This window comes from Dipodomys ordii, unplaced genomic scaffold (genome assembly GCF_000151885.1).
Source record: "Dipodomys ordii isolate 6190 unplaced genomic scaffold, Dord_2.0 Scaffold136, whole genome shotgun sequence".
NCBI lineage: Eukaryota > Metazoa > Chordata > Mammalia > Rodentia > Heteromyidae > Dipodomys > Dipodomys ordii.
In genome coordinates, this window is record NW_012267352.1 from 3,318,846 (window position 1) to 3,390,934 (window position 72,089).

The following is a 72,089-nucleotide window of genomic DNA, read 5'->3' on the forward strand; positions in this document are numbered from 1 at the left end:
CTAGACAAATGCAAATACAGATTAATTGAAGACCTCCGGAGAGCCACTGATGAAGAACCATGAGTCAAAAGCCCCAAGCTCAAGGACTACAGCTTGTCCTTGGATAATGGTGCTCTGGACTGGGAATCAGCATCTGCCTTGAGCAGCTCAGAGCTATAACTTCCAGATTTGACTATCAGGAGCCCAAAACCTCTGAAACTCAGAAAATTAAGCTAAAATCTTTGGCTTAGAAACAAAGCCTATGAACCTCTGAAAAGCAAAGATATCAACACTATGGGAACTGCCCCATGCCTGCCCTGTGATTTCTAATTTGATAGAACAAAAAATCTCCAACAAGCATTTCATACCAGGAATATATTCATGGACAATGGGCTTTTATGAGGAAAGCTTAGGTGTAATTATCTAGGAAAAATTCATCATCATCACACATAAAATCAGGCACATTCCCAAATAAGTTCTTTAAGGTGTTCTATATCACATGTTCAGAAAAACAGCAAATGTAAAAAATTTGGGTGAAAATTTTAGGTATATAATGCCCAAACTTGATCCTGTTACTTAAAAACATTGAGCTAGAGTCTCCTAGTTTGTGGTCAATTGGATAAATACACAGCATAGTGGCAAATGAGTATCACTGATGGATTTGTTCATCCTTTTCACCACCATTTCTGTACTTCCCCTTCTTTTCTCCTAATCAGATAAACATATACAATTTTAAAAAGTACACAAATCAAAAACAGGAACAAAAGGGTAAGAGCAGAAAAAAAACATGCAAAAAGTAAAATAAAAAAAACTCATTTCCATTTCTTTGAGTTCATTTCAATAAGCATCATTATTTGATCTTATGTACATAGCTATTGAGCTTTTGTCATCCTCTTCTCAGAATATCCTCCTTTGGTTTCACTGTATGAATGTTTAGAGTTCTGTTTAATGTATGAACTATACAACTTGTAAGCGGGGAAAAATGGGAGGAAATGCAGGAAGAGGTGACATTGTTCAAGAAGAAATGTACTGATTACCTGACTTATGTAACTGAATCTCCTCTGTACATCACCTTTACAATCAAATAAATTTATGAAATAAAATAAATATTACAACTGAAGAAAGCTATGAAATGTAAAGAAAAATTGTGACTCAGAAATTCTTCCACTTTCCCATCAATTTCCCTGCAGGACCTTATCAGAAAATAACTAACTTTGAGACATGTTAAGTAAGAACCATTGAAAGTGGTAAGAGCTTGTACTGCTAACTACCACAGCAGTACTCTATGGGACAAAGTGGATAAAATTCATATATGTATGGCCAATTGGAAAATTTCCTGTATGAAAAACAAAAGTTGAGACTTGTTTGCAGTGATAATTAAAATTTTATTCTAAAAGCAATTCTGAGGAAGATTGCCTTTCTAAAACCAGAAACTAAAAATCTTCTCAATCTGCTACTTTTACTATGGCTCCATCTGTACCTGGGTCACCATGACTGCATAAAATCTGATAAATTACTAAGATTGAATTTCATTCCCATTAATGAAGCCTTATCATTCTTGGTGGTCATGACTGGGAAACTGAAATTCTCTCTTAGACCTATCCCTTTTATGAATTTCATCAACATGAGTTATTATTCAGGAATAAAAAAATAAAGAAACTATTGATAAGCATCACTTCTAACAATTCAAATTGAATTAGATTGATAGAGAAAAGCCCAAAGGCACATAATACATAAATCTATATGTATAAGATTTTTGAAATAGAAAATTCATAAAGAAGGACAACAGATAGGATGTGTAGCAAAAAAGGAAGATTAAATAAAGTCATAGTATATCTTGTATAAAAGTCTTATGATAGAACCCACTATTTGCTACAATTAAATATGCCAATTCATTTTTATAAGACAGTAGTAAAGATCTGGTTGGATGTGTTCAGTTTAATCACTGTATCAATAGCAACATCTTAACTATGTTAATTACATGGAAGTTTGTATAAATGTTACCATTGAGGGAGACAATAGACCTGTCTATGCTTATTTTCTATGTCTCTATGAGAATCTGTAATTATCTCAAGTTCAATAACACATCAACTACCTAAAACAACGTTCCAAATTATGACTATCAAATCAACATTTTTCTGTAACCTATTACATGTTTTTGCTTTTTTTCAAAATTTAAGAATGTTTACTACATAGATCCTGTGTGCTCTTTCTAAATGATGATTATTTTGTGGTTTATCCCATAACATTTTGTAACCCTGAAAACATAGTTTCTGTAGCTCCTACCACATTAATTAATAGTAGTAAGTTGAGGTTGTTGACATGTTCTACTGCATTCTTATATCTATCTTAATATTAATGCCAAATGAACTGTACTGTTTTTAAAGTAGTGCTACATTTTACTATTTTATTTAGCATATTCAAAATATAAATTTAGCAAAATAGGATACTGATTTTCAAGAGGAAATCCTTTCCAAATGCGTAAATATTGGTATGACTTAAAAATCTTTTTCTGTCTTGAAAATTTAGACATTTGAAGGAGTAAGTTACTTTTAAATCAAGGCAAATATAATTGCTCACATTAAAGTTCTAAGTATCTTTGGCATAAAGATTAAACATGAGACTATAACTACTGGTAACATGGAAATGCCACTAATAAAAAATATATTAAATTCGTTTGAGTAAATAAATAAGTGATCCAGAAATAAGGATTTTTGCCTTCATAATATTCAATATCAAACAAGATAAGTCTCTTTTTTGATTTAAATATTATAATCTTCTTTTCAATAATTATTATTTCAATAAAATGTTTAAGATTAACATAAAAACTGTATTAATACACACAAGATCAAAATTACTAATATATTCAATAAATTGTTACATATATTACCAAATAACTGGCACTCATAAATATTTTATAAATATTCTATACACATATTTATATTTGTATAGTTTACTTGCCTATCAAACTATATTGAAAAATAAGCTAGTGTTCTAGAAATTATCTTCATAATCCTAGTTTAAATCTTACCTATAAAGGTTGAAACTTGAGATGAGTTCTATAGGTAAATATAATTTTGTCTTTTGAGGTTTTGCTCCAGTTTTATCAACTGGGAAGTATGGATTGGGTAGTCTTTAATTTTCTTTTCCATTTTCATTATTTTGTCAAAGAAAGAGATTTTTGTCTTCTATAATCTCCTAAAATATTACCCACTGAATGGGAGAAAAAAAGAAAAAAGAAAAGAATAAATGAGTATTACATTAACTCTTATTTTAGCAGCATTGCCAGGCCATTTGTTAAGAAGATTCTTGATTCCTATTATGTTTCTGTCCCTTAAATTCCCTATAATATTTGGCAGGTTACTTAAAAGCTATGAACTGATGGGAATAGTAATATTTCATAGTGAATAAAATGACTGAAAGGCATCCTATGGCGAATGCCTTTTCATAGTTGGTGGGGAGTAAGGCTGGAAATGAGTAACATTCGTCATGACTTCACTTGTCCCATACATAACAGAGCTAACTTGGCAAGAACTTTGCTCTCTATAAATATCATGTTAGAGACAAATGTTCAATTGGTATGGTTTAGACAGGTAAGTTACTGAAAGTCATTTTTGCTTATCTAACATAAATCTTCCGGATTTTCTCTGTCCTCTTCACTTTGTGATTAGGTCCTTTAGCAACAAGCACACCAGGCCACTTTAAAGGTTCTTTAAGGCTTCCTCTTTCTATGGGAATGTTGTTAGTAGTACTCATTTTCCTTTTAGGTGATTTCCTTAAATTCGACAATTACTAAGCAAATGTATTTAATTTTCTGCTTAGGGAGGGAGGAGTTTTATTTCCTCCTTTGCTACTACCACTGATAATACACACAGCTCAGATATGATACATTGGCCAGGGAACCTGTTATTGATTTATTTTAAGGTTCAGTACTTTGAAGAAAAGTAATTTTATATGAAATATATTGGACAAGGTACACCTTTAGGTAAATTTTATGTAATCTTTTAGAGATAAGCGATGAGCACCGGAGCAATCATTACTGAGAAAAATAAAAGATATGACTCATCAGGCCACCCATGGTCTCTACCTAAATCATGATCAGCTGAGCTCTCTCCCCCACATGCATGCGAAATAAAAACATTAAGCAATTCTCAGTTCATTTTCCTATAAATTATATTTCTTTGTTAAAATTAGAGAACTTAATCCTGCAGATTGAGAAAAAATCTTTACTGATTATATGCTTAAAAGAGTAAGGTAGCCTTTATTACCACTGATTTTAACTCTTATCCTATTAAGATTTCAGAAAAGTTTCAACAAAATCCTTTTCTGGATGTACTGTTGATCTCTCAAACATGATAGTAGTAATAAGAAAAGGATTGAGATATTTTTTAGACTAGTGCTCTGTATTACTTGAAGTTTTTGTGTAACTCTATTTTTATGAGTCACAACATGATTAAGCATTTCTCAGCTTGCTTTCCAAAGGGTACTGACATTTCTCTAATCCCAAACAAAAGTAGACAGGAAGTGAAGGTTTGGAAAGTGAAGAGGACGTTATTTTCCTCAAGGAGCAATACTGTGTTTTTAGTCATAAATATCAAATGGCAGGTCCATTAATGCTTTCCTCTATTTTTGAAAGTGTTCCAAATTTGAACACATTAAAAAAAATCAGTCTCTGGGATAAGAGACATGGCTCTTAACCTGACATTTTCATATTCATTTTCTGTATAGTTACTTCTCTGAATAGTAATGCCTTTTGGTATGCTTTTTTTTTTGTCAAGGGGTTACAGTTACATAAGTAAGGTAATAAGTATATTGCTTGTCAAACTTGTTACCCCTTCCCTCATTTTTCTCCTCCTTTCCCTCCCCCCAACCCCAAGATGTACAGATCATTTCCAACATATTGTCTTGTGTCACTTGCAGCTATCTCCTGCTTTTAACCTCGGTTCTCAATTTTCACATTGACTACATAAAGTTTCACCACATTTGCCAATAATCAAGAAGCTCAAAAAGAAATGCACTTCCAAGTATGGGGACACTATGAAGCAAATTCCCTTGGGTTTCCCCTAGATTTCCCTGACATGCATACAGAACATGTTTCTCAATTTTTAGATGTTGGAGAAGAAAGAAAAAATGACTTTTAAAAATGTAAATGGTACATTATCAAAAAGCTGTTTTCATGTCAAAGACAATAAAGGACTCTTCCCCCTAAAAAAAAAAAAAAAAAAAGCTGATCACATCCCATCCCAGTTAGCAAGATTTTTCCAGCAAATGGAATTACTAAGATATTTGAGTGTGAGTATTAAACTGCTGTGTACTTCTAATATTGAGTCTCAGATTATACATTTATATTACATGTAAATCTTCTCTTTTTTTCCTTCTCAAACATCCCTTTTATTAACAGATGCTTTTATTTCTCAGATGCTATTATTATTCTAAGATGTTATTATTATTTCAGTCTTCAACTTTACAGTTTAAAATGGCAAATTATGTGGGGAATTCTGGAAAAAAATAAAACATAGTGCTAGTGGAAACCAGGAAGGATATCATATATTTGAGAACTGAGTTACAAACTAGGAGACATACATTTGACTATGCGACTAGAGTATAAAGGATGACGGCTGAGGATATGAAGGAGTTTGCTTAGCATGTGGCTATCCTGAAAAAGTAAATTAATGGTGCTACTGCCAGTGAAGGTCAGTGTGTTTTTTTTTTTTGAAAAGTTTTAGTAAATATAATTTCATCAACTTTGAGAAAATCTGAGTTGGCACTTAGAAAAAGAGAGAAGCGGGCTGGGAAGGTGGCTCAGTGGTAGAGCTCTTGCCTTGCATGCATGAGCCCCTGGGTTCAATTCCTCAGCACCACATAAGCAAAAAGAAAAAAGCCGGAAGTGGCCGCTGTGGCTCAAGTGGTAGAGCGCTAGCCTTGAGCTGAAGAGCTGAGGGACAGCGCCCAGGCCGAGTTCTGGCCCCACGACCGGACCCAAAAAAAAAGAAAAGAAAAGAAAAAGAGAGAAACTCCTAAGAGAAAATGTATTAATGGTTTGATTATTGTTTTTAATATCGAAGACTTGTAATAGTGAGGAAATGATATCATCTAATACAAAGGAAGACTGAGGATTACACAAGACAAAAAACGTCTGCCAAGCAAAGCATATTTGTTTACAGTTAAAAATAACTGAGTAGAATTCAGCTAGATGATTATTTGTAAGAAAAGAGCTTTTCATCCCCGGTTGTGGATGGTGGTGTACTGGCAAGAACAAAGAAAGGCAGGAAAGGAAGTCTTGGGAAGTTCTAGTTTTACATGATCTCCCTTTTAAGCTAAAGAAATTAGTTATTGACTACAATCCAGAAGTAATTATCTCATATTCACTTTAGTGAAAAGCCAACCAAAGCATAGTTTTACTTTTTACCTACTAATAACTTGTATGAGTCAACCAGCAATAGCATATGACAGTCTTTGTATTTATTTATTATCCTCTCTGTCTCTGCCTCTGTCTCTCTCTCTTACTTTTTCTCTGTTTCTCCTACCTGTCTGTCTGTCTTTCTTTCATTCTGCCTCTCATAAGATACAGATCTAAATGTATAAATTTATTATCAGTCTCTAGGTCTCCGGCTCTTTCCCATCTCTCTTAACCTCAGGGCCCTGCACTCTAGCTTACCTTCTTTTTCACTCACAGCTGGCAATCATCTACTTGAGGTCTTCTCTTCCAACATGTTATTAGTTATTTGGAGATAACACTCTCCAAGATTTGTCTGCCCAGACTGACTTTGAACTTCACTTCTCAGTTTTTGGCTGGCAGGGAGGGGTAGCTAGTATTATGGGTATGAGGCTCTAGTGCTGAGCTTCAAATTCATTCTCTTGTTGGCTCAGACTCCATCTTCTTCATTTCAGTTACTTAGTCATTCAGCATGTGAAATAATCACGTGGTTAAATAAAAACTGACCATGAAGACTAGCTTCAAACAATAATTGAAATGGCCATTATTTACTTTGAATATTTTAGTATTCCCTTTAAAAATATTGAAAGGTTCATAAAGATTTAAAACGTGTAGCATTGTTTTATGGGCATAATTTCATTTTTTTCCATTTCAACAATGTACAGTTTTGCATTGTGAAATCTCATCTAAAGTACTTACCAGAGACAGGTAATCTTACACTGATTTGCTAATTATGAAATAACATTATCTTCCCAATGCAAATATTAAATCAGTTGCATTGTTCATTCAATGTTACAAATTACTGGGTTTCTAATAGCATAACGTAAAATTATTTTAGTCTTGATAGAAAACTTTTATAAAGTTTGATTTAAGTCATATAAAATTTAAAATAAAATCTCTTATAAAAAACAGTATTTTTAAGTGAATTACCAATATTTATCATGCATTTACTTCTTTTTATGGAAAAAATGTGACAGTGCTATCATTCATACATACATGCACATAAACAAGAATTATTTAAAGATCTGTGTGTAATGTTTTTCTTAGCAAAGATGCAGAATTATGTAAGAAAATTTGCATTGCTCATACGTCTTACAATCATAAATATCATATGATTATTACGTATAACAAGCATCTGGGGGGAGTCAAGAATGTGATTTGCTGGGAAATGGTGATGATAAAACAAATTTTATATTTCTGAGAAAGAATGCCGCTGAACAAATGATTTTAACATAAAAGAGTTCTCTAGTTGAAATTCTAAGTTAAGGATACAGAGTCAGATGAAAGACAAATTACATAGCTGAGTGCATATGATAAATACAATTAAGCTCTGGATTCCACTAAGGGGAAAAAATATGTATGGGATAATTGTGAATTACGTTGATTTGATTCACTGCTTTTTTCCACTTTACTAGCGATTTGTTCTGAAATGAAATCAGATGAGAGAAGTAAAATCTAAGCTGATGAAAAACGCCTTTGATGCTTTTATACTCTACAAAATCATAACTTTTTATCAAGCCTGTGCATGGGGCATGACACACTTCCTTAGTTGAATCTCCTACTTGAATACAAAGACAAAAAGCACCACTCTGTGACTTGAAAAAAATGATACACACAAAAAAAGATGAAGAAAACGAAGTACCTTCTGTGTACTTATAATGACTAAGTAGACTGAACAATACATTATTTGCATCATACCTTGATTACAGTCTGAGTAAATGTTGTACAGTTTGTAGACTCAACATATTTATGGAGACTGAAAATGTTCTCACCAATATTTTTATAGTATACAGTTCACAATTTTAAAATGTAAAGATGAATAACTATCCAAACTGTGCATTTAAAAATAATATAAATTCTTAAAATTCACAATTTTTTCCAACTGTGTTAATCACCATAAATTTATATATTCATATACACTTCATGATTTGAAAATAGGGAAGGCTTAATATAATTTTAGTATCTAAAAATAAGTATAATGTTTCACTGCAGTCAAATCATATCAAGTATTTTTGGCACTTATAAATTAATTGTTTATTTCCACTTACAATTTTCATAATACAATCAAACCTATATAAGTACATATAACACAGTGTAACATTGCTCACCTGTAAAATGTAGGGTAAAGTTCTTTTGAGCCTATGGTCACATGTGCATCAGCCAATCAATACACTGTGGATTTATGTGTGTTTCGGTCTTTTTTGATGTATATTGTTGGTATTCTAACTTTGACCTCACAGAGAAGCTTAGCACAACACATGATTGGAGGAATCCAACCTTACTGAAGTCTTCCATTCATAAAGCATATCACAACTGCTTTCACATGTGTCATATTAGGTACGATTTCAGTACAACCTCAGATTACAATACATGGTTACTCTTACAGGTATAGAATTTTTTGAGCATTTGAGCCATATCTGAATATAATCAGGAAAGCACTGTGAATGACTTTCAGTTACAAATTTCCGTTACAAAGGGAGAGTTGGTAAACATAGAATCTGTCAACCAAAGTTTGTTTTTCGACATAAAGTCTGGGGTGGGGGGAGCGGGAGGGGAAGGGAGGAATGGGGAGGAGGGGATGCGAAGGGATGGGAAGGGGAAACAAAGGAGGAAGCAACAATGCTTGATAAGAAATGTACTCATTATCTTGCCCATGTAATTGTAACTCCTCTGTACGACATTTTTACAATTAAAAACAATTGTTAAAAAGGAAAAATAAAGAATCTGTCAACCAACTTGTGAGACTTTACTATAATTAATAAAAAATGAATACTGAACTCTATAAATCCCAATAACATGCTTCTAAGAATCACTAATGCCAGGAAATTCTACCACATAACCTTCACATTATTCTCATTAAAATATAAATTATGGAATATTGGTGAGAATATCTTTAGTCTCCTAAAATACATTACCATCACCAGCTTGTAGCATCGCCCATTTAATTCACTCCTCATATAACATCTTTTTATATCTTCAACTGTCTTCATGTTCTTTGTTCAAATGACTTTTCATCAGGATGCAAATATATTCATACTAAATAAACAATCTTCCAGTGCCATCCTCTGTGATATCAAATAATTTAAACATACTTTGAAGTTCACATCTTTTAAGAAAAAACTACATTATCAAAATAAAAACAAAAATTGAATAAAGAATAGATTACTTTTATTTTTTAACTTCTGATATAGTTTACCTCATAATGTAACAGCGTTAATTTCTCTGCTACAGAAATTTAATTTGAAGTGCTAGTCTGTATTATAAAGAATTAAAATTTCAGTAATTGGTTTAACAATAAAGAGGCATGGAAAAATATTATAATGCATATCTATGTGTGAAACTAAAATCATTTATTACCAAATGATACATGGTGAGGCTTTAAAAAAATGGAATGGCTAGAAACATACTAATTGTTCCTATAACACTAAGATAGTGTTATAGGAATAATGTTAAGGTTAATAGTTAATCATGTAAGTACTACAAAGAAATATTGGACAAATGGGTGAATACAGAAAGGAAATAAACATCAAACTAAGCTGATGAGAAAGGAGATCGAGAAATACGGACTCTGTAAAATCTATTTAGTTACAGTTAAGATAGAGGAGGTAGTGTTACAAAACAGAGTCAATTTTCAGATGATTTAGACACTAGTAGGTAGTATTAATTTGAAGAAGAATCTATGGTTAAATAAAACAGTGAAAAATAATCATCCTTGTTTTACCAATTCAAACAATCCTTAACAGTGTAACTGGATGAGACAAAAGATAAAATATCTACATAAAAGCTGTTTCAGTCCAACTAGTATATAAGATGATTCGTGTAACAATTAGCAAGAGTTAGAGAAAATATAACAACATTTAATGAAAGATTCTCACATATTATTCTGAAACCAATCTGAATTCAGTTAGATGCATTTGATATTTTATTGTTTCATTTATTTTTGAGTACTAATCTTCATAAATACCTCCAAGAGCTAAAATGATGCTGAATTATCTGTAAATCAAACACATTCACATGGTACTTGAAAAATCCAGCATCACAGAATCAGTCAAGTGATAAAATGCAGTCATATACCACTGATGTTGCAATCAGTATGAATTGACAAAGTCAGAGAACTAATAAAATAGTTAAATATATTACATACAGAGCAGTTCAAATTGGAATTTTTTTCTAAGTACAATGGTTACATAATGCCTATGCACGTAAAATATAAATAAAATTATTATGATGTGTACTCCTAATCTGGGCTCATTCTAAATGTGTATGTAGTCTCTTTCATGAAGATTAAATTAACATTTTCCTCTGTGAAAACTTGCTATAATAACATCTTTAATGTTTTATTGTCTGTATTCCTGATGACTTATAAATAAACATGGTAATGACTTTGAAACAGAAATAATAAAATTTGTGTATGCGTTATATACATTACATTTTGGCACTGAAAAGATTCAGATCATGATACCATAGATATAAAATAAAAATTTAAATATCAGTGTTCAGATTAAGTGAAAGCATGCTGTCATATTCTTAGGTAGCATAATGACATGACACTTATTGAAACAGAATATTTAGTTTTGGTTTCTTTCTATTTAAATAATTAAATTTCTTATATGGTCATATGTACATAGCTTTTGACCTTTTCTGCTTGTCCTAGACATATACTAGTTACTGAAAGTAAGGGAAACCATGGGACCTAGGTTACATGGGACCTTGATTACTTCACTTAATATATTTTTTCCCAAGACTTTCCATTTCCAAACAAATGGTGTGGTGTCATTCTTTCTCATCGAGGAATAGAATTTCATTATACATATATGTGTGTGTGTGTTTATATATATATATATCACATTTTCCACATTTTTTTTTCAAAAAAGATATTGTTGCAGAACGCTGGTGGTCATGCCTATAATCCTAGCTACTCAAGAGGCTGACATCTGAGGATTGTGGTTCAAAGCCAGCACTAGCAGAAAAGTCCATGAGACTCTTATCTCGAATAAACCGCTCAGCAAACCAGAAGTGGCACTGTGGCTCAAGCGTTAGAGTGCTAGCCTTGAGCTGAAGAGCTGAGGGACAGTGCCCAGGCCCAGAATTCAAGCTCCATGACCAAAAAAAAAAAAAAAAAAAAAGGATATTGTTTTACCAGTCACTATGGCACACTTGTAAAGTCCCAGCACTTGAAACTCTGAGGCAAGAAATTGACATATTTTTGGCCAGCCTGGACTACATGAAGAGATGATGCAAATAGATATATTATAGAAAGACATATAAAAATCATTTTTAGAAAATTTATGTAAAAAGTCATATTGGACTCAACATATAAGTTTAGCAAAACCTCTATACTAACAATCACCCAAACAACAAATGGCTGAAAGAGATCTTTAAGAAATAGATGGATTGGACATAAATGGTTAAAAATGACCCATTGTAACAATGAGATGTACAATACACTATGTTGAAAATGAACTTTACAACTTCAGGGGAGGAGGAGGAGGAGTTGGGGAGGTGGGGCAAGAAGAGATGGTAGGGGAAAATAAAGAAGGGGGTAACAATGCTCAATAGGAAATGTACTTACCTTACTTATGTAACTGTAACCCTTCTGTACAATATCTTTACAATAAAAAATATTAAAAATGACCTAATAAAATCATATTTGCTTTTAGTGTATAGGCAGAGCTTAATCTATGGAAGATGTTGGTTTAGTTAGGCATTACATTCTGTTACCGATATTTGTAAATTGTTTTATGCTTTGTCTTTCTATATCTTGGCATTTGAAGCCATCTATTTCTTTCTGATCTAATAAGGAAAAATATTTGAATTGACTTATATGAAATGAAAGGGAAACCCATTTTTAATAGAAATTAGAGGCATTCATTGTGCTTCTCATCACAGCTAGAAAGACATCTTCAAAATCAGTAATGAAACATGAATTTACAAATTAAGCATCAGCAATGGTAATTATTTTAAAGCACTTGAGTATTTCAGTAAACTTAATCTGCATCCAATTTAGGATTCAGTAGAACATTACTTGATGTTTACAACTGGATGATTCCCAACCCTTCCAAAATTCAAAAATAGAAATCCCAAATTGAGGTTGTTCTTATGTATTTTGATAGGTACTTCTGTGGCCAAGAATGTATTTATCTTCTTATATCATATTTCACATTGCAAAATAACAAGACACAAAAATTCAGATACAAAGAAACTTTACTTGAGAACCATTGACAAAAGAGAGAGAGAATGAGTACATACTGTATACTGAAAATTTTATATGTCTGCATAAATTTGGTGTTTAAAAATGTGTTATAATTTATTAAATTTAGCCATATATGTATATTTTCCATATAGCACTTTCTTTTGAGTTACATAAAATAATCTATGTGTGACTGTTATTTAAAAAAGTAGTGATCAAAAATAGTGATCCAAATTAATTTTGTAAATATTAATATATTCATCTATTATACAAATGTGAACAGTTGCCTCACTGTTCACTGTATTCAAAACTCTGGTCCTTGTTGCCATAACCAAAACATAATGGTAACCTCTGATAATATTTCAGCACATGCCTTTATTTTATAATGTAGAAAGGATGCAAATGGTTGTTTAATACATTAATTAAAATATAATATTTTACAAGATAAATGACTATATTATTTTAATATATTCCCTTGATACTACTTGATGATAAATGATATTCAATAATTTTTAAAATATAAAAATGAGATTTTATTTTTATGAAATCAATTTGCTTATGTTATTAGGAAACACTTTACACAATATTTACTTTGTGACAATACTTTTGTGTGCAATTAAAGATATGTGTGTGACTATGCTATTCTTTGCAAAAGTAAATAAGAATCATGCTAAACATTCTTTGAATTGCAGATTATTTGTAATATTTCTCACATTGATAACTATTGGCTACTATTTAATTACAAAACAAAAACCAGTAAACAGAACTGTACTCATGCTACGAAAACTGAGAGTGAAAAGTGATCACTCAGACTCCTCGGTTTATTTCTAGTTTCTATCATTTCAAAATTAATTTATCCTAGAGAAAATTGTTCAATCACTACCACTTTCAATTTCTTTATCTGAAAAGTTGCACAGTTAATTGAATTACTTCATGAAGTATGTGAGCTGATTCATAAGCAAGCCCTTTCCAGGGGACTAATAACACATGATCAGCTTTCAATGAACAATTGCTGACATGTCAGTTTCATCACTACAAAACTGGCTTAACAACTTGCAAAGCTCACTACAAGTATGAATCCTCTGAACAAAAATCATATGGTATCACATACAGAATGACACCAGTGTCTTTATCACATATTTTTCTAGCAGAATAATGGAAGGGCAAGTGAATACCACTGAATTATTTCTGTGAAGTACTTATGAAGCCCTTTTGCTCATACATTTATTAGACAGAATGTCTGTTAAAAAGCTAAAGGTAGATATTTCTAAATTCCATGTTTACTTTAAAAGAAGGATTGTGAGTTTATTTTAAAATATTGACAGTAAGACCAGAGGCTCTGGTTATAAGTCAATTGATAATTGGTTCTGTTTATTTTTTTTCTTCTATTAAAAAAAACATGAACTATTCTCATAGTTCATTCTCTTGACAATTATCTGTTCTCATCTCTTTAAAGCACATCAAGCAATTACCAATACTTGTGAAGCAATTTATGCACAGAATTCCTTTAGAAAGCTGTGATAATTTTTCTGTAAGTTCTTATATGTTTGTCAGGCCCACTTTTTTTGAAAGCAACACCTTTATAGGGTTTTTTTCAAAGTAAGCAACTTAGTTTTTATAGAAACAAACTTCTTTATTTTCATAGTCCTATTTTCAGGAGTTTAAGTGATATTTAAATAAATTATATAAGGAAACAAAACACAAACAACTTGTACAAACAGATTTTAGGATAAACACATCTGATGCTTAGTACACATAATACCAAAAGAAAGACAACATAAGTATGGAGACAGCCCAATCTGTCTGCCCAAAACACAGCCACAGAATTTTGAGAGTATGTTTAACAGAAGGAACACATGGCACTGATTAACCTGGAAATTTTGTAAAGGGAATTACCAAAGAACGCTTACTGTATTCTTATTCCTGACCACCTGAAACACACAATATTTTCTTCCATTATTTTAGCAATCTGAATCTAAAGAGAAAGGAAATTGGAAAGATGTCTATTTCCTTTCACGTCTTCTAAATATGTAATTAAATGTTTCTGTTTAATTCACATAAGATGAAATTGGAATCAATAAATATTGTAAGTGTATTAAAATGCAGATTTTTAGTGTGGTGGCACAAATGATTCATGAGATGGATACTTCCTTTGGATGGCATCTTAAAAGTTTTCAATTTTGTCTATATGCTACTTCATATGGTGTGTGGATATGCTTCAACTCCTTTCCAGTGATCACTCTTAAAAAACAATATCATAGGAACTAATACTGACATCTGCTTACTGTATGCTTTTTAGTTCTAATTGTTAAATAATTCTGTAGCATTCATCATATTTGATTTTATTCATAACATTCATTTTCCATTTGATTGCCCAAGAGTTAAGAGATTTTTGAAACAGCTGTTCTAATGAATTTTTTATATATACAAATATGTATATATACAAATATATATGTATTTATGTATAAATCTGGATATATATAATATATATGCCTTTGGATTAAGGTCCACAGGTCCATATCTGTTAGCTACAATTTTTAAATAATTTTATTTAACATTTTTTCTATTTTAATGTAAATATTTTATCTCCATGTAGTCTAATCTTACTGTCCATTAGACTGATAGAGATTTGGCACAATCTGTGATAGTTCATTCATATTTTTCAGTAGACTCTACGTAGTATTTATTTCCTTTTAAATTTTGTGATGAGGATGTTTCTTTTAATTCATTATGAGAATTCTCTTCTTGGTCATGAATGATTTCAGATAACTTACATGTATGTTTAGAATTGACGTATTGGCTACTTAGTACATTTTCCTAACATTTTGTTGTTCTATTGCATGTTCACTGAGCTGTCTGTTCTGTGGCATTTTGTCTGTGGTTTTGATTTTTTAAGAAAAAGAAATACAGCGAAGGAATTATTAGCATTCTGCAGTTAAAGGGAAACCACGAATTAAAGCATTTAATTTCTTCTATCTCTAAGAAGATAATAAGTAGCAAAACCCAGATTTTAATATAAAATCTACATAGGGTACCATGCAGACAAAATCGAAGCCCATTTGTACATTTTACTTAGGTGAATAGTTCAAACTTTGGCACATAAAACAATATTTGAGCCTGCAATGCAATATGTCCTGCAATGAAAGGAGATGAGCTCACTGCAGTAAAGTATATCTGGGTATTTCAGGGTCTCTCTGTGTTAATTGGTGTAATATTTTAAAAGACATGGTCAGTAATTTTCATTTGATATAAGTGGCCATTTGGCAACATGATAATCCTATATAGAAGCTGAATAATGGGATCAAAAGGACACTTGCCTCAGCTGACTATTACTTCTTACTTAATATACATTAAATAGACTATTAGTCAGGAAACCTTGTAAAGAGGCTGTGGCACCATTTATAGCTATTGAAAATAATTTAACTAAACTGTGGTAGGATGATTCAAAGAAAGTATTATACATGGGAAGATGAGTGCACTAAGGGTTAGAGGACTTGGTGATTCTCTAAAGGAGAAGATTAAAATCCTCTGAAAATGATGATAAACTATGTTTGTCATGGTATAGGTCTACCTATGACATGTCTGTAGTTTAGACAACAGCACGACAGTAGCCATTCATCATATATATATGCAATACATTCATATATGGTTGTACATATACATTTCCATTATGTAATTATTATAACACCAATATAAAATATATCTAGGAAAGTTGTTATGATAATTTTAGTTCATTTATATGTATATCTACATGTTCTATACACATGAGGTTTCTCAAAGTTTTGATGCAAAATTTATTTCTTACTTTTATTTTTTGGGGGGGGTCCAGTCATAGGGCCTGAACTCTGGGCCAGGCCACTGTCTCTCAGCTCTATCAGCTCAAGGCTAGTGCTCTACCACTTGAGACACAGTGTCACTTCCGGCTTTTTTCTTTTTACTTATGTGGTGCTGAGGAATCGAACCCAGGGCCTCATGCATGCAAGGCAAGCGCTCTACCACCGAGGCACCTTCGCAGCCCTTATTTCTTACTTTTAGAAGTTATTTAAATATGCTTGGCTCTATTAACAGATAATCTATTAAAAGTTTCATTACGTTGTAAGTTAAAACATTGTTTCCTCTACTACCTAACATATTTTATATTTTGTTTATTTTCCTGCTTACAAATACTTTATATAGAGGTTATTTAGCTACCCCAACATTTTAATGAAGGAGTTACTATTATTGTTCCACATACAACGGTAAGAAAATCAGAAGATAAAAACTAAGCCATTTGTATAACTAAAGTCAATTGATAGAGAGCAGATCTCAGCCTTATACAAAAAGATTGAAAATTCATTTATTAGGTAGAAGCAAGATAATACTAAACAAATAATCTGCATTTTGCTGAAATGTAAAGTAAAATGTGTCATAGAAAGAGGGCAGGTAATGATGCTGAAGTTCTACCAACTGTGACATACTAAGTAAAAAGTCATGTATCTTATTGTGGAGATTCTCAAGGCAATTCCCACAGCATTACAGAATAGATAAAGATGGCTTCTCCAACCTTCTAAGAACAAAGGAGAGTTATAGATTGTGATCAGATTATATTAAAAATAATTTTAAAGAGCACAGTATTTTGTGCAATTGATATCATGACATCAGTTATTAAGTGTACTCTGCTTCACACAGGACATCTTGGGATATTATGGATGTATGCATCCTGTCGAATGTTTTAAACCAGGGATTAAAGCCGGACGTTGGTTGCTCTATCTGTAATCCTAGCTACTCAGGAGGCTGAGATCTGAGGATCGTGGTTCAAATCCAGACGGGAAAGTCCGTGACACTCATCTCTAATTAACCACCAGAAACCCGGAAGTGGTGCAGTAGCTCAAGAGGTAGAGTGCTTGTCTTGAGCTGAAGAGCGGAGGGACAGCGCCCAAGCCCAGAGTTCAAGCCCCATGACCACACACACACACACACACACACACCCGCACACGAGCACACACACATGGAGGGATTAAGTCTGGTGGAGTAAGACATTGCAATATGTAATCAAGATAATTGCTATAAATTGTAGTCTTTTCTCACCATGATGGATTTCCTGCCTAATAGTATGGTAGACTATGGTTGCAATGAGCTCCAGAAAATCTTGATACTAAAATTTTAGAAGTCATTTTTATAGCTAGATTATTTTATTGTAATATTATAGGAAAATGCACTATGAATTTTGTGAAATGATAAGCTTTCATGAAATTTAAAATAATTTTTACTAGCTTGGCATTTTATGTGGAACAAAATTACAAACATTCTTTGAACAATTAACTTATGGTTAATTAAAATGAGTACAAAGATGCTGGAACGTGTTTTGGGGGGGTTGAGGTCAAGGGAAATGGGAAGGGAGACAGATGAATGAAAGGAGGAAGAGTAGTTGAATAGCATCATGGTATGCAATATACTTATGTGAAAATGGAATCAGATAAATTGAGACAGAATTGGGAAAGGTGGGGCAGAATGATGAAAGCAATGACATTGGTGAAGGAGCTTTGTACTCAAAAGCTAACATGTTGAATTGAAATCTCTTCGTACAAATACGTAAAGATTAAGTAAAAATAAACTTCATAAGAAACAAGTTAACATTTGTCTTCATTCACCTGTATTACAAAGATTATTATATCAAAAGGAAAACATAAATGCCCCTACATAAGGGTATGATACTCATAAAATATTAACTGTAAAATAAGATGTTTTTGTTTTTCCATTACAACCTTTGTCTTTTATTGAAGTCTTAATTTTTATTCACCTTAGTAATCTTATGTTTTTCTCTTTAAATATCCTCGTTGCTCTTAGCATCATCAAATTCTGATGACTCCCTGAGTGCCTTCCCCCGCTTTAAGCATATTTTACTACTGTGTGACTTGTAGGATATAATTTAAAGCTAAATTTTAAGTTTTTCATCCTTTTTCGGTTCAACAAATTTATTACCTATGAGGAGGAAATGGATACCAGGAGAAATCATATGCCAGTGAATTAATATTACAGAACCATCTTACCATGTTTGCTCTTCTGGAAAACTTAACTTATCAGGAAGGGACAAGGAAAAAGTAGGGACAAGGGGGAAAGGAAGGGCAAAATAATTTCTCCAATGACGGTTAAAAAATAACTTGGAATAACTACTGTGATGAGGCTTATTGCCATCACAGGGCTGTCATCCTCATAGAATTGCAAGTTCAACTGGGAAATATTTAAACATAGTCAAAAAGATACAATTAATTTTTTTTCTTTCTGCTGTTGCTTTTTAGTTGTTTTGTTTTGTGTGCTAGTCCTCCAAGTCCAACTGGGAAATATTTAAACACAGTCAAGTGTGTGTATATATATATATATATATTGCTTGTTGGCTTTTGGTTTCTTCATTTTATGTGCAGGTTCTGGGCTTGAATTCACACCTTGAGCACTGTCCCTAAACTTCTTTTGCTCAAGGTAGCACTCTACCACTTGAGACACAGTTCCACTTTAGGTTCTTTTGGTAGTTTAGTGGAGATATGAATGCCACAGGCTTCCTGCCTCCATTGGTTTTGAACCATGATCCTCTGATGCCAGTCTCCTGACCTGATTAGATAAAATTATAGCTACAAATTACATCCTGGAAAATGTGTATGTGTGATGGTGGTTGTGGTGGTGGTGTGTGTGTATTAATTATTTGTTTCATTTTAAAAGCTATATCAAGAGATAGATTAAAAGTCTATAGTTCTTTTTTTTATCCATGTATCAGAATTTCATTCTAGGTCTGAATAATATCACATTGTATGTGCATACACACATTTGTTGTTTCATCTATTGTTAGAGAGTTGGATAGAGAGTTGGAATGCCAACTTGGAGGGGGGGCCAAGATGGCGACGGGGCAGTAAGTCTATAGTTCTTATGCAAAACCCCAAATGAAACTCAAGGACAAAGTTTTATGCTACTCAGAAATAATTTCCCCTCTAAACTGGAGTTTAAGTCATTTTTAAATCACTCTTGAAACATAAATTCCTTTCCTGAGTATAGACTTGGTGAGACAATGCATAGGTAGAAAATAATTATAAAGGCTTGAGACCAGGATATTCTGGGATTATTTGTAGTTACTGTTCAAGGCTGAATAAGTAATGAGCATATTTTTTCACACACCAGAGCTATGCTGAGTAACTTCCAGCCATAGGAATTTGAATTGAGTATTTTGAATATGATTCTGTCTTCTATCATTAAAACTGAGAGCAATAAACTAGCAGTAAACAAGTGTTTAATGAGAAACTAATTGACTTTTTGTGACTTCACATCATTTGTTCCAAAAACATAGATTGCAAAGTTAATGGACTATACTGTTTTTCTGAGAACAAAGAAGCATTGCCCTAAGATATGGTGGTTAAAAGAAATATTCATGAAGTGTTTAGTTCTAGAACAGAATTCTTTCATTTAATATATTTCTTAAACAAACATGACAACATATATGTATAGATTCAAACACATAAACCAGAGGAGAATGAATGAATCGGCCAAAGCTAAAATGTTAGTACAAACGATGGAATCACAGTGGCAACAGAAATACTGAATTCAGTTAGAATTTACGCAAGCCTTCCTAGCAGTAGAGAAATTGTGGTCTGCAGACCAAGCAGAGGCCTGCCTAATATACAAGCTTCAAAACTTCTCCTGGTCATTAATGTCTCCTGAGACAAAAATAAGAAAGGTTCAAAGTTGAAAGCAACCTGAAAATTGACCTTTGATCAGCCCTGCACTGAACACACACAGCAAAAGCCTGAACATGAGGAACTGTATGGATTCTCAAATTAGTTCTCTACTTCCTGCTAATCCATACTAAATGTATGGGTCAATGTTCGAGTACAGATTGAGTTACACCCCAAATTCAAAGATAAGAAACTGTACCTCAATCTTATATAATCCACACATGTAATCATGTCTGAACACTGAATATACTTAAAAAATGTACAAATTCAAACACAGTCACATGAATATGCATGAGAACAGAGGTGAAATATTTGGCTCAATGGGGGAAACATTTGATAAAATGATAGCTGCAAAATTCCCACAGAGTTTAAGAGATCGTCATCCACTTACAGAAGGCACTTAGAACAAAATAGACAAGACAGAAAGGATGGGCTGGGAATGTGGCTTAGTGGTAGAATGCTTGCCTAGCATGCGTGGAGCCATGGGTTCAATTCCTCGGTGCCATGTAAACAAACAAACAAAAACAGCTGTTAGTGGTGTTGTGGCTCAAGTGGTAGAGTGCTAATCTTGAGCAAAAGAAGCTCAGGGACAGTGTCCAGGCTCTGAGTTCAAGCCCCAGTACTGGCATAAAAAAAAAAAAAAAGATGAACATCCTTCTTAGAAAGTAGTGCTGTGGCTCAAATGGTAGAGTGCTAGCCTTGAGCTGAAGAGCTGAGGGACAGCACCCAGGCCCAGGGTTCAAGCCCACGATCAACACCACCTCCCCTCCCCCCCAAAAAAGCCTGGGGTTGTTGGTGGCTCACGCCTGTAATCCTAGCTATTCAGGAGGCTGAGATCTGAGGATCACGGTTCAAAGCCATCCCAGGCAGGAAAGCCCGTAAACCCATGAGACTCTTAATCTCCAATAAACCACTAGAAAACCGGAAGTGGCACTATGGCTCAAGGGGTAGAGTGCTAGCCTTGACATGAAGAGCTGAAGGACAGCGCTTAGACCCAGAAATCAAGCCCCAGGACCGACAAAAGAAAAGACAGAAAGGAATTTCCTTAATAATCAATTCTCATCAATCTATATGTCATCTAGGCAAAAGCGCAAAGAACCTTCAGAGTTAAAAGTATGGAGCAAATAGACTTAGGAGAATAAAAATACAGAATATCTTACCCAAAGCTACAAAGTATACATTCTTTTCAATAATCATGAGATATTCATCATCAAACCTCTTTGTACAACAACTTAAGAAAAATATAAAAAGTGAAAAAGACGAAGAACCTGTATCATGTTTTATATTGTTAAGTAAGACTGAATAAAATAAAATTGAAATTACTAGTTGTATTGTAGTAGAACACAGTGATATAAAAGAAATGAATCAAATAGCAAGAGAAACTGAAGAAAACGTGTAAACATAGGAGACTGAGAAATGAATGATCTGTGACTATTAATAAATGTGATAAACATAGAAAATATCAAATTATATGTGAAGAAATGAAAGCATTCCTCTACAATTAAGATAACATTTCTACATGCAGTAGGAAATAGATAATCACAATTATTTTCAAGTACCTTGAGAGAAAAGGATACAAAAGCAAGAGATGGAAATATGGCCTATAAAAATGTATTGACGAGAGATGTAGGTTGACATTTGTCTAAACTTGATTAGAGATGCTGAATGACTGTGCAAAAAATATCTGAAAGATTGAAATGACCATATTAATAAAATTGGAAATTTTATTAATATTAATTTATAATAAAAAGTTGGAAATCCACTGAGCAAGAGCTGTACAGCATTTTACATAATTTCATCTACCACACTCCTTTCATATGTTACACTGGGACATTGAAATAAGAGTTTACAGCTGGGTGCCGGTGGTTCATGCTTCTAATTCTAGCTACTCAGGAATCTGAGATCTGAGGATTGTGGTTCATAGCCAGCCCAGGCAGGAAAGTGTGTGAGACTCTTAGCTCCAATTAACCACCAGAAAACTGGAAGTAGAGCAGTGGCTCAAGTGGTAGAGCACTAGTCTAGAGCTAAAGAGCTCAGGGTCAGTGCTCAGGTCTAAAGTTCAAATCCCATGACTGATGAAAGGGAGAAAAAGAGAGAGAGAGACAGAGACGGAGAGAGACAGAGACAGAGAGAGATAGAGACAGAGAGACAGAGCAAGACAAAGAAAGTTTACTATTAAGTTGAAGATTAACTAGTCCAGACACTACCTAATGAATACCTTGGCATGAACTTAATACAAAGATTATAGTGAGGGTGTAGATTTAAGTACCATCTTCATGGAATTACTTTGGAAAATTTTGGAAAAACTACCTAATTTGATGCTAAGCATATGATAAAAATGTTGAAGACTGAGGTGTATCATAAATGGTAAATCCTTTACGTAACAATTGCAAAACCTTGAATTCAATCCTGAGTACTACCAAAAAATAAAAGGAAAGTTGAAAAATGGAACTAGTGTTTTCTTTTAAGAATCTCAGTATAAATCAATAACATTTATAATTATTTTCATGAAGTATATGAACTTATTAAATATATAGAAATTAAAGGATTTAATAGTGTATAAAAGTAAAGTTTAATTTGTAAAGGGATCCGAGTCTATACTTTCTTGGCAGCTGTTACTGAGTTGTGCTGTGTATTTTGGATGGTTTTTCATAAGTTATTTTGGTCAAATAACAGCTTAGAGAATTGTCTTCATTTCTTTGCATATTAAGAAGACATAAAACCTAGGGCTGGGAAGGTAGCTTAGTGGTAGAGTGCTTGCCTTGCATGCATGAGGCCTTGGGTTCGATTCCCCAGAACCACATAGCAGGAAAAAAAAGCCGGAAGTGGTGCTGTGGCTCAATTGGTAGAGTGCTAGCCTTGAGCTGAAGAGCTGAAGCTGAGGGCCAGCACCCAGGCCCAGAGTTCAGGCCCCACTACCAGATCAAAAAAAAAAAAAAACAAGAAAAAACCTAATATAATTAGCATTAAATACAGATTAATATATATGAATTATTTAATAGTATATATATGTATTCTAAAATATGAAACAAAGAGTTTAAGTAGTATAATGGTAAAGAGCAAGTCTATGATTAATAACCTATTAATAAAAATCATAGGAAGCCTGCTTATGTAGAGTATTACAGATAGTAGACAATATTTTTATTGATAAATCATTTAGATCAACAAAGAGCCAGAAAAGACACACTATTCTGAAATATATGATCAAGAAAATATAGCCAAAAACGTTGTATTTATGGAAGTTGTAGTTAATGTTAGAACCAAGAAAATAAGAAAAGAGGAAAATTCAATGTAGCTAGCAGAATAGAGCCAAACTTGAAAGGCAGGATAGTCATTAAAAGGTAAAAGTCAAAAGATAAAGGCATGGGTAAATTACAGGGTTAAACACCCGGTTATTGGGATTGGGTAAATAACAGGGAAACTCAGAAAGAGCCAGAAAACCTGGAATGTTTGATTTTGGATATGATAAGTAAGAAGCTTGGAATATGTCCCATCATTATCAATTAAACCTCAAACTGGGAACTGAACAAAGGGAAGATCTGGGATGTGAATTTTGCCTTGATGACTTATTGCCTTGGTTACTGGACTTGTAATCATCATCTGTAATCACTAACGGCTAGCCCTGCTTCTGTAACTTGCTTCTTTGCTGCTCGTGAAACTATCATTGGCCACCTGTGAACTACCACTGGCCACCTGGCTCCTTGTGATTTATGCCTACCCCATTTTGGGCTTGGTGATGTTCTTCACTGTACCGACAGTGGGGAGCAGTCGCCTCATGGCTAATAAAGGTTCCTAGCCCGATTGACTTGAGTGTTGCTGACTCCTTTGCCTTGGATTCGAGTCCCCCCACTGGCCAGGGACCTTAGGATACTTCAGTTAGAAGGCTGTTAAACAATATATTGAGATAGCAGCTCAGTGGTAGAGCATTTGCCTAACAATATATTCAGTTATCAAGTTAGGCAAATGAAAGTGGAAAGAAAAGAAATAAGAGCATCTAATCAAGGTTTTAGGGCAAAGAATATTTCAAAAGATGAGAAGAATTTATAACATTGATTATATAGATACAAGATAATTAGCAAGTAGAAACACGGGAAAAATAATGACAACAGAAAATGTTAATATTCTTCTTAACTAAGAAACTATACATTTTAATATTTCAGTATTTTAAATAATTTGCTACACATTGGTGAAATAAAAATTTGTATTTGTTCCATTAAAAACAATGCACTAAAGATGTAAATAAACTTATTGAGCTATGTACACTAATCCCTTTCATAGCAAAGCAAGTAGAATTTTATTTCACCATGTATTTGCTGTTTAAGTGGGACTGGAACTTAGTATAATACTAGATTTGATAGTGCTGCCTATGAGTTATTGCTACATATGAATATTATGAGATTGCAAACATGTGACATAAAATCTAATTCCATTTACAGACATATTTTTCATCTGTATTTGAAATCACCATGTGACATTGTGGTAAAATTTCTATGCCTTTGCAAATACTATCAAGTATATCTCTAAAAGGAATGAGTCCAAATACTGAGAATGTAGATTTGCCTCTTTGCTGATCATTTTCAAAGATTAATACTAGCAGCTTACTGTATCTTTGCCTCTAAATTTCAAACTTCATAACACATCTTCCATGCCCACCATTTTTATTCATGATCTAAAAGTTACTTTTGCTCTCTGAGTTTGCCTGCCTTATTCTTTATTCAATCATACACCAGACATTTTAAATATGATTCAGAGCTATAATGCTTTGAATAAATTTTTTCCCAGATGCTCTCTTCAACTCTCTGTGTTCTGGTTTTGTCTTTCAATAGGTAGGTCTTGAATTAACCTAATATCTGATTAAATTATCATCAAAATTATAAAACACTTGATTCATGTTGAGAATAATCTACAGGTAAAGTGAAATCTTTCAAATTATTAATAACCATTAAACAATATTTTCCTAACTCAATACAATTTTCCTATTTTTGTTCTTACTGTGTTGATAGTATTTTCCCTAACAGTTTCAAAGAAAAACAATGTTTAGACACAACAGAATTATTGAAAGTATTAGCTGTAAACCCTGGAAAATTACATAGGCATAAGATAAAAATTAGAATAATTTGAATCACATTTTTGCTGCCCAGATATCAATACAACCTTAAATAGACAAATTTTCTGAGCATTTTTTCCTATATGTGCAATATGAAGCATACTTGTGTTTAATTCCATTGCATGGAATGGTGTCTGTGAATAATGTTGTACCATATGTAAAGTGTCCACTCTATAAATACAAACTCTTTTTTAAATTTTAGAGAATTTGTTTGAGATGCTTAAATAAATATATGACTAAAAACATTCAACTTATAAATGGGGAAGCTAACTCAAAGAAAAATATCCTGATTGTAAATGTTAAATTGTACATGTTGCTTTTCACAACCAAATTCTTGTTTTCCTAATAGTTACAATTGAAAAAAAAGGTTAAATGAATATTCTTTCATGGTATCTGTCTCCTAAATGGTAACCTTGGAAACATAATCTTACAAGACTCATTACAAGTAGAAAAAAATATTTTTACCTTACATTCTTAAATGAAGACATGATACAATTATGAATGATTGGATGAATGCAACTAATTTCATATAGTTCAACCTAATTAATATCCTTCCTCCTAAGAATCAATAATGAAGAAAAGTTTTATGCTTTTTTTTAAAACTATGATACTTGTGGATGGAGAAAAGAAACTGAGTAATAACTTTTGCCTTCCAAATATTTGTTAGTTCATAAAAATGTACACATGCAGCTGCCAGTTTTGTTCTTCTGGAGTACATAAACAAAGGAGAAGACAACAATGCTTAATAAGAAATGTACTCATTACCTTGCTCATGTAACTGTAACCCCAACTCTGTACAGTATTCTCACAACAAAAAACTTATTTAAAAAAATTAAATTAAATTAAAAAAAGGAATTGGTGGATCTTTTCCAGACAGAAAGTGACTGCTGCAATTCTAAATGATCACAGACAATTGTTCCTGGAATTTTTCTCTAGCTCTCAAATTTTCTGTGGGATTCTTTTCCACAGCTGCAGTGTATCCTTTTTCAGGATATGCATCATTTTTATCATTCAGGTTCTCCAATTTTGCATAGGAGAACATTTTTCAGCTTTGTGTTAATTATGTTGCAATCTTGACAATATGTTTACACGAAGTTTTACAAACTTGAACATCATCCATTCAAAGAATTTCATGGAAATCTATTAAACTTAAGATCTGTAAAAATTACAGTTTGAAACTGTAAACTTTGATGTGTTGCATAAGGGTAAGTAAAGTTATCTAATACTGTGTGAAATACCTCCTACTCCATCAATGTTCATTTGGAAAAAAAAATGTGTCTTTGAATTTACTCAGAAAGATCTTAGGTCTTTTGACCTTGGAACACATACCTCCAAAAATAGCTCAGTAATCTCTATGAGGTATGCAAAAAGTGACACAAGCTACAATTATTTGCTCTAAAGGAGACAAAGTTTTAATTGTTCTTCTAGGTAATTGTATAAATTTGTGTGAAATTTTACCTAGACCACTTTTTCACCATGAAGGTAGTCTGGTTGCATATTCAGTAATAAATAAATAAATCCTATGTCCTCTGATTGGTATTGAGGGCTTTTTCCATGATGTAGTTTATTTATATATCCCTTATAGTTTTCCTTAAGTTGACTCTAAATGTGGAAGCACAATAAAAATTATATGGAAATGTATATTTTTCTACATTTTAAGCATCAAGGAGATTGGTAGGAAAAGCTATTGTTAATGAAAACAATGGGGCAACAAAATCATTTTACTACAGTTCTGGGAGCAGAATTGTGCCATCTCAAAGTTCATATGTTGAATTTATGATCATCTGTGTGTTGCAGAACATGACTGAACTTGAAAATAAGAACATTAAATACTTTAATATGTTAGTAAATAATATGGGTAGATACTAGTCTTATCTGCCTGAAGTCCTTAGAAGAGGTGTAAAATTTGGACATGGGTAAGTACATACACAAAAGATAATTTATGTGAAGATAAAGGGAGACTTCTGTTCTTTGTAAGTTAAGGTCACAGGCTTTGACCAAATGTTGATTTTGTACTTCTGACTTCTAAAATATCTTAATAAATTTAAACAGTCATTCTCAATTTCTGTTGTTTAGTTAATCTGTGGCACTTTAATAAAAGACCTAGCAAATTAAGACACATGGGGGAAAACTACGTTAATGGAGTTAGTCTTAAGTGTTCTGCTGAATACAGAAATAGAAACTTTTATACTCCCTATGTATATTTTCTTTAATTCTACAATTGATTTTAGTTTATGGTACATTACATATGGTTTTTAATTTTTCTATGTTCATAGGACTTAATTTTCTTATTAATAATATATACCCAAGATACATTTCATAGAAATTCTGTGTATTTGCTTATGCTAAGGTTTTTTTTTATAATTTTATATTTAGCATGTTATTGACTTATCAAGCCCATGATAAATTTCACTGGCACCTCTAATATTGTACTATTATTTCCTAGAAATTATGAAAAGCTTTAATTATTATTATAATGGATATATTATATACTTTACATGTTATATATAGAAATTATTAATGCTTAGCAAGTTTAAATTATCTTTAAATATCTTGTTTGGTTTAGTCTGAGTTGACTCAACCAGCTATATAAACTTGACATAAACCATATACCCTTTAATCCACAATTCAGGTATATTGATCAAGTTCACGGATTACTCAGAATGTATCTGGTGAGGCCTGATTCTTGGTTTAAAATGAATACCTTCCTGTTGTTCACATGTAAGAAGAGTCTATGCTTCCTAATAATTATAGATGCTAAACTAAGTAAAAACTAGTAAAACATGTGATATTTAAACACATATGTATGCATATTGATATCTGTGCATGTATATATACATATATCTCAATTAAAAATGTTAGAAATTCTCTTACTTTATAAATATATCATCTCACATTTTTACAGTACTAATTTCAGTCCATACTGAAGAACAAATGATCATAGTCTGTGGATAGAGTTAAACTCTAAGAAGGGAAGAAAATCTTAATCATCAGAATAACCTTCTACTAATCTCCTGATAATGCCTTCCTTTGCTATTTATCCTATGTCTTCTTTTTCTCTTTTCCAAAATTTGAGGTTCTCTATACTACTATTGGGAAAGCAGTGCATCTGCAGCATTTTCCACTGTCTATTGATCCATGACTCCTCCACTCTCACTGTTGTAGTCTTATGATCCCACCTGCCTCTCATTTCCCAAACATGTCAAGTTTCTGTGCCAAAAGTTATTTTCCTTTACTATTCCTCTATGTATCATTTTCCTATTGCATAAAGTTATCATCAGAAAATAGAATAAACATGATGGAATAATATAAATATTAGCTTCATTCATATCCCTCTACTTCACAATTGCCTAAAAGTACATAGAAATACTTTGGGCAGAACACAAAATAAATCATACTTCTATTTTAGTGTCCAACTATCTCTATGGGCTTATTCATTTACTTGATTTTGATACTTAATGCACATTTTTGTCAAGATTTTTAATAAGAAGTCTAAAAATGACATTCTACTGTCTTCTAATGTGCAACTTAGTGTTATCCTATTTTAATAAATGTATATCATATGATTTGATGTTGGCTTCTTGGTATGTCCTTGATAGTAGGATATTTGACCTCTTGTGATTGTATCTCAAATCAGTTCATAAATCATTTTCAAAAATTGAGCTCTCATATTTAGACAACTACCTTGCAGTGAAACATCTCAACACCTGCTTTACAGGATAATAGGAAGCCTGCCTTATAAGTAATGAAAGGTCAAAGACAAATTTTGATGTTCATCTGAAATGGCTCAATATTCTGTATAGTCAAGGTCAATATAAATGTATTCAAAGTTTCTATTTTTAACATTTTGTTAAGATTTTTTTTAATTGAAATTTTATGTATACTAGTTTTGTTTTCTTTTCTTTTCTTTTTTCCTAAATTGAGTGCTTCATTTATCCATAAAAACCACCTGACTAGGAAAATTCTAGAATTCCTAAGTAAAAGTAGGTTGTTTTAGCTTATTAAAGAGCTAACATTTTTGCATGAATTATATGTACTCTCAACAAGGAAGTCAAAGTAAAGTTGAAATAAGTATCTCGCATGCCAGGGTTATTCCCGCCCTTCCCTCACTTGTAGGAATAGAAATAGTATTCAGCCACTAATGCATATTGTGAGAATACCTGGACAAAACTTCCGTGACTCAAAGTAGAGGTGGTACTATCAGTGAAAGCTTGAATTTTTTTTTAAAGGTTCAAAATAAGGAAACTCAACATAAGGAAAACAACATAAAGTTTTCAGCAATAAACAAAATAATGATGGAAAAGAAAAAAAATTTAATGTCAAGAATGTCATTTGGTACTTTGGCTTGTGCTGCCCTCCAGTCCAGCTGCTTATGGACAGCAATGGACTTTGGAGGCCAGAGGCATTGATAAGAACCTCCACCCTGGTCCTAGATAAGTCAAATCATTGCACTTGTTTATTGTTGTTTACCTAAATGTTGTCAAAGTAGTGAAGACAGAGATTTGTATTACATATTTTAAAAAGTGTGGGACTGCCTAACAAATATTGTAAGACAATACAAAAAGGTAGGTTGCTCATAGTCACCTGGTGCAAAAGACTAAAGTTGAAGCAGAAAATAGAGTTCCCAAAGTTTTTGTAAAAGCTATAGCTTTGAGAAAGTTTCATGGGCAAATTAGGGTATTCTGAAGTTTTCCTGAAGCCTGGGGAATTTACAATATAACATATGTTCTCAAAGTTATTCAATTTGCTCAAATCAAGCCCTGTTGACTCTTTCCTGTAATACTAACTATTCAAGGTTGGGATCTAAAGGATTACAATTTGAATTGAGCACAAGCAGAAAGTCCATTCATTTCTTACCAACCTCTCCCCTCATGCCCCAACACACACACAAAGGGCCAATTTTTTTATATTGCTTTAATGTATATACTTACTGACAAATATTTTTCTTAGGGAATAAAAGTCATATATAGTCACAATGGGAGAGCAGGGAAAAAAAAGTAAAGTGTTCCATGAAATGATGCAAGAGGACTAAGTCAACGTGTCACCTTCGAACAAGTTTACTGATGCAGTTATTAAGAGATGGATAAAAAGTTATATTAGGGGATGTAAGTGAGACGCAAAAAAATATAGGCTACATATTTTCCCTCATTTGTTGTAGCTAGAAAGTGTCTATAAAGCTACAAGTAAATGTACCGTATGGTTAATGACAAAAAACAATACACTTGGACAAGATAAGTTGTACAGGACTGTAGACATTCTAATAATGAGACCAAAGAAGGATATAAAAAAAAAGAAATGTTGAAAATTTCATCTGAGTTTGATGACTGCAAAGGGTTACTGGAAGGTGATAGATTAAAGAAAAATAGTTCTTGATGTACAACCACGTGCTTGAATACTAATGTTGTGTAGGAAGGCAGGGGACCAGCAGACCTGCTCCCTGCACAGCGGGATGGCCTAAACATCCTTCAGATTCTGCCATTAAGGGACTATCACCAAATAAAGCCCATCAATCTTGGAGTAGGAGAAACCTGAATAGAAATAAACCTCTTTCATCCATAAAGTTACTCTACCTCAGGTAGTTTGTTGTAGTAATCTAAAATGGCTAATTCATTTTGAAATCACTTATGCAATCATGGATACAGTAACAGAATTTTCTGGGCTTGATTAAAAAAAAAACTTTCAGAACTTTTATTTTTATTTATTTATTTATTTACTTTGGTGGGTCTTGGCCTTGAACTCTGGTCCTGGGCTCTGTCCCTAAGCTCTTCAGCTCAAGGATAGTGCTCTACAACTTGATCCATGGCTCCACTTGTGGTTTTCTGGTGGTTTATTAGAGATAAGAGTCTCACAGACTTTCCTACCGGGGCTAGCTTTGAACTGCAGACTGCAGTCCTCAGATCTCAGCCTCCAGAGAAGCTAGGACTACAGGTGTAAGCCACTGGCACGTGGCTTAGAATTTATTTTTTAATAGCACAAATGATTATTGAAGTTCGCAGATTATCATTAATTTGTGATCATGAAGCTATATCACTGCTTGTATGCATTGACTGTCCATGCAGACTGTACAGATTTCTTTCCAATTCTCCTTCCAAACTATCTCTTTTTTTGCCAGATATTTTCTTTTGCTAAACTCTATCAGGCTTGTGGCAGCTCAATGGCAGATAATTTCATTCCAATCAAACAAGTAATTCAAATAAACATGGTGAGTAAATATTTGAGATTATTTAATCAATAGTAAAAATGCTCTTACATTTATTATGGCTTTTTTTCTTCTTTCTTCCCTTGGAATTCACTTAGCCATCATGTACTGAAAACTCTGTAGGTGATTCATTCACCCTCATTACTCACTGAAACAGAAGCAAAGGAAATTAAAGACACTTTTGTTCTTAAGCAGTCAAAACAAAATATGCCAGCAATATTCACAAAGCAATGGATTCAGTACTAATTAGAGATTTGCAGGGTCTTTGTGAAGCTGTTACTCTTTTAAACTACTAATCCTTTTTTTCTTATACATTCTGAAGCTCTGACTTTTCTGTCAAGTGACTTGCAATACCTAACCCTTCAGAAACCTAAGCTAAGAACATACAAAACAAATTTGCTTTTTAAGATTCAACACTTCTACATTGCCAACAAAACTCCATTTCCTCTATTGTATAAGCACATGAAAGTATTAGTTTCATAAATTACTTTTTACTGACCCTCTGTTAGTACAATATTTTACAATTGAACAATGTACTCCACTAAAATATTTCACAGAATTTCTATACTCTTTCCTGTGTAAAGATATTGAAAAAGTAAGCATTCAAGGTTAATTACTGGCAAGAGTAAAAGTATTTTTAATAGAACAATATTTTACTAAGCAAAGTGGAATTATGTACTATGACCAGCTATGAACTTATTTTTAAATGCTAAACTTAAAGGTTACTTTGCAAAATGTAATTTCTCACTTTCAGAAAAGGTTTATAAAAGGATTATACTATAACATAACATCACTGCATAAACTATTGAACATTTCTGTGATGATAAGCAAAATGAATTGAGGTTATACTATTATGTAAACAACAAGGTAACTAAGAATAAGACCTGTTCTTCCAGGTATTACCTTATAGCATCTTACACTAAATATTACATTTAGCTGTAAGTATAGAGAGAGAAAAGAAATAAGCCAGAGAAATCAAATGCTTGAGATGCTGGTAATATTTTTAACTTAAAATGTATCTTAAAACCTTCCCATTTCTTTCTCTTTTTAAACAATTTTGATGATTCAGAAGTTCTACAGATTTTGTCTAGAATTCAATCAATACTGTGAGAAATAAGTCCAGTCGATGTAAAGTTTAGCAAGGCCCATTATCTCTGAGCTACTTCTTGAATTAACCTCTATAGTGTAATGGAGACTCTAAGCCTCCTGGGAATCACAGTAACCACAGTGACAGGAGAACACCTGGCTATTGGCATTTCATCCTTTATAATAGATGCCCAAACAGGTCCCTAGACACCTGCAGAAATTGCTAGGGTGTGTTAGACCATGACAGTTGATAAATTATTACCAGACACAATCTGGAAATAGGCTTCAACATTTTACTATCATTCTTGTAGGGGGAAAAATCATATCTGCCTACTAGGAAGAAAGTTCAGGTAAATGTTCTGGAGGAAATCAATAGATGATAACTAAGTTAGAAACATAGTAATATAAAAAAACGAGCAAAATTGTGCAAAATCAGGAAATACAAAATTAATGATTATCAGGTCACTGTATATTTATAGATTTTATTCACACGGACACAGTGCAGATACAAATAACTATGAAACATTAAACAGAAAGTAACAATTTTTTTGTTTTTTTTTGGTCCGGTCTTGGGGCCTGAGCGCTGTCCCTCAGCTCTTCAGCTCAAGGCTAGCGCTCTACCACTTGAGCCACAGTGCCACTTCCAGCTTTTTTTTTCTTTTTGCTTATGTGGTGCTGAGGAATCGAACCCAGGGCCTCATGCATGCAAGGCAAGCACTCTACCACTGAGCCACCTTCCCAGCCCAGAAAGTAACATTTTTATGTGGCATTGTGACCTATTATGTTTTAATAACAAATCAAATTTAATTAGGCTTTCCATGCATCTTTGTAAACTACATCTGTAATATTTGTAATAGCACAAGGAAACATTTAAAAACAATCAGTGCCATTGAATATTATATACTTAATACTTAATCAATTATTTCCAAGTATTAGAGTATGTTTATAGACAAAAATGTATCTTGTGTTTGCTATTGTAGTATTGATACACACTTTTGTAACCAAATGTGTATAGTTGCCCAGTTCTCCTCTGTGACATTGAAGTGCTCCAAAATTAATTGAACACTAGGTGTAATTAGTACAGATAGGTTTGAACACAATGCTGTTATCGCTAGAGTACATACATGTTACAACAACAACCTTCACTCTGCCAGTGAATTCTTTTTCTTTTTTAATTTCTTTTTAAAAAATTATTGTCAAGGTGATGCATCCATAGAGAGGTTACAGTTATGTAAATGAGGTAGTGAGTACATTTCTTGTCTAACTTATTACCCCCTCCCTCATTTTTTCCCCTCTTTCCTGCTCCTGCCAGTGTATTCTTGTCAGAGGCAAAACTCAGTACACAAAATGGACCACTGCTGTACCAGGTATTATTTTTTTAATCTGTATTATTGAGTCTTAATTGTTCATTACATTTTTCTTTCTTTCTTTTTGTTCAATATAAATAAATACTATACAATATACCTTTTACCATGGAAAGTAAACATTATCCTGATAAGCTTTATAGCTATAACATTTATATATATAAGATCTAACAAAATAATGAAATGCATACTTTTTATGGCATATAACACATGTATAAAACTGTTGCACAATGACATGAAAGCAGTCATTGAAAATCTGTACATGAAAACATGAACTGAAGAAGTGAATGATTTTTTTTTTGTAATTAGAAATGAACCTAATCTTGAAGAGCATATGCTATAAGTACATGAAAAGTTTTCACATGTAAACTAAATTTCACTTGGATATTGCAAGATCCTGTACATGTTTCTTTTTTTTTTTAAACAAACCTTTGAAGAACTGAACTCTTGCTATAAAGATTTCACTGAGCAATGCTAGAAAATTAATAAGCTTAATGCTAATGGAGCACAGTTTTTGTGTTGTTATATCAATGATATGCTATGACAAAAGTATTCAGATGCTGTAAAATAGTGATACAGACGTTTCCAATCCCAAATAATCAATAATTAACTATTTTATAATTATTTTATATCAATGAAAAATCTTATCCACATTGAACTATTCATATTAACAAAAATTTAATCTTGCATAGTTTTATCATGAGTAATATCTGAAAATAAAAGCTTCATTATTCCTCTAAAATTCCTAAGAACACATTCTGAATCTTGCCATTTTGGTAGAGCTAATGAATTGGCTAGGGTTCATAGCTTGCTTATTGGAATTCACAGATTTATGCATTTGAATCTGGAAAGTTACCACATTTCCTACATATTGCCCAACTAAGAAATGCAGAACCTCCTCAATCTGGCTTGTTCATCTGTGATCTGCAGTCTACCTACAGGCAGAGAAAATCTTGTTTTAAAAATACAAAAAAATAATTGAATCAACTCTACTATCTCACATCAACTTAAAATTAATTTGCATTGAATAAATTTTTCTTCAAGCACAATATCCAGCTCAACAACTGAAAGCATTTAGAAAACATTTTTTTATTCTGGATAATACAGATAATTCTTAACAAACTTCAGTATGGGAATCGGACTGTATTAGATAGGGGTATCCTTGAGACTTCTTACATATCCCTCCTTCCTGTTTAATAACAATCTAGTTTGGAGCAGCAATGAACTCCAAAACAAACAATAGAGATTGAACTAAACCAGTAATTATAATCCTGCTAAACCAGTCATTACAATTCTGTTTTATCTTTTGTCTTGTAGCTAATGGTTATTGCTATAACATTGCTATGTCCAATAAAGAACAGAGTAAAACGAATTGTGCCCTGGGAAACAAAGAAAATGCTTTTGAATTTCTGACAGAATTAAAATAAACCTGGTAACTCCCTTTCGGCCTTTCTCTTGCTGTGATTTTCAGCTTCATGTCTAGAACTGTGGTAATGATTTTACAGCCATGATTGGAGACTTGACATTCCCAAGATAGTAGAAGGGGTATATTCACAAATCTTTGGGCTTTTAATATATAAGTGAGTATCTGAGGTTGCTCAGTGGAACCCCAAATTTCTTCTACTTGATAGAGGACTAAACTTCCTATAATGTCTTGCCTCTTGTTTCATGTTAATTCTTGCTTATTTTTCACATAGAAATGGATAATATTGATTTGAAAGAGCTCTTTTTTATTAACAAATTTAACACACAGGTACTAACTGAACTATGGTATGTACAGTGGAGGATTCCAATGGTATCATTCCTATTCAACAACTTTCTAACAAAATGAATAAAAGGAAGCTGAAAGTAGAGGTGTGAGGAGGGGAAGTTGCAGCTAAGGGGAGTGGGGTAGATGAATGAAGAGAGAAAGGAGAGGCAAAACTGTCATAATGTTCAACATAAATATGTGAAAATTGAACTAGGAAAACGGACGAGATAAGTGGGGTTGGGAGAGATTAGGGAAAATGGTGAAAGATGATATTGATAAAGACACATTGTAGTCACAGTAATGAAACATTTTTTTAATTAAAAATCCCTTAAAGAAAATTAAAAATAATAATTGAATATGTGTTGTGTGTTGAGTATTGTTTTAGCTACATTTCATAAAATGCCTATGTGTTATTTTCATTTTCATGAACTTAAAATTTCCTTTGTGACTTCGTCTTTGGTTTAAAGTTTTAGTATGTTTTAAAAAGATTTTAAATATTTGAGAATTTCCATATGTCTTCATATGATTTATTACTAGTTTACATTTAGTACCACTAAAAAACATTCTTTTTTAAAATTCATTCCATTTGAAGTGTCTTTTTATGGTCCAGGACATTTTGGTTATAGTTACTACTCACCATAATATGGTTTCAGCTATTTCTGAATGGATTGTTTTGTAAATGTCCATTTGGTCAAGATGGTTGATAATTTTGCCATCTGGTTATCAAATCTATTACAGACAGAATAATACCAAATTCTTCACAGTGAGTATTTTCATTTTTTCTTTTTTCTAGACTGAATACACAATGTGCATTCTTACTTTCAAATTCTTGTGGTTTTCTTCTTACGTTTTTCAGAACTTGTTTCTTAATGTAAATACTCCTACCTCTGCCTCGCAAATACCTGTGTGCATTAACTATGTTGAAATGAGACAGATTATAAAAAGCACAAGAGGATACTTGAAAACTGTAAGCAATATGAGAAAATGTAAGATATAGGAATCCTCTGTTCTTCTGGTAGTAAAGTACCATGAATTCAGTAGTCACAAAAGCAAACATTCATTACTTTAGAGTTATTTAGAATTCTGAAGTGGTCACACTGGGCTACAAAACAGAAATAAGAACTATTTGTTTTTACTAAAGGTGCATGGAATCAGTTTCCTGCCATTTTACAAGTTGTATAGGCTCTGCACAGCACTTGGCTTATGACAACTTTCAACACTGCTGTCTTTTTCCAATATTCCAAAGGCATACCATGATTGTATCAGTCCACTGTGAAAATAGAAGATAATCTCCCAATCTCAACTTCAGTTGTCATTCCGCATCACATAAGATAATGACAAACTAGCCAAAGACCTCTGTGAACATCTTTACCTGGTAAGTTAGAGAACTGAGCAATGTAAATATTTCTTATTGTTTATGAACTTGCAATTAGGTCAGGAGAAAGGACCAAAAGACATTAAAATAAGTTGACTACTAAGGCAAAATAACTAATTGGCTTCTCTTCTCAAGATATGGATTTATGGCTGGCTCATTCCTACCCATTAATAAGAAATTAGCCATCTGCAACAGAATCCTATCAAACACTTGCCATTTATAACCATGTGTAATAATTGGAAGATTGGAACACACTAAAGACAGATTGAACTGATAATTAGATGACTAGAACAAAATCAAGGTTAAGCACTACATTTTTTAATCTTGGAGGACAAACGCATATCTGAAAAAAATGTACAAAGCAAGAATTCAAATAGATTTCTTATCTAGGAAAGTGGCCATCCTGTTCAAGGATTTCACTATGAATTTTCAATAATAAGCTTGTCTTTTGATTCTGAAGATGTACATGCTGTTTAATTTTGCCATCTGTTCTCAGAATGATTAAATATAAGTTAATTGTGGGTAATAATTTTTAGAATGTAGTGAATGCCAAGATATTCTAAATGTCGGCATGGCAGAATGTATTTTATTTTCTAAACCCATAAAGCAAAGCCATTAAAGGAAGTGAAATAATGATACACTTGGCAACTTTAATATCATTTTCATTTTTCCTTTCTTCCCAGAATTTGAAGAAAATAAATTCAGAGTTTTGCCTAAATCTCTGATAGTCTACAGGGGTCTCATGATTTAGTAAGAATTTACTTCTGTCTTTCTGACTCACACTTGCCACATTTAAAGGAGAAAGCAAAATCCGGGCCCTGGTGACTCAGGCCTGTAATCCTAGCTACTCAGGGGGCTCAAATTGAGGATTGTGGTTCAAAGCCAGCCCAGGCATGAAAGTCTGTGAGGCTCTTATCTCCAATAAACCACCAGAAAACCAGAAGTGGCGCTGTGGCTCAAGTGGTAGAGTGCTCTCCTTGAGCTGAAGAGCTGAGGGACAGCGCCCAGGCCTAGAGTACAAGACCGACCAAAAAAAATAAAAAATTTTAAAAAAGGAGTGTGTGGCCAAGGGTAGGGGGGGGTGCGGTAGATGAAGGGAGAGAAGGGGGATAATGGAGAAGGAAGTCAAGAATTCAAAAGAAATACTACAAATTTAAGAAAAGTAAGGGGAGAGACAGGTTGGGGAAGGGTAGATGATAATGTTAAGGGCAGCACAGATCAAGATGTGTTGTATTCATAAACTACTTCATTAAATGGCAACTCTTTGGGCAACTATTTAAAAATACTAATTAAATAATTATAAATATTGATGTTCAAACAGAAAATCCTAACTTCTAAAGATGGAGAGCAAAGAGAACAGTAATGTTGCAATAATAAAGCACACAATAAAATCATTCATGTTTTATTTTTTAAATATATTACTAGCTAAATAAAACTGTGATCTATTTCAAAGGAGGGACAAACCAAGTCTGAACAATTATTACTGTGCATTTAACACAAGGTGTGAAGACTGTTAAGTGGTTTAACTGAATCCAAACCACTCAGTTCTTAATGAACATACATTTTAGTACTTTGAAAAAAGCAAAATAATCCCAAAATACAGTGTTGAAAATTGATCTGTAATTTTTTTTAGATTCTGTGTGCATGTGTGTGCATGTGTGTGTGTGTGTGTGTGTGTGTGTGTGTGTGTGTGCATGCACTGATAGTGGGCCTTGAATTCAGGGCCTCTTATTGTCCTTTGTTTTTACAATACTTGATTCTGTACCACTGAAATCAGTACTACAGTTCAAAGTTTTTTTCTTTACTGGTTATTTAATTGGAGATAATATCTCAAGACCTTTTCCTTTAACTATAAATAATCATTTTCTAAAAATTGAAAAAATTCCTTTCAATTTTTTTTTCAAATACCATGAATGCTTATTTCTTTGTTCTTGAAAACTATTTGGTTATATCCTCAAACTTACAATATCTTACCATAAATATCTGAAGGCAAAATGTCTCTGAAACATTATTTTGTTCACATCTATATTTCTCATATACCCTGAAGGCATGCATATATATGGGCATAGTAATCATGCACTTTGCATGTACATATTTTGAACAGTGTGTCATGATTGATGTATGCCTACTAGTGAGTTCCTGACCAGCTAATTAAAAACTTGTTGGCCCATGAAACTATATTTTTGCCTGTTGGATATAATCACGAAAGTTAAATGGACTGTGTTTAGGGTTCACCTATTAGAATATCCTGGAAATGTAAATCCGAAACTAACCTTAGGGGTTCAGAAATGAGGCCAGAACAGGAGGCTACACTTTCTATTTTCCTTCTCCAAATTCGAAGCGATGGCAATGATGTAATTGCCATACAACCATGGGACCACTCAGTCTTTTCTTTAACTTTGCTACGGAGGCCAGAGTCTCTGTAGCAGATCTTAGATGGGAACAGGCTATTGCTTGCTTAAAGCTAATTGTAGCATGATGCCAAGTTCCAGGGCTGTAAACACTGCCTCAGAGAATTTAGGGAACCAGCTGTTTATTCTTATCAAATTACCTTTACAAGTTCTGAATGTCCCACCTTGAATATAGATTCTGTTGTCAACAAGATCATCCATTTGTAAGGTAATCATTTTGTTCCGATTACTATTTTTGTTATGTCTACAATTTCTGTCCTTCTGAGAAGACATTTCTTTTGAGAATGTAATCATCTCACCTTCCATAGTGACTACTTACCTGTTATAGAATAAGAATTACCTAGCGGGGCTTTGGTGGCTCACGCCTATAATCCTCGCTAGTCAGGAGGCTGAGATCTGAGGATCACGGGTCAAAGCCAGCAAGGGCAGGAAACTTGGTGAGACTCTTCTCTCCAATAAACCGCTCAGAAAACCGGAAGTAGTGCTGCGTCTCAAGTGGTAGGGCGCTTGCCTTGAGCTGAAGAGCTGAGGGATAGTGTCCAGGCTCAGAGTTCAGAACCTGAATTTGTGAGTGTCCAATCGCCATGTTGGTCTTTACCTGTCTACATCCTTAGACTTTTCCTCTACTACAATGAAGATATTGTGGCTCCTCTTACCAAGGGTTCAGTTCTAGTCCCTTTCATCTCATTGGAGAACCAAAACATTACTAAATTTGTCTCTACTTTTTATTTGAAAATTCCCTACCATCTATTTTATAGTACAATACATTAGTCTCACTGCTTTAGGTTTTTTTTTGGTGGGGGACAGTCTTGAGGCTTACTCACCATCCCTGAGCTATTTAGCTCACTAGCACTCTATCACTTGACACACTGGTTCCATCTCCACTATTTTTTTTGCTAGCTAAATGGAAATTTATTTCTCAAGGATATTCTTGCCCGTGTAGGCTTTGAACTGTGATTCTCAGATCTCAGCCACCTGAGTAGCTAGGATGAAAGGCATGAATTACTGGTACCCAGTTCATTGTATTTAATTGTACCCACAATTCCTTTCAGATATTGCCAACATTTTCAGATTTGCATACATTATTTTACCTAAAGTATAATCAACATCAAATATAGTTTTTCCAATTCATAGACTAACATTGACTACAACATTTTCAAGAATTATTTAATCTTTACCAGTCTACAGAAGCTTCTTTGATCATGCTATCGTTGTTTGCCATCCATTTTTCATTCCACTGAATCTTCAGATTTTCTTCTCTTATTCTTTAAGAACTTGATGCCTTTGAAGAGTTTTTTTGTCAGGAGATTTAGCTAAACAGGAGAGAATTGATCTGCCTGATGTTCTTGCAGTCAGTCAATGCAGGAAACAAGCACAATTAAAAGCCACAGTTAATGTGTGTGTGTGTGTGTGTGTGTGTGCTTGACCTCAGGGCGTAGGTGATGCGTCTTACAGTGTTCTTACAAAAGGAAAGCATTCAACAGCTTGAGGCAGTTTCACTTCCCTTCAGTTATTATTTTTATCACTTGTAGCACCAACAGAAACATGAGGCTAAAATGGCACTGGAACTTACCTGTGCATTTTATAGCCCAAGGAATATTGAAGATTAGATGATTCTTACAGTCTTGAGAATCATAATCTAAGGAGTTCTGCAAATTTGAGACCCCAGAGAGAAAGGATAAGATGATTGAAATGAATGCAGTTTGTATATCAGATATACTAAGGTCAGAAGTAGAATAGAGAAAAACTGTCTTCTGTCCCTCTGATAAAACAGTTTAAGCCTCTGCTAAATGCTATATATGATACATGCTCTGAAAGAAGGGATTTGGACTTGGAATATAGGTCTGTGTGAGAACAAGGCTGGCAGGGGGCCTAAGTCCTTGATTGAAACTCTTTCTAGCCATCAATGTCCTGGCTGGACACCAAGATTGTGGCTGTAGGAAAGTCTCCAGCATGACCCGCCAGGTTAAACCTTTGCAATTACCTACAGTTGGGTTTAGAATAACCATACATAGATTTTTCACTAGGAGTCAGGATCCTTAGTTATTGTTGTTTTTCTAAGCCATGGAACATGATTTCCCATTGATTTCATTATGCCTAAATTCTTGGTGAGGCAGTATAGAGTGTAATAAATAATAAAATGTAAGGATTGTAAAATTTGAATACTTAAATCCTCAAAAAACAGTTCCATCAACTTTATTAGATAGTAACTCTGAGAAAATGGAAGATTTGCCTATGCCTTAATTTCCTCTTCTTCAAACCTGGAGAAAACAGTAATATGATCAACTTAATATGATCCATTTAAGTTTTAAATGTACCAACAACACTGTGAGAGTCTTATTTTCCTCTCACAGTGTTCACATATTTTCATGTTTTTAAGCCTATATTTTTAATATTAACAGGATCATTCATTTGGAATCATTTTAGATTTGCACAGAACTTCAAAGATAGGACAGAGAATTCCAGTGTACTCTTTATTGCCTTCTCTCTGGTAGTCTCTTTCATAATTATTATTCATTCCTTAAAATTCAGGAATATTACTATGTCCTTAAATGTATCAGGTAGTATATTTTCACCAAATCTTTTAAACTCTTAATTGATATTGATCACAAAAAACAAATTAAACTACATTGTAGAAATAATGTTCTTGAATAGCCAGAATAGCAATCTACTCTCTAAAAGGCTGTGTTGATCACTTTTATGTTTTGAAAACTAGTTCAGTCATTATTATTAGTATCTGTACATTGGGTTCTAATTACAAAGTATCACATTGATAGCTTGGAGCAAAAGTGCAGGTGACTTATTTGGAGAAAATATTTTTCTTCAAAAAAAATGTCAGCAAAACTTCCAAAAAACATACATATAAAAATGTCCTGGATTATAGAATATATACCATAATTAGTTCTTATATGCTGAAGAAAATCTTTATTTATGATGTAACTTTATTTTTTAAATATGGTTTGACATTTTTTTCACTTTTCCATTTTCTTTTTTTAAATATGTTTTTATTGTAAAAATGGTGTTCAGAGGGGTTACAGTTACATAAGTAAAGTAATGAGTACATTTCCTATGGAGCATTGTTACCTCCTCCTTTGTTTTTCCCCTACCATCCCTTTCCTCCCCACCTCCCCAACTCCTCCCTCCCTCCCCCTCACCAAGTTGTAAAGTTTGTTTTCAACATAGTGTCTTGTACATCTCATTGTTATCTTCAGTCAACCTGTATCCCTATTTAAGCAGCTTGTTTTTTCCCTTCCCCTCCCCAAATTAGAAAATTGTATATGCAAGATGCAGGGCACTGGAATCAAATACAGTTAAGGGGGGAGGGGAGAGGAACCTACCAAAGAAACAAAAAAAATCACATAGTACATTATAAGTACATTAAAAAACAATAGCAAGAAAGAAAAAAAAACACTTGTGGAATTCTATGCCTCCATCAGAAAGAATGACATTGCCCCATTTGTTAGGAAATGGAAAGACTTGGAAAAAATTGTATTAAGTGAAGTAAGCCAGGCCCAAAGAAACATAGGTCCCATGGTTTCCCTTATTTGCAATAACTAGTATATGTCTAGGACAAGCAGAAAAGTTCAAAAGCTCTGTACATATGACAAATTTATTATATTGTTGTTTGAAGTAAATGATCTTTGCAATAGTTTTTTAAATAAGTAGCTAAATATAATAAAGCAACTGTTCACATAATCTAAATCTTATAACTTGTTATCAGCTTATATTTTATCTCAAATTAATACAAAACTATTCTTACTCTGTATACCTTAGTACACAATGTTATCTTTTATCTTTTTGTCTTTTTTAAATTTAACTTTATTTTCAAGGTGATATATAGAGGGGTTACAGTTACTCTATGTAACTTATCTATTAAGGTAGTGAGCACATTTCTTGTTGAACTTGTTCCCACCCCCCTTATTTTTCTTTGACTTCCCCTCTTTCCAATTTCCTGCAACCACAAGTTGTATAGTTCCTTTCCAACATATTGTCTTGTGAATATTGTTGTTTCATTGGTTCACACTTTGTCCTTTGTCTCACCATTTTGTTGTTCCCTTCCCTTCCCTAATTCAGGTAAATGTATCTACGATATCCAAGGTACAAAATACCCAAGGTACAAAAATTAAACACTGTGACAATAGGGGATAAACCATAGGAAACAAAGAAGAAATCACATAGTACAATAAAAACAAGAACAACAAAGTAAAACCTCTTGTTTCCAGGAGTTCATTTTGCTTAGCACCATCATATATGGTCATATGCACATAGCTATTGAGCTATTTTGCTCACCTGCTAGGACTATCCTAGATATATACTAATCAATACAAATGAAGAGAACCATGGGATCTATGTTTCTTTTGGTCTGGCTTACTTCACTTAATATGATTTTTCCAAGTCTTTTCATTTCCTAACAAATGGGGCAATGCCATCCTTTCTGATAGAGGCGTAGGATTCCATTGTGTGTGTGTGTGTGTGTGTGTGTGTGTGTGAGTGTGTGTGTGTGTGTGTGTCGCATTTTCTTAATCCACTCATCTCCTGAGGGGCATCTGGGTTGTTTGCATATCTTAGCTATGGGAAATGCTCCTGCAATAAATGTGGTTTTGCTGGTAGCTTTAGTATGGCCTTGTTTCTGGTCATTTTTATAAATGCCCTGAAGTGAGATTGCTGGGTCATAGGGGAGCTCTATGTTTAATCTTTTGAGGAACCTCCACACTGCTTTCCAGATAGTTGAACAAGTTTACACTCCCACCACCAGTGTAGTAGAGTTTCCTTTTGGCCACATCCTCTCTAGTATCTGTTGTTACCAGATTTCTTCATCATGCCCATTCTAACTGGAGAGAGGTAGAATCTCAATGTTGTTTTGATTTGCATTTCTTTTATGGCCAGAGATGTTGAGCATTTGTTCATGTGTCTATTGGCCAATCTTAAAGTGCAAAGTAATTATAATGAGGTTGTTTATTTTCATAGCATTTTTTACCTCAAAGAGCTCCAAGTATCTTTTTGTAGATACAGCTGAATTAGTCCAGAATTATCAACAAGGGGGAAATTGAAGAGCATAGAAATGTGCATTCATTCATATTATGTTATGTTCCATTGCGTTATTCATTTATATTTATTAGATACAACAGATTCCTTTGTGGAAAATGTAAGCTATTCTATACCTTATATTTAAATCCCCTCCACCACAAACAAGCAAGACAATGTAGTTCTCTTACCTCTACCATACTACTGTTATCTTTGCTCCAAAGGATAGAAATTATGAAGTGACTTCCAAATTTGTACAGGATGGGTGATGATTTCGTAAGTGTTGTATGCTGGAACAATGATGAATTACACATCATAGACATTTTAATAGACTGCTTTCAACAGAACGTCCCATTGGATTCCCCAGGACGATGTATATCAGTCAGAACATATGTCAACAAAACTTGACCTAGAAAAAATGGGACACTGTGGTAGAAAATGGAGAGAGAAGTATGTTCTGAATCAATTGAATTGCCTATCATAAGATACCTAGGGAAAGACCATCTGGAAATTATATGCATTTGAATTGATAATACCAAAATAATTTTCAAACAATTTGAGATTGCATGACTATGTTCAGATTCATTGTTGGAAAATAAACTGACAAGTTTTTCATCCAATAATCAATTATCTGCTACATCTCAGAACAGAAATACCTTTGAGAGAAGTCGAGGTTACTGATCTTTGATCTAGGTGATGGTGGTGTGTATCACATGAGCAGCAAATAAGCAACACATATTTTTATTAAACACAAAAATGTGTAAAAAATCAATTTAGATTTTCTATCATACTAGAATATATTCTATCCACAGAAGACAGTTATAAATCTTGACATGGCATGGTGTATTATAGAAGAATTAATTCTGTTAGATATTAAACTCTTAGTGAAAGAAATTTCAAGAAATGATAGGGTTTTAAATGTTTTCTTTGCTGTTTAAAATTTAATTTCGATAAAAGTCTTATTTCCAACATGCATTTGGCAAAAGGAAATGTGCAGAGAGCATATCAAAAGTCATAAATATTAAATATTTCATGCAATGTGAGTAAAAGTGGAATATATATAATAATGTTTTAAATAAATTTTCCAAGTATGAAAGGTAAGAAAAATTAAAAGTAAAATTATATTGAGTAAGCAAGAATTCATGTTTGCTTTTAGTATTCTTTTCTTTTTTTCTTTCCTAGGACATTTAAACAAATGGAAAGCTTTCAATGAGCATTGAATTGGTATATTTTTCTTAGCTGAAGCATATTTCAAGGCAGAATAGGACTAAAAGTTAACTAAAGATTATCTTAATGTGAACCTTGCCATTACCTTAAATGAATAGTACAATACCTTTACCACATTTATAATTCCCTATAATTTGGAATGTATTTGTCTCTTCTAGGAAATAATATTACACCATACAAGATTAATATATCATTGGCTCCAGTGACTTTTAAGTTGCTTCAGATTTATGGTTTTCCTACAGCATTTTGACTTATGATGGACTTTTTAAAAATAGAGATTCATTATTTGTACATCTTAATGTGCAAATGTACATTAAGATATGACTTCTTCCATCATATGAGAATTTTATTAGTCATAGAGTATATGGAGTTTGGTCTGACATTACTGACAGTAGTGTTCATGAAGAACAATTTGTTAGATGTGTACACTCTTGGGAGTTTAAGATTCATTTCCTTGGCGGGAGAATCATATTCCTTCCAAAGTAAAATGGCTCTTTTGCAGCATTCCATATGTTATTTTACATATAAGATTGACTCTTCAACTTAACTCATCAACAACTTCTGCTTATTTTCAGTGGATAGAGTTTTGCTTTGTAAAAAATGTATGAAACTATATCTTAGACTTAACATGTCATTTATTTACATAACAAAGAGGTATCTTTGTTTTATCTATTTGGGGGTGTATATGTGCTAAAATAGGATTGTTTCTCTAATTCACATCTTAGATACTTTCCTGTCTTGTATATAAGTACTGCAAACATTCTGGATGTTGATTTTATGACCCGGAATTTACTGATTGAAATTTCGTTAGAGTTTTGGTGGAGTACCCTGGATATGCTATACACAAGGCCATGTGATCACAAGATAATCTGATAATGGGCAAACAGACAATTTTATTTTATTTATTTTTTCATGGTTTGGATATGTTTTTTAAGCAGTCTTTCACTTAATTGCTTTGGCTGGTGGTTTCAATACTAAAAAGAACTGGGGCTTGAACTCTGAGCCTGGGCACTGTCTCTCAGCTCTTCAGCTCAAGGTTAGCCCTCTACCACTTGAGCCACAGGACCACTAACGGTTTCCTGGTGTTTTACTGGATATAAGACCAGACTTTCCTGCCCAGTCTGGTTTTGAACCACGATCCCCAGATCTTAGCCTCCTGAGTAGCTAGGATTACAAGCGTGAGCCACCGGCGCCCGGCTAAGAATGACACTTTCATTATATTGATTCACCAGTATAGGACATGGGAGATCTTCCTTTGGTTTCTTTTTTTTAAGATTTTATAGTTTCATTATTCTTCATTTACTTCATAGGGTTTATTCTAAGGCTTGTTTTTTTGTTTTTGCAACTATTAAGAATAGTATTGTTTTCCTCATGTTTATTTTTTGTTGAATTTGTATCTTGGAATATTGCTGATAGTCTGTATCAGCTCTAGGAGATCAGGGATAGAATCTTTACAGAATATTAGGTACACAATTCTATCATCTACAAACTACTGCCCTGGCTATGGGATTTTCTTCTGGAAGTAACAGTTGAGTAAAAGTTTAATTCTTATTCTTGCATCAGTAGCTGCAATGGAAATTGTACATCTCAATGCATTTCATTAACATTCTATTTAAGAACAGGATTATAAGAGAAAGAAAAGTAACAATGAACAAATACCAGCTGAGCCTTTCCTGTTGACTTCCTACATTTGGACTGCTAAACTGTAAAATACCGGGCGACAGACAATATAAATTTATATGTGACAATTATGGAGACTTGGAATTCTGAGAACAAAGTGGAGCCTGGTCAGCACCTGCTTCCTGGCTTACCATCTTTTTATCTTTTCATTTTGTTTCCCCATGGCCCTAGGGTTAAGCAATTTCTCTGAGGTCTGTTTTGCATAAGCCCTAAAAATCATTCATGATGGCTTCTTCCATGTGACCATCTATTCTCAAAGGTTTAATCTTGCAACAAGTTAGCATTGCAAGATAGATAGAATATTACTAAGAGAATTTGAAGGAAGCTTATGTATATATTTCATAGCACTTCTTTACATTGAAGACAAATAAATTCCTCTGAACTCTATTTTAATCTTAAAATGTAGAACTCCAACTAGGCATCCGAAGCTCAAGGTGACATAAGGTCCATTAGATAAGAGTCACTTATTTCTTCCTTATTATGTCTAGGGTAATTAAGGTTAGTTGGTGAGAACAGACACGTGATAGGCATAGATACATGAATACATAAGTTTTTCTCCTCTTGAACAAAAAACAAAAATAAAATCCTAGAATCTTTCAAAAGAATCAAGATTGATATTGTACATAGCACAAATACCAGGGCACATATATGTGTTTCTAAAAGTATCATGATTCTGAACATTATCTATGCCTACATGTAATGGTAGAAAATAACAAGAGAATTTCGGACTGATAGGCTTTCTGTCATTTTTCTGGAAGGTAAAGATAAGGCCTAGAGAAGTAAGTTGTTCATAGTCACAACTAGTTAATGTCAGTCCTGAGGACTAAACTAGAATGTGCCCATACCATATCAGTCTGTAAAGAATAGAAAAAGTGTGCATATCTCTCTAATCCAAATAGCAATATGCTTCTCATTTCTTCTAGTTTACTAAGCTGGAAAATTATATTTTCTTATCTTTAGCTTGCCAAGTGCCCCTGATTTCTTCCCTGGCTTCTCGTACATGGATGGGTGGTAGTCAGGTAAGAATATTTCCCATTTTCAATCCACTTGGGTTTATTCTTCCTTTGAATGTTTCAGTGTCAGAAATGTTAAAGGAACCTTGCAGATATCACTGGTAATTATTTCATGATTTTTTTTCTTGATCATCCTAACTTTACTATTAAAAAAATCTGAATAGAATAAGGGTTTTAATGTTCTCAAGAAGAGATTATTACGAAAGATATACTTTAACTAGATTCATGCTAATATTCAGTATTATGGCAGCTGTAGCAAATATCTGTTGAGTGACTAGCAGTCAACACTTTCTAACTACTATTTATATTGTGGTAAAATTATCAGTTATAATTATCAAAAATCTTGCATGTTTTAAAAATGCTGAATTATCCGTTAGAAATATTCTATATCTACTTGATTAACATACAGTTTCATAACACACAAGTTCATATGTCCATTTCTTTGAGAACTATATGTTAGACGTATATTTACTCCATTGTAGACACTTTTCTTGCAAAAATAATTGTATTATAATTTTACTGAAACATCCAACAACCTCTTTAGTGAAAGTAAGAAAATGTAACTTAGACATTTTCTTTGCTTGGCCTTTGTGTGAATATTGTAGAAGACAAGATTCTCTTGATATTCCCACACCACCATCATAGAGGTAAACTGTATCAAGTGGTATATGATATTTTAGTTATGAAAGCTCTCAGTATTTGATACAATAGAGCCTAAAAATAATGCTACCTTTAGTCAAGACATTTTGCTATCTAAACCTTGTATACTTCTCTTTCACCTCGTTAATAAAGTTTATTGAAGAATGAACAGCTGGTATGTTTTTCTAATAAATCTTTGTATATGTAGTCATGATAAAGAGTAAACACACAAAATTAGGTGCACGGTATGGTCATTACTGCAATCCTATCAATGCAGAAGGCTGACATTCAGAGGATCTGGTTGGAAGCCAGTCCAGATGATCTATCCCAAAAGTAACAAGCAGAAAGCAAGGCTAGAGTTATGGATCAAACAAACAATAGAAACAAGCAGGAGGCCCTGAGCTGAAATCCCCAGAAGTATCAAACAAACAAATAAATAGCATGCACCATACATAATACATCATACATACAAATATATGCATGCATATATACATGTATATATGCATACACATAACCCACAGGAATGCAACAGTCTAGGTGGCCCAGGAAAGATATGAGAAAATAGAAAAGCAAAATACATGAAAGAAAGATAAAAATCTATGTACATCTGCATTCACTGAGAAGTAATGCCACTGGTTTAGAGATAAGAGAACCAGACAGTGCTATAGGAAAAAAAAATTCAACTTATGTCAGTGCTTACAAATATTTTACAAACTTTAGGAATAAAACATTATATTCAATAGTATGTCTATTTTCAACGTATTATAATATATGATACATTTCAAGGGAAATATTAGAATTCTATGAACAAACAGAACCTTAATTATAGTAGAGCACTCGAATGGATTTTATGAATAAAATCGTAAGTCTTAGAAGATGGGAAATGTGTTTAACATTTCCTTTCATATAAATTATCCTTTGCACAGTACAGACTTATTGAGGCTTTCTATCATGCCAATGGCTGCTTCATTCTGCTTGTTCACCATTGTTAGTCAATGACATATGCACAGTAGGTTAAGCAGTGGATAATGGACTTACTGGCTTTAATCCTGAAGGTCATGTGACATGGAGCAGGCTACAAAGGAGGATGAAAGCTGAAAGGGATCTTTTCTAGTAGCTGATCAGGTCCATTTCAAAATTTCCTACACATCAACTCAATAATGTTCTCATTTTTCTAATCAGCTATCATACAGAAGATGTGTGAAACATGAAATACTGGGGCTAACTGTATAGAAGAAAATCTCAAACAAACTCCAAGCTTATTAAAAAACAAACAAACAAAAAGACTGGTTGTTGAAAGACTAGATTGTTGAAACAAAAAAGAAAGGATAGATGACTTTTCCAAAGGGACAATACCTCTATTAGCAGTTTTGTAACAAAATAATTAATGAAACTGTTCTGCTTAGGAGCATTTACCAAATGTTGCCGGAGATGCTCGTCTTCCATTGGTATTTTCTGTTTGTTGATTTGCCACTTTTGGTACACAGGAACTGAAGTTGTGACATGAGACACTTGTGAGTCTATGATCAAAGGAGACCATTATTATGAAATTCAATAATCAGCTTAAACTGTCATTTTCTTAGTTTTAGAAACATATCTTAAAATTTAATCATAAATAAAATGTAGGTGCTGCCATATTTCAGAGCATATGAGCTCATTAAACATATATTCTTATTAAATTTTGCTTTTATTGACAGTCAACCTCATACTAAAAAGGGAGAATATTCTAGAACTTTTAAAATCAAGTTATATTAGATATTTTGTATAAATGGATTATGATTAAAGTGTTAGTAGGTATAACCCATGAATCACCTGGAGTTCTAGAATAAGGAGCCAAATATTATTCAAAATACCATGGGTAACATTAAAATCTTGATAAGAAAGCTAATGTCTAGTGTAGAAAGATGTCAGATTAAGAGTACAACGCTAGGCTCCAGAACTTTAAAATAACTGTAGATGAGTGGACAATAAATGTTCCTATATCTGACTATCTAGACAACATATACAAGTATGAGTATATTCATACATGAGGATGCACACACACATAGATAGATAGATATTTGCATAAATTACTTATTTATGTATGTTCCCATTGTTTTTATCGGTTGGGGAGCCTGAACTCTGGGCATGGGGGCTGTCCCTCAGCTCTTCAGCTCAAAGCTAGTGCTCAACCACTTGAGCCACAGTACCACTCTGGTTTTTTCTGCTTACGTGGTGCTGAAGAATTGAACCTAGGGCCTCATGTATGCAAGGCAAGCACTCTACCACTGAGCCACCTTCCCAGCCCTGTTTGCCTATTTTTCTTAAGTGTTACTGTTCTAGATTTTTTCACTTATTTCACCTAAAACTACTCTATTTGGTTTATTTTCCAAATTATCTATATCATACTTCTTATTGTCCCTAACATTTCCACATCTCATGGAACTTTAAATGAAACACTTGTTTCTTAAGTCTATTTAAATCTCCTTTTAAAAATCTAGTTATGCAATGTAACCTGTATCTACATTCTGCTTTTGAATTTTCAGCTCCATTAGTTCCTGGTAAATTTTGTGCAAATTACACTACACAATTCTCCTAGGTGGACAAGAATCAAATAGAGGCCTAGCCATGCATGGAAATTCCTCTAACTTTTACAGCAGTGAATCCTTCCTAAATTGCAGGTGTCTGGTTGGCTCATTTCCCCTGGTGCTATCATGCTCAGTACCTGGCCTACAAAAGGCTGTTGTTAGAAAATGACTAGAAAACTTACATTGACAACTGTTGTTTAATGACTAATTTAGAGTTTCTGTTAAGGTCATTTGCCATTCTAATTCATATTTTCTATATGACACAAAAGCTGCTATAGGAGGGAACATGTTCCTCACTAAATAATTTAGAAGATTATCTGTCAAAACATTTTTTTTGCCTTTCTTTCCTCTATTTAACGACACAGGAATTGTCTCCATGGTTAAACCTCCCCTGACAGCACATAACGCAACAGAAATGTACTGAGGGCAAATAGGCTGCCAACTCTACTTGAAAACTCAGGATTCACTTGTAAAGGTCTGGTGTTCAGGGTAACCTTGTTTTGGTGCAATAAGAGAAAAAAACTAAAGATACGGTAGCTAGCTTTTCTAGTTGCATCCTTCAGTTTCTTCATGGTTAAGTATGTTGAGTTAAGGAAGTTCAGGCCGAAAAGAAGAGAATACAAATAAAAGAAAACACAAATATGGCAGAGCCTTAGTGTTGTTCAGACCCAAGAGAAGTCTCTATCTGCTCTAAACAAGCCAAGGAAGCTGACTACAACACCAATAAGGACAGGCAATTAGAGCACCTGACATGAGTCTTGTTCTTCCAAAAAAGTAGTGACAGTCAAGAAAAGGATCAGGCCTTCTGGTTGCTTCATAATGATAAGTAAAATGATTTGTGCTGATTTGACCAGTTTTCTAGCTGACCCAAAGTGTAACAGTACTTCTTTGTTTCTCAAAGATTCTGAATTTTTTTCTGCTTTCAATCACCACAATGCTCAGTAATTCCTTCTCATTAGCCCTCCCAAAATGAATTATCTAACTCATACAAAAGTATCTGATTCCCGTGTTCTGCATCTTGTATATACATTTTTATAATTGGGGGGAGGGGAAGGGATATAACAAAATTCCTAAGCAAGGATACAGTTGACCCATTGTAACAATGAGATGTACAAGACACTATGTTGAAACGAACTTTACAATTTCTAGGGGTGAGGGGGAGGGAGTAGTTGGGGAGGTGGGGAGGGAAGGGATGGTAGGGGAAAAACAAAGGAGGAGGTAACAATGCTTGGTAGGAAATGTACTCATTATCCTACTCATGTAACTGTAACCCCTCTGTACAGTATTTTAACAATAAAAATATATATGGGAAAAATGTATTCCCTCATCAGCACTTTTGTCAGGATATTTTCTAGTCTTGCTTACACCATCCTGCAAATGAAAAATTTTATTTGGCTTCTCCTCCTCCTCCTCCTTCTCCTTACCCTCCTCCTCCTCCCCCTCCTCCATTTGTGCAAAGGAATTGCCATTTAACCAAACAGTTTACAAATATATCAATGTCACACCTCTCAACATTCTTACCTATTCCTCTCTTACCCACCCCTTCCCTGACTCTTCTTAATTATGTAGGATATATATTGGATTCTTATTCTTATTTCATTTTCTCCCCTCTTCTCTTCTTCATTTCTTTACAATTTTCCCCTTGACCCCACCCTCACCTCTTCCCAATATCCGGTTCCTGGTGTTTTACTTGGCTTAGTATTTTTTTTTTTTTTGGTCAGTTGTGGGGCTTGAACTCTGGGTGCTCAAGGCAAGCTCTCTACCACTTGAGCCACAGCACCACTTCTTGTTTTCTAGTGGTTTATTGGAGATAAGAGTCTGACAGACTTTCCAGCCAGGCTGGCTTTGAACCACAATCTTCAGATCTCAGGCTTCTGAGTAGCTAAGATTACAGGCGGTAGCCAAGGGCACCCAACTTGGCTTATCTTTGATTTTGTGTTTCTAAAGAATCTCTAGGCATCTCCCTCACACCAATCTTTCTTCAGTAAACACATTTTTATACACTTGCATACCAGTGACATAAATTTATTAGCTAAATCTAGCTTCCACATGTAAGGGAAATCATGCATCCTTTCTCTCTCTAGGCCTGTTTTACTTCACTTAACATATCTTAACAGATCTTTCTTTATCCTTTTCCTTTTCCTTTCTTTTTTTCATTCTTTTTTTAAACAAATGGTACAATATCATTCTTGCTAATGAATGAGTAAAATTCCATTGCATATACATACCATATTTTCTTTGAGGGGCATCTGGACTGATTCCATAGCTTGGTTATGGTGAATACTACTACAATAAAAGTGTTTGTGCTGGTTATTGCAAAATTCTCCCTTTCTCTCTTCTAAGACTATCCCTGGCACACCCCAATAGTCTTTCTTCCTTTACTTCAATAGTCTTTTGAATAGTCGCTCCTTACTGACAGCATATTTCATTTGCATTTTATAGGACATAAAGAAGAAACAGATTGGAGGATACATGAGGTCATTCTCTTTATTTTTTCTCTTTTGTTTAATATTTTGAAGTCATGCAAACATTTGCCTTGTATCTCTAATGCTAATTGCTGGAGAAGCCAGGGGAAAATGAGTGATTTGATTAAATTAATACCTCAATGATATTAATTTCAACTTCAAACTCTTTAAATTATTGAATTGATTGAGGTTCAAAATCACTACAGTTATTTCCCCATTATTCTTCCTCTACTCTGATAGTTTATTGTGAAAGGCAGACACCTCTCAAAGTTTGGATATTTTATTAAAATACATATACTATCTGTAAAATTGAATTCTGTAAGAGTAGGTTTCTGGAACAGCTCTATGTGGGCATTTTGGATCTAGACAATTAGACTGTATTCTTAACCGTCGTTACTTATTTTGTAAATCTTTTGCCTGATTCTTTCAATCTAGTGTTTTATAGATTTTACTTATTAGTCTCCTTTGTTTTCTTTTCTCTATGTCTTAAATAGATTATTCTTCAGAGATAATTGCTCATTAAGAAAACTCTCAGTAATATTATATCTAGTGAAATAATTTTCTTCTTTTTAAGAGAAAAAAAGTATCTACCACTTACCCTACTCTATCTAGTTCCTCTTAAGTTTCCTCTTAAGATCTCTTGTTCACTATTAAAATCATTGACCCTACTTTTTGTATGTACTTTTCTAATTCTTTTTTTCTATTTAAATTTAGCAGTATGACACCTATGATATTCTATTTAGGAATGCATGATATTTTAAATATTTTATATGAGTAAAAATCAGGAAAAATGGTTTAAGAACTGAAAGCTTTGTGGAACCATATTTTACATTTAATCTATTTCCTATGTTTTTTAAATGGGTATAAACTGTGTTTATAAGTTCTTTCCAAGCCCTGTAAATCATCCTTGATCTACAGAATCAGCCTTCTTGCTTATTTATGAATACTATGTATACAGCTGAACGCAATGGTAATGCCAAAGCAAACTCCTTTGCAGTAGGTTACCCTCCTCCTCAGAGAGAAAATATTTCTAAATGTCCAATGTGACAGGTACACATTATACAGAGACAAAAATCAGACACGAGATAATTCATGCTGGTAATTATTTTAAAAGAGCAGGAAAAAGAAAATTAATGTTACAGAAATGTGTCAGGTAAAGCTTGATTTTTATAGCTGCTGTAGAAAAAAAAAGAAATGATTTAATGTCTTTGCAGGCAAAGGAAACAAAATGGGTGGTCAAAAGAAAGGTTATATCTGATTATAGAGTCTGGAAAAAGTCATGTTAAGACCAGGACAGGCTGGAGGGAAGTTCTTTGGAAGCACATGAAAATGTGTGTTATTAGTGTTCTACAAAAATCACTTAATGAAGAATCAAAGAAAAATATAGTAGAAAGAGAAGGCATGCTCTTGAAATCAAAAAAGAAAAGAAAGATGTTGAGGAGTATTTGTATGAGATAGATTTCATTAAATGTCTATGCTTATTAAATTTCACAGTTTACTCTGGAAGCTGTGACTCTATTTGTCAATTAAATTTGAGCAATGAAAAGTTTGAAAAATAAAACTGCTAATACACACTTCACTCTCACCAAGGAGATTATATATAGAGTCAAGAAGCACAAATGACTAGCTCATGCTCTGATCTTTCTGAAGATGATCTTTTCCCTACCTATTAATCTTTCTTAGAAATATTCACCTGGAGAGGAAAAAAATGCTTTTTCTTCATGACAAAAAAGAGACAAGCTTTGAAATTCAGTCTTTGTTCTTCACAATGTAAAGAACTTGAATAATGTACAGTGTTCTCTCTGAAGCCCATAAACCAAAGAATGGTTTGCTGTATACAATTTATCTGTTCAACTAAGAGTCTTTTCTTTCCTTCTCTATCCTGAGTTAAAGTCTTCCAACATGTCACAAAACTAAGATTTAATCCTTGCAACACAACTAAGTGTGAATTCTTACTGAGAATTTAGGAAAGAAATCTCACAAGTTGATATTAACCCCACAAACGCAATAGATATTGGCTAAAGATTATAGAATATTTTGTAACCTATCCAGAGAAGTTAGATGTTTTGTGAGTCATTTGTATCACATTTGGTGATAATCCATTTATAAGGTATTTTCTATCATGTATAATTTAAAATAAAGATGCACACATGTATATTAAATATCCAAATGGATGGCTTCTACTGCATGAAATAAAAAATAAATTTTCTATGTCAAACATATCTATTTTCTTTTGACTGGTTTTAATTGAAGTAATTATAACTTCTTAGAATATAATCTACTGTCTTTCAAAGGGATGTTTTAACATACTAAAACATTAATGTATTATACCTCTCTTAAATTTTTCCTTCCATTTTATTTCCTTATCCTTATTTTCTCTGATAATATCCATCTTTTTTTTTTTTTTTTGGTTGGTCGTGGGGCTTGAACTCTGGGCTTGGGTGATATCCCTCAGCTCTTCAGCTCAAGGCGAACGCTCTACCGCTTGAGCCACAGAGCCACTTCTGATTTTCTAGTGGTTTATTGGAGATAAGAGTCTCATGGACTTTCCTGTCCAGGCTGGCTTTGAACCACGATCCTCAGATCTCAGCCTCCTGAGTAGTTAGGATTACAGGTATGAGCCACCAGCGCCCAGCAATATCCATCTTTATGATGGTGTATTTTACTTTCCTTTGTATGCAGATTTTATTTAGAATGAACAAATGTTTTTGAAAGAAACCTAAGTTATCCAGTTCCCTTTTTAAGTAAGATTCCAACAAAGTAACCAGCTTTTATGCTTATGTCAATGAAGTACATTATGGTGATTACCAAAAGAAACTGGGACATAGACTTTGGTTACAAAAGAAAAAAATTGCAGTGATAAGTTATTTAGTACTGAAGGCAAGGTTGCTTTCCTAATAGTAATCATCATCTATTCTGTGACGGCTCAGCCTTGAGTTTTCTAGAAGCTAGGAATGAGCTTACTGGAGCTCACACCTGCATCTGCTAAGAACTGCACTCTGCTATAATTAAAATATAGGTCTCTCTTAATCAATCTTTGAGTCAAGAATAAGCATTCATCTCTTACCTAGAGCTTGTGACTCTGGTGACACCAGATTTATTTCTGATTTATTTACCCTAATAATAGAGGCATAAAATGCTTTTGAAAGAGTATTTAGATGAGCAGAATGATTAATGGAATCAACTCACTGAGTTATGAAGAAAGATTGTAGGAACTAAAAATGTATTGTTCATTTAAGCATTAGTTGTCCAAAGATATAATAATCATCTTTAAGTGCTTGAAATATGAAAATAATATGCTGTCCTACCCATGCAAATTTAAAAGACTAGCACATCATCAGTAGAGCATGTGTTTAAAATTCATGTTATCCAGACTAAGTTTTCTTTAAAAAAGTAATGTAAAATACTCTCCTTCACTCAGTCTATCTTAGGGCTAATAGCGATCACGTTACAGGCCAGGATTAATGATGTCATTTGTAAGTGAGAAAAAATTACTTCACGGTCTAATTTTAGTAATGATCAAGTCCTAGATTTTATGCTACATATTTCACATAATTACTAGTTCTTCAGCTCTCCAGTATCTGAGAACAAACTGATGTCTATGAGTGAATTCTACTCTGACACAATTGCCTGAGTACTCCTGTCACAGCCCCCAACTTAAAGGGCATTACTTGCTCAAGGTTACACTTGCTTCAGATTCCACTCGCTGGTGTGTGTCCACCAGAACTTTGAACAAGGTATCCATATGTTGGAGGCTCCAGGACCCCTAGACAGGTTTGAAAACTAGCTTAAACTGGTCATATTAATGAACAATGAGATCTCACTTGCATTTATTAGTTCATGATAAAGTGAAGAACTCAGGAAGAGTCACCCCCCTCCCCAAATAAAGGCATAGGGTACAGGGAGGGAGGTTCGATGGAACTCCTGCGCTTTTCCAGTGGGCTCTGGACCTCCAGCCGTTCAGTGGGTTCTTCTACAAAGAAACTCTATAGACTGTGCGTATTCGGTCATTTACTGGTTTTTAGTGAGGTTTCTTTTGCAGTTGGTGACTACTCAATTTTGAGCACCTTTCTCTTCTCTAGATGTTGCAAAATGAGCTCAAACGTATAATTTTGACTTTATCTGTAAAGTGAATGGTCTCTACAAGGAGACTATCTAGGGTTCAATTAAGAGTTGCCCCTTAATATAGCGGAATGCTTAAATGGGGATACAGAAACACTATGTTAAAAACTAACTTTACAGAGTCAGGAAGGGGGAGGAAGGAGTTGGGGAGGTGGGGAGGGAAGGGATGGTAGGGGAAAAACAAATAAGGTAACAATGCTTGATAGGGAATGGACTTATTACCTTGTTCATGTAACTGTAACACCTCTGTACAGTATTTTTACTATATATATATATATAACTCATATATATATATATATATGAGTTGCCCCCTAAATATAATCACATCAGAGATTATAAGGTTTTATTCCAATCACCAACGATAAAAACAAAATAAAACAAGTATATACAAATGCATTGAATTATTTTATATATGAATGTATAAAAGCATATCTAATATGTAATGTGTAATATATAATATATTATATAATGCAGATGTATGTATTATATAATATGTAGTATAGCATATTACATATATATATATATATATATATATATATATGCAAGAAAGTGAAGTATTGGCTACCAACTAACACACTTAGCCCACACAACAAAGAAAACCGCAATCTGTAACCATGGGTTCTGAATCTGTTGATTCAACCAAGTTGAGATGGACATTTTAAACCACACCTGTACCCATAATATGCAGAGCTTTTAATTATTGTTGCACAAAATATTTAAGGAATTATATGTTCTAAATAAAATGACTATAGAATTAAGGTTGTATTAAAGGTTGTAAGTTATCTGAATGTGATTAAAAGTACAGAGAAGAATGCACAGAAGTTATATGGCAGTAGATGCCACTTCATAATTGCTTCAACATCGACTGAATTGGAACCCATAGATGACTGTGCAATGAATCCCACACTGATACTTTTCTCTGTAGCCTGTTGTTGCTCTTGATCAAGTGCCCTTGATTACCCATATGCCTCTTCTTTTTGTATGGACAAGACTTGAAACAGGATTCTCTTGCATTGCTGCAACTCTGAGGAAGGACTACAATACACAGTATCCTTTTTTATTTTATTTTATTTTATTTTTTGGTCGTGAGGCCTGAACTCTGGGCCTGGGCGCTGTCCCTCAGCTCTTCAGCTCAAGGCTAGCGCTGTACCACTTGAGCCACAGCACCACTTCCGGCTTGTTTTCTTTTTGCTTATGTGGTGCTGAGGAATTGAACCCAGGGCCTCAGGCATGCAAGGCAAGCGATCTACAACGGAGCCACTTTCCCAGCCCAGTATCCCTTTTTGTTAATATGTCACAAACACAGGGTGATTATCTTAAGCACATTTCTTTGGAGATAGTGTTTCCCTAGTTCTTGCCCGTTTATGTCTTAAATATTTCTGTAAAAATCTACATATCCCTTTCTCTTAAGAACTTTTTCCCCTGTTTGATGTTTGAGAGACGTGCAGATTTTTGAATGGAATCTCTTCTTGCTTATGTCTGGATTTGTTTTATTTGACATTACTTAAAGCAACTTATAATAATATTGTAATTATTCTAGAAGAAAGTCTTTTTCTTTTTTTTTTATGGTCGGTCGTGGGGCTTGAACTCTGGGCCTGGGCGCTGTCCCTCAGCTCTTCAGCTCAAGGCCAGCACTCTACCACTTGAGCTACAGCGCCACTTCCGGTTTTCTGGTGGTTTATTGGAGATAGGAGTCTCACAGTCTCTCCTGCCTGGGCTGGCTTTGAACTGCGATCCTCAGATCTCAGCCTCCTGAGTAGCTAGGATTACAGGCGTGAGCCACCAGCGCCTGGCATAGAAGAAAATCTTAATATCTAGTCAATGAGACAAAATAAAATTAAGAATTAGACAATTATACCATGAACTTGGGAAATGCCACCTAGGCCACCTGGATTATTTTACACATTTTGGAAGTATTTTTATTAGAAGCCTGTTGAAAACAAAGGTCTGAAGAGAGAAAAGCAAAAAATCATGTCAGTCAAAAACTAATACTTTGGTTGTATACAAAGAACATTGTCTTAAAACTGCAATTTTCTTCCTCTGTGTGAGTTCTCATGCATATAGAATTATATTCTTTATGGCCAGGCACTGCTGGCTCTCGCCTGTAATCCTAGCTACTCAGGAGGCTGAGATCTGAGGATCGTGGTTCAAACCAGCCCGGGCAGGTAAGTCCATGAGCCTCTTATCTCCAATAAACCACTAGAAAACTGGAAGTGGCACTGTGGCTCAAGCAGTAAAGCACTTGCCTTGTGCTGAAGAGCTGAGGGACAGCGCCCAAGCCCCAGAGTTCAAGCCCCATGACTGACCAAAAAAAAAAGGGTCTTTGCTGATAGATTAGGAAGATAGACCACAAAATGGGGAGATTAGGTTTAACCTAATTACATGAGATGATAAAAGTGGAAAATCTTTCTTGTCTGAGTCTGAGAAAAGAAACAAGAAGGAGGAAAAAGAGAGGATAGACTTATTGCATGAGAGGGTGTCAACTATCTTTCCTGGCTTGGAAATATGAGGAAGGGAACTCTAAGCCCATCCCCCCCAAAAATGCAAGATGGATCTAGAACTTGAGCATTATCCGCAACTGTCAGCCAGTTAATAAATGCTTATATCAGAACTACAACAACAAGAATTTGAGTTTTGCCAGCAATCTAAATTAAGTGAAAATGAAGTCTCTACTAAAGCTCCTAGAATTTTCCATACTATGAGTTTAGTCTAGTGAATCCTATGTCAGAATTGGGAAGAAATGAATTTTGCATGGTTTTAAACTACTAAATTCACAGGTAGTATTATTATGGCAGCATTAGAAAAGCCAATCAATAATTGTATTTCATGCAAAATCATCACAACATTGATTAGGTGAATTTATTGAGTAGCCATGTACTAAAAGCTCTGAGCTTCCTTTAATTTTTCTGTTTTTAAATACAACTCCCTGTCATCTTTTACAAATGATACCATGTGCTTTTCATTCAACCTTTCTTCCATGAATAGCTATAATTCACCATTATCTTGTTGATAAGGATATAATTTGTTTCACACATCATTGTTCATTAAAATAATATGTATCTGAGCCTTAATTCCATACCACTTCACAGCCCAACTGCTAGCAACTTTATGGTCAATTAATTTTTGTGGAAAATACAGTTATAACTAGAAAGGATTTTTACTTTTGTAATTCTTCTACATTATGAAATTTACTAACTGCAAACCAACTTAAAATGTAGTGTTTTTAATACCCTTTTCTAAAACTTCTTTTAATGATATTCGTTTATGTGAAGAAAGAAAGACAATTAATCATATTCAAAGTTTAAAATTATTTTCTTTACAGATTATTTCTTCCAAATTTCTTACTTATTCTTAGTGCTGCCATTTCTTTTAAGCAATATTCAATTTTAACTGCAAAGTGCCTATTTTACATGTATACTTAATTTTCCAAATATATATTTTAGAATTTGTAAAAAAATAGTAAACACACATATTGTTTGATTACTATATATTTATTGTTATATCTGTTTATTACTTTTCAGAAATGTCAGTCATAATTTTATTTGATTAGAGATCCTATGTTAAGGGGTAAAGTTGCTTCATCCACACACTTGAATATGCTATGCATATTATGCATTTGAAATGTAGTGCTCACTAACACGTACTGTTCCCTTGAGGAATTTTAACAGCCTACACAGCTGGTGGGTGACAAATACAACTAAAAATAAACGGGAAGATTTCTTGGTTGCAGAGAAATCAATTACATTGTCTCGACCAGAGAATTGAACAAGGAAAATATTCTAAATACATGTTTCACAACCATACAAGCATTGCTTGAAAGTCAATCAAAGCAATGAGATGATAGGTACAAGAATGTTTAATTCCATGTTCTATGAAGGACCATAGAAAAATAGGCTACATTGTAGGGAAATACTTTGGGGAGATATAAAGAGAAGGACTGACAAATGGAAACTATGAAGGAAGTATTCAGTACAATTTGAATAAAAACTATTCTGTAAATCACATACATATTGGTAACACTGACTACAACATCAGTTAATTTCATAAAAGGTTGTGCTTTATTCTTTGGTTTTTCATTAAGTTAGCATCACTTTTACTAACAGGAATAGCTTAAATTTTCTTTTAATTCTGAGACCAACTGTTGAAAGCAGATTTCCCGTGCACTTCGCTGTTGTTTCTCAAAATTGTAACTAACTTCTTGGTGCTCCTTTTGGTCAACATGGAGTCCCACTTCAGCTCTCCATTGGAGTTGACCTACACTGTTGGTATTTTTCTGTTCTTTCTTTCCTCTCTGGCTCTCATGGCTCAGTTTCTAACAGTGTTAGGTGTATAGGTGTATCCACTGGCTGCAGATTTTTTTTTTTTTGTCGGTCGTGGGGCTTGAACTCGAGGCTTGGGCGCTGTCTCTGCCCTCTTCAGCTCAAGGTGAGTGCTCTACCAGTTGAGCCACAGCACCAATTCCGGTTTTCTAGTTGTTTATTGGAGATAAGAGTCTCACGAACTTTCTTGCCTGGGTTGGCTTTGAACTGCGATCCTCAGATCTCAGCCTCCTGAGTAGCTAGGATTACAGGCGTGAGCCACCAGCGCCTGGCATAGAAGAAAATCTTAATATCTAGTCAATGAGACAAAATAAAATTAAGAATTAGACAATTATACCATGAACTTGGGAAATGCCACCTAGGCCACCTGGATTATTTTACACATTTTGGAAGTATTTTTATTAGAAGCCTGTTGAAAACAAAGGTCTGAAGAGAGAAAAGCAAAAAATCATGTCAGTCAAAAACTAATACTTTGGTTGTATACAAAGAACATTGTCTTAAAACTGCAATTTTCTTCCTCTGTGTGAGTTCTCATGCATATAGAATTATATTCTTTATGGCCAGGCACTGCTGGCTCACACCTGTAATCCTTGCTACTCAGGAGGCTGAGATCTGAGGATCAAGGTTCAAAGCCAGCCTGGACAAGAAAGTGCTTGAGACTCCTATCTCTAATAAACCATTCAGAAAAAAAAAAACGGGAGTGGTGCTGTGGCTCAGGTGGTAGAGCAGTAGCCTTGAGCTGAAGAGCTCAGGGACAGCACTCAGGCCCAGAGTTCAAGCCCCACAACCGATAAAAAAAAAAGAATTATGTTCTTCATATCTTATTGTCATAGATAGAACTCTTCACAAATTTGGGTGTTACCCTTGAGCAAGGAGCAAGCTAACATTTTCTATGCTATGCAATTTTAGTACACACAAGCAAAACGTGCAACTAACCATTTTAATATTATTTACAAATTACATTTAGGGTTATATATGTTTGATTTCCTTATAGGTATATGAAAGAAAAAAGAATTTGATAAAATTACAAATTATTAGGTGTAAGAACAATGTAGCTGAGACATTGTCATCTCATGGATGAGGTCGCTGATCCATGAGCTCAATCAATATATGTTCTCATCCTGCCACATAAATCCCTGTGACGTCCTCCCAATGTGACAGCTTTGCCAAAGTGATGACAGTCTCTGAAAAAGTCTCCTAATATCAAGAATGGAAGTGATCCAAGGGTTAATCAAACACCAAATGAAATACATAGATATCTCTCATATGACATGGCTGACTTAGTATCAGGTGGAAATCTTCCAGCTCATTCGTGGTTATTATGTCACGTGGGTAAAATAATATTTATTTTAAAACAGTATAACAAGAAAGAAGTCTAGAGAAATATTTGCCTATAGCTTATTTTTTCAAAGGAATACTAGACAAACGATAAGCAAAACAACCAATAAAGCTTCTTAAATGATAATTACGGGCAAAGTTCTACTATCCATCCGCATTACTGATTCTGTCAGGCTTTTGCAACAATCATGAAGTCTAGTTTCATCTTCATTTTAAGTTCAACTCAGTTTCACAATGGCAGCAAAGCTTTTGAATGTAAATTTGCTCTTACAAGCCATCTATAATACTAAGAAAAGCAGTGAATTATGTTTTTACTAGGAATTGTTTCCAAGTATGAGTTATATCCATGGGACTCAAAGATAGTCCACAACAAGAATATCAGCAACAGCTGGAAACATATTAAAATGCAAAATCCTTTGTTAATGTTATTAAAATGTCTCTTTCTAAAACTACCAAGTTGCATTTGCATTTTAACAAGAAGAAATTGGGAAGCAGAAAATCAAATGAAATTTTAAGGGTAAAGCAAGCAACCGAGTACTTGGGCAAACATATTTAGTTTTCCATGAGGCTTAGCTTGAAAAGCAAAATAAAACAACAAAAAAGTCATTTTATTAAATCTCAAAATTCAGTGTGTATTCAGGAGTATCTCATTTAGCCACAGGGATTTTTTTCTACTTCATTTGTATTTGGCTGATATATAGTACTTTTCAGGGATACTCGAGGCTTATAATAAACATTGTAAATTAAATAAATGAGTAGATTCACATTAGATGGAAATTTAATTTTAAAATAACACTTTTTCCCTCAAAGCTTGATATGTTAAATTAGGTGACATCAAAATTTACTCTCACTTCTAAAATACCCTCCCATTACAACCGAGACAGTGTTTAAATATTATTGTAGTTTTAAGGAGATGAATATATTGTGATTATATATATATAGAAGGGGAGGAATTTTATCTGAGTGTTGTGACCCACACCTATAATTCCACATATTCTGTAGTAAGCAGGACGATGAGAAATTTAAGGCCAGCCATTTCAGAGTTACTGATATCATCTCTGATTGACAAATCTTTTCATATTTACTTTTTATCCAAGTGTTTTCCCCTCTTCCTATATCTGATTCCAAATTCTTCAGGATTAAGGCTAAATTTTGTCTTGTGAATTCAACCTCCAAAGTTAAGTATTGTTAGGGTTGCTTCCATATTGTAGTGAAAAACAACCTTTTACATGGGAAGTTTGACGAAATCTTACTTATTTGAGTGAATTCTTATTTATACATGGAAATAAATAAGAATTAAAATGATAGTATAGCATGTTGCAAAAATGATCACTGCCCAAGGGATAGGAGTAGTTACAATTCTGCCAAACATATTCCAGATCATTCAATAATCTGAAAAGAAATTGTCCAAGAAGAAAATTGTATTTTGGGGGTTCATTGCGCCTAACATCAACTTATCTGACTGTTTCTGCTTGTCTCAGACACATAGTAGTAATTGCAAATAAGGAAACCATGAGACCTATGTTTCTTTGGGCCTGGCTTGCTTCACTTAATAAATTTTGTCCAAGTCTTTCCATTTCCTAACAAATATCATTATTTCTGATAGAAGCATAGAATTCCATTGTGTATATATACCACATTTTCTTGATCCATTCATCCACTAAGGGGCATCTGGGTTGGTTCCATATCTTAGCTATGGTAAATAATACTGTAATAAACATAGTTGTGCTGGTAGCTTTAGTATGGTCTTGTTTGTGGTCATTTGGTTAAATGCCCAAAAGTGGGATTGCTGGGTCATAGGGGATCTCTTTCCAAAGTGCTTCCCAAAGTGGTTGAACAAGTTTACACTCCCACCAACAATGCAGTAAGATTCCCTTCTGTCCACATCCCCTCCAGCATCTTTTTTTAATAAAGTTCTTGATTATAGTCATTCTAACTGGGGTGAGGTAGTATCTTAATGTTGATTTGAGTTGCATTTCTTTTATGGCTAGGGAGGTTGAGTAGATGATTTCTTTGTTGCTTTGTATGTCCCTGCCCCATGGTATAACCCCTGTTTTCACTGTATTTGATGTTGGTATAATTTGTGGAGGGGAAGGGAAAAAACAAATCATTTAAGGATACAGGTGGACCCATTACAATAATAAGATGTACAAGACGTTATGTCGAAAAATGAACTTTACAACTTTGGAGGGGGGCAGGGCAGATAGGAAGGGATGGGAAGGAGAAACAAAGGAGGAGGCAACAGTGCTTGATAAGAAATGTACTCATTACCTTGCCCCTGTAATTGTAACCCCTCTGTGTGGTATTTTCACAATAAAAAAAAGAAAATTGTTTTTTTTTCTTGAAAGAGGGAAATTGTTTAAAATGTTTGTGTTTAAAATAAGAATGTGTACTAAGAAGCACTCTGATATAAAACTACACAATAAATAAGTAGGCACAATAATTTCCTACAGATCATTTTAGTTTATAAAGAAAGGAGACCCTAAGAAAAACATAAATATGGTTAAGATTTAAGCAAGCAGGACTTTTTTCCAAAATGAAAACCAGCTGGCATTTGTCAGAATGTAAATAGATGTTTGTAAAGCATAGTACCTTTGTGAAAAAAAAAAAAACATTCAGACACTTATGGTACATTTGCAAATAATGTATGCTAAAATAGCTATTGAGGCATATTTCTTCAAAAAGCAGATTTTTCTACTTCCATCTTGGTCATGTGCGGACATAATGCAGAATTTATAACCAGTGATTTTTAAGTACTTGTAGCTCCAGATGGTCTGTCCTAAGCTTTACAGTGCTGGACTTTGGATTACAAATAAAAGATGTCTAAATCCTTAATGAAAATCAAAACACTTCTTTGAGAGAATATATATTATATATAAATTTGTATAAATTATATATGTCTTTGTTTACACACATTGCCTTATCACAGGCACCCCTGCGTCTCAGGTCTCTATATAAATGAAATAGCCATCTGTCTGTCTGAGAAATTCAAGTTTGAACTTTTTAGAAAAGCATGTCAGCGTTATCGTTACATATATCATCTCCAAAATATATGCAGTTTGCTTAACAGATAGAATATTGACATATCAAACTCCTGGGACTCATATAGTCATGAATTAGTTCAGACCGCATTTACTAATGCCTATTTAACATTCTGAAGTTATTTTTTAAGCATTTCTTCAAACCTTGCAAACTTTAGACCTCTAGTAATCTAGCTCATGAGAGAGTGATATGTAAAAGCATTTATAATAATCTTCATAAAATTGTGTTTGAATGACAGTTAAGGTACTATTTTCATATTTAACAGAGACAAAACTGGAAAATTTGCTATACTTTATCCTATATCAAATATGACTTATATGACTAACCCACTATGTTTTTCCAGGATTCATTACTAATCAAATAAGACTGGATTCTTCTAAGAAAGTTGGAAACCCAGAGTGATTCTAGACATGTATATGGGGGGTGGGGAGGAGAAATACGAAGAAAGATTTAACAAGAGAGCAACCATCTGTAAGCCTAGGAGAAAGATCTCCAAAGAAACCAAACCTGCTGACTATTTGTCTCAAATGGCTAAGTTTCAAACTGTCAGGAAAAATGAATTCTGCTGTTTAAGCCATTGAGTCTATTTTGTCAGCATTTGCAAATAAATTCACAGACAAACAATATTTTTTAAATTCTGGAAGACTGCCTTGTGCAAATTTTGTCCATGCTTCAATTAATATATATATATATATTTTTTTTTTCATGATTAAAGGGACTTTGCAGCGAGCTGGGCACCAGTGGCTCTCGCCTGTAATCCTAGCTACTCAGGAGGCTGAGATCTGAGGATCGTGGTTCAAACCAGCCCGGGCAGGTAAGTCCATGAGCCTCTTATCTCCAATAAACCACTAGAAAACTGGAAGTGGCACTGTGGCTCAAGCAGTAAAGCACTTGCCTTGTGCTGAAGAGCTGAGGGACAGCGCCCAAGCCCCAGAGTTCAAGCCCCATGACTGACCAAAAAAAAAAGGGTCTTTGCTGATAGATTAGGAAGATAGACCACAAAATGGGGAGATTAGGTTTAACCTAATTACATGAGATGATAAAAGTGGAAAATCTTTCTTGTCTGAGTCTGAGAAAAGAAACAAGAAGGAGGAAAAAGAGAGGATAGACTTATTGCATGAGAGGGTGTCAACTATCTTTCCTGGCTTGGAAATATGAGGAAGGGAACTCTAAGCCCATCCCCCCCAAAAATGCAAGATGGATCTAGAACTTGAGCATTATCCGCAACTGTCAGCCAGTTAATAAATGCTTATATCAGAACTACAACAACAAGAATTTGAGTTTTGCCAGCAATCTAAATTAAGTGAAAATGAAGTCTCTACTAAAGCTCCTAGAATTTTCCATACTATGAGTTTAGTCTAGTGAATCCTATGTCAGAATTGGGAAGAAATGAATTTTGCATGGTTTTAAACTACTAAATTCACAGGTAGTATTATTATGGCAGCATTAGAAAAGCCAATCAATAATTGTATTTCATGCAAAATCATCACAACATTGATTAGGTGAATTTATTGAGTAGCCATGTACTAAAAGCTCTGAGCTTCCTTTAATTTTTCTGTTTTTAAATACAACTCCCTGTCATCTTTTACAAATGATACCATGTGCTTTTCATTCAACCTTTCTTCCATGAATAGCTATAATTCACCATTATCTTGTTGATAAGGATATAATTTGTTTCACACATCATTGTTCATTAAAATAATATGTATCTGAGCCTTAATTCCATACCACTTCACAGCCCAACTGCTAGCAACTTTATGGTCAATTAATTTTTGTGGAAAATACAGTTATAACTAGAAAGGATTTTTACTTTTGTAATTCTTCTACATTATGAAATTTACTAACTGCAAACCAACTTAAAATGTAGTGTTTTTAATACCCTTTTCTAAAACTTCTTTTAATGATATTCGTTTATGTGAAGAAAGAAAGACAATTAATCATATTCAAAGTTTAAAATTATTTTCTTTACAGATTATTTCTTCCAAATTTCTTACTTATTCTTAGTGCTGCCATTTCTTTTAAGCAATATTCAATTTTAACTGCAAAGTGCCTATTTTACATGTATACTTAATTTTCCAAATATATATTTTAGAATTTGTAAAAAAATAGTAAACACACATATTGTTTGATTACTATATATTTATTGTTATATCTGTTTATTACTTTTCAGAAATGTCAGTCATAATTTTATTTGATTAGAGATCCTATGTTAAGGGGTAAAGTTGCTTCATCCACACACTTGAATATGCTATGCATATTATGCATTTGAAATGTAGTGCTCACTAACACGTACTGTTCCCTTGAGGAATTTTAACAGCCTACACAGCTGGTGGGTGACAAATACAACTAAAAATAAACGGGAAGATTTCTTGGTTGCAGAGAAATCAATTACATTGTCTCGACCAGAGAATTGAACAAGGAAAATATTCTAAATACATGTTTCACAACCATACAAGCATTGCTTGAAAGTCAATCAAAGCAATGAGATGATAGGTACAAGAATGTTTAATTCCATGTTCTATGAAGGACCATAGAAAAATAGGCTACATTGTAGGGAAATACTTTGGGGAGATATAAAGAGAAGGACTGACAAATGGAAACTATGAAGGAAGTATTCAGTACAATTTGAATAAAAACTATTCTGTAAATCACATACATATTGGTAACACTGACTACAACATCAGTTAATTTCATAAAAGGTTGTGCTTTATTCTTTGGTTTTTCATTAAGTTAGCATCACTTTTACTAACAGGAATAGCTTAAATTTTCTTTTAATTCTGAGACCAACTGTTGAAAGCAGATTTCCCGTGCACTTCGCTGTTGTTTCTCAAAATTGTAACTAACTTCTTGGTGCTCCTTTTGGTCAACATGGAGTCCCACTTCAGCTCTCCATTGGAGTTGACCTACACTGTTGGTATTTTTCTGTTCTTTCTTTCCTCTCTGGCTCTCATGGCTCAGTTTCTAACAGTGTTAGGTGTATAGGTGTATCCACTGGCTGCAGATTTTTTTTTTTTTGTCGGTCGTGGGGCTTGAACTCGAGGCTTGGGCGCTGTCTCTGCCCTCTTCAGCTCAAGGTGAGTGCTCTACCAGTTGAGCCACAGCACCAATTCCGGTTTTCTAGTTGTTTATTGGAGATAAGAGTCTCACGAACTTTCTTGCCTGGGTTGGCTTTGAACCGCGATCCTCAGATCTCAGCCTCCTGAATAGCTAGGATTACAGGCGTGAGCCACCAGCGCCCAGCTATGACTGCAGATCTTTATGAGTGACAGGAGTCCATCGGAAAACCACCAGTACTCCAACAAAGGCTCCAAATTTGACCTCTCAAAAAAAAAATCTGTAACTTCCTTTCCCTTTGTCTCAGCTACCTCAAGTATATGAAAGGACTGTTTGGAGGTTGTACAATTTCATCTGTTTAATCCTCCAAATTGTTTTGGAAGGCAGCATAGTGTTGATCTTTAAATTTTTCAATAGCATTTCAGATATGTCCTTTACAACATCTGTAAATGTCAGAAATGAAATGTGGGTATGAGACAGAGATCAGTGTATTATTTGAGAATTAACATATTGTTGGAACCTAAGTTGCTTTAAATATCACTTAGCACAAATGGGCAATATAGATAGATATATATTGCAATATATATTACTCATATATATTGCAATATAAAGGAGCAATATATATCTATATATATTTAATACAGAGAGAAAAGTGGTATGTCCTACACATGTCCCCTGTACAGACGTGGTATCCAAACATTAGTCAGGCCTCTGAATCTTCTGTTCCCATTTCTGAACTTTCTGTGAAATCTAGTTTTAGCAAAAAAAGAGTCTTCTATACTAATTTAACAATAACCTTCCACATTCTTATTAGCATATCATTATTGATATCTGAACAGATCCCTCAACATCTTGAACTTAGTTTGGTGATATCTGGTTTCATTTTCTAGTCCTAAGCAAAAGGTCTAGTTGGATAAATTGAGCCAGAGTACCTCCACTCTTGATTTTTATGTTTCATCTCTGTAATTTTCAATCCATCTATCCATATTCACACTCACTGAATATAAATTCCCACTGGTCAATTCTAGTTTTTGAAGTTCAGTCCTGTTACGTCCCCTTACTCTAAGACCTAGTTGCAGTGATTTACAAATAATTCCGAATAAAATTTTCCTTTCATTGTTTTAACATGTATTGTTGAATATTTTTTCCCTTAATAGTCATGACATAAATAATTCATAACAAATCTTATAATGGAGCCAGTTTTGTAAATTAAATACATCATTTTTATAAGTATATTATGATACCAACATTATCAGATACTTCATGATACCCAAAATAATTTAGAAAATGATTGCCAAAACTGAAAACAGGATGAGATTCTCTGGTTAGGGAAATAATAATACTATTATTTTAATTTTTGCTCTTTTGATGTTAAAAGTAAGAATTGATTTCAGAAATTTGAGTAGCTTTGTTTACTCAAAATAAACTAAGTGTGTTGTATAAATTTTTGATACATTGTTAGATTCACTTTGCTAATGATGTGTTAAGTATATTTGCATTATGCATTCAATAAATAATAAAGAAATCCTTATTTATATTTTGATACTTTTTCTAGTGATATCTTTGTTTTTTGTTATTGAGGTATTTTTTTAATTTAAAATTTGAATTAGGGAATATTTTCTCTGCTTACATAATTTGGAAAAGATTGTAGACAATTGGTACAATGTAATGTTTTTAACATTTTACTGGAATTCTTGCAGGTGAATTCACTTGTGAATATCAATTAGGCTCTATTAATTGATGATGGTATTTGCTTCAACTCCACTACAGATTTTCTCCCAACTAAATCTATATTTCATAGGAGGGCTAAAATTTCTCTTTGAAGTCCCTCTAATTTTGCCTCACATATTTTAATACACTATTATTAAACAGATTAGTTGATTTCAGAGAAGCTGAGGATAGAATGGTGATAAAAAGGTAGGGAAAGTAGGTGAGAGAGACTAGAGAAGTAGTGATCCAGGAAACTAAAAAGGCTTGGGAAGGTAAGAAAAGAGGGTAGGAAGA